The 72089-nt window shown below is 43.9% G+C and overlaps 2 protein-coding genes and 1 pseudogene across 3 annotated transcripts in view; all 3 read right to left on the reverse strand.

Moving 5' to 3' along the window:
• Positions 1-12383: 12383 nt before the first annotated feature.
• Positions 12384-12977, reverse strand: LOC137353214 (elongation factor 1-alpha 1 pseudogene; annotated as a pseudogene).
• Positions 12978-15511: 2534 nt separating this feature from the next.
• LOC137353075 (potassium channel subfamily K member 13-like) lies at positions 15512-27461 on the reverse strand. 2 transcript variants are annotated; one of them, XM_068019043.1, is made up of 3 exons: positions 26178-27460; positions 18123-18379; positions 15512-17855 (listed from the first exon to the last, which is right to left on the reverse strand). In XM_068019043.1, exons 1-3 carry the CDS (start codon positions 26509-26511, stop codon positions 17493-17495), a joined length of 954 nt encoding a protein of 317 aa, XP_067875144.1. In that variant the 5' UTR covers positions 26512-27460; the 3' UTR covers positions 15512-17492. The 2 variants fall into 2 exon arrangements, with proteins under 2 accessions (XP_067875144.1, XP_067875143.1); XM_068019042.1 differs by having other exon boundaries at positions 15513-18379; positions 26178-26783; positions 27168-27461.
• Positions 27462-40784: 13323 nt separating this feature from the next.
• The window catches only part of clptm1 (CLPTM1 regulator of GABA type A receptor forward trafficking), a 41544-nt gene continuing 10239 nt past the window's right edge, over positions 40785-72089 (reverse strand). Inside the window, exons 2-14 of the mRNA XM_068019044.1 lie at positions 65467-65597; positions 64521-64644; positions 63917-64075; positions 61837-61954; positions 60983-61068; positions 60759-60879; positions 54469-54713; positions 51617-51710; positions 50468-50658; positions 49413-49508; positions 46914-47049; positions 43936-44103; positions 40785-41644 (exon numbers count right to left, since the gene is read on the reverse strand). Coding sequence (XP_067875145.1) covers positions 41478-41644; positions 43936-44103; positions 46914-47049; positions 49413-49508; positions 50468-50658; positions 51617-51710; positions 54469-54713; positions 60759-60879; positions 60983-61068; positions 61837-61954; positions 63917-64075; positions 64521-64644; positions 65467-65597 — 1836 coding nt within the window. The 3' untranslated portion in view covers positions 40785-41477. The remainder of the gene's footprint in view (positions 41645-43935; positions 44104-46913; positions 47050-49412; positions 49509-50467; positions 50659-51616; positions 51711-54468; positions 54714-60758; positions 60880-60982; positions 61069-61836; positions 61955-63916; positions 64076-64520; positions 64645-65466; positions 65598-72089) is intronic.

The following is a 72089-nucleotide window of genomic DNA, read 5'->3' on the forward strand; positions in this document are numbered from 1 at the left end:
AGACTCTTCCACAGGTGTTGCAGATAAAATTGGTTGTCGGGGCTGTTACACAGTTGGCTCTCCCCTTGCGCTTCTGTCTTTTTTCCTGCCAACTGCTAAGTCTCTTCGACTCGCCACACTTTAGCCCCGCCTTTATGGTTGCCCGCCAGCTCTGGCGATCACTGGCAACTGACTCCCACGACTTGTGATCAATGTTACAGGACTGGGTTCCGAAGAAGGGTCACTGACCCGAAACGTTAACTCTGCTTCTCTTTCCACAGATGCTGCCAGACCTGCTGAGTGGTTCCAGCATTTCTTGTTTTTATTACAGTACTTCATGTCGCGTTTGCAGACGTCTTTAAAGCGGAGACATGGACGGCCGGTGGGTCTGATACCAGTGATGAGCTCGCTGTACAATGTGTCTTTGGGGATCCTGCCATCTTCCATGCGGCTCACATGGCCAAGCCATCTCAAGCGCCGCTGACTCAGTAGTGTGTATAAGCTGGGGATGTTGGCCGCCTCGAGGACTACTGTGTTGGAGATGCGGTCCTGCCACCTGATGCCAGGGATTCTCCGGAGGCAGCGAAGATGGAATGAATTGAGACGTCGCTCTTGGCTGACATACGTTGTCCAGGCCTCGCTGCCGTAGAGCAAGGTACTGAGGACACAGGCTTGATACACTCGGACTTTTGTGTTCCGTGTTAGTGCGCCATTTTCCCACACTCTCTTGGCCAATCTGGACATAGCAGTGGAAGCCTTTCCCATGCGCTTGTTGATTTCTGCATCGAGAGACAGGTTACTGGTGATAGTTGAGCCTAGGTAGGTGAACTCTTGAACCACTTCCAGAGCGTGGTCGCCGATATTGATGGATGGAGCATTTCTGACGTCCTGTCCCATGATGTTCATTTTCTTGAGGCTGATGATTAGGCCAAATTCGTTGCAGGCAGCCGCAAACCTGTTGATGAGACTCTGCAGACACTCTTCAGTGTGAGATGTTAATGCAGCATCGTCAGCAAAGAGGAGTTCCATGATGATGAACGATGCGGGCAAGGTTGAACAACCTGCCACCTGATCTTGTGTGGAGGAAAATTCCTTCTTCTGAAGACTTGAACGCGTGTGAGAGCAGCAGGGAGAGGAAAATCCCAAACAGTGTAGGTGCGAGAACACAGCCCTGTTTCACGCCACTCAGGATAGGAAAGGGGTCTGATGAGGCACCGCTATGCTGAATTGTGCCTTTCATATTGTCATGGAATGAGGTGATGATACTTAGTAGCTTTGGTGGACATCCGATCTTTTCTAGTAGTCTGAAGAGACCACGTCTGTTGACGAGGTCAAAGGCTTTGGTGAGATCAATGAAAGCAACGTAGAGGGGCATCTGTTGTTCGCGACATTTCTCCTGTAGCTGACAAAGGGAGAACAGCATGTCAATGGTCAATCTCTCTGCTCGAAAGCCACACTGTGCCTCAGGGTAGACACGCTCGGCCAGCTTCTGGAGCCTGTTTAAAGCGACTCAAGCGAAGACTTTCCCCACTATGCTGAGCAGGGAGATTCCACGGTAGTTGTTGCAGTCACCGCGGTCACCTTTGTTTTTATAGAGGGTGATGATATTGGCATCGCGCATGTCCTGTGGTACTGCATCCTCATCCCAGCACAGGCAAAGCAGTTCGTAGAGTGCTGAGAGTATGGCAGGCTTAGCACTCTTGATTATTTCAGGGGTAATGCCGTCCTTCCCAGGGGCTTTTCCGCTGGCTAGAGAATCAATGGCATCACTGAGTTCCGATTTTGTTGGCTGTACGTCCAGCTCATCCATGACTGGCAGAGACTGGGCTGCATTGAGGGCAGTCTCAGTGACAACATTCTCCCTGGAGTACAGTTCTAGGTAGTGCTCAACCCAGCGGTCCATTTGCTTGCGTTGGTCAGTGATTGTGTCCCCTGATTTAGATTTGAGGGGGGCGATCTTCTTGATAGTTGGCCCAAAAGCTCTCTTAATGCCATCATACATTCCTCTGATGTTTCCGGTGTCTGAGGCCAGCTGAATATGACTGCATAGGTGTTTGCCAGTAGTCATTTGCTGTTCTTTGTGCAGCGCTTCTGGCTGTTTTAAGTGCTACGGATGTTAACTCGCTGGGGGCTTTTTTGTAGTTCAGCAGTGCAATGGCTTAGCGGCTATGACAGGTTCCAGCTCTTCAAAATGAGATTGAAACCAGTCTGCATTCCGCTTCGCACGTTTGCCATAGGTGGTCATGGCTGACTCATCGATGGCGTCTCTGATGTAGGCCCACTTGGTCTCTGCATCCCCTGTGGGAGTGTTTTGAAGGGCTTTTTCTAGTAAATTTAGAAATTTTTGCAACAGCTGTGGATAAGAAATTCTGTTCGTGTTGATGTGCGGGCGGCCCTTCTGCTTGGAGTGATGCAGCTCCTTTGGTTTGAGTCTAACCGTGCTGCACACCAGGGAGTGGTCAGTGTCGCAGTCCGCACTGTGGAAGCTGCGTGTGATTTGAACACAGTTTAAGGAGGCTCACCTTGTGACGATGAGGTCCAGCTGGTGCCAACGACGTGATCTTGGGTGCCTCCAAGAAACCTGGTGACAGGGTTTAGTGTGAAAGAACGAGTTGGTAATGCAGACGTTATGATAGGTACACAACTCAAGCAGTCTCTGTCCATTCTCATTCATCCTTCCAATGCCATAGCGTCCAAGGCAGGAGGGCCATGAGTCATGGTCGGCCCCAACCCTAGCATTAAAGTCCCCCAGCAGGAACAGATGTTCGGTGTTGGGGATGCTACTAATGATATTATGGAGTTCCTCGCAGAACTGGTCTTTATCTTCAGGTGGGGAGCAGAGTGTTGGAGCATAGATGCTGAGTAGGTGTACTAGACCAGAGGCGGTGAGCAGTCGGATGGACAGTATGCATTCTGAGCCATTTGAAGGTGCCTCTATCATGCTGAGCAAAGAGTTTCTGATGGCGAAGCCCACTCCATGCTGTCTTGGTTCTTCAGGATCCCTACCCTGCCAGAAGAAGGTGTAGTCTTGCTCTGTTAGAGATCCGCTCGCAGGGAGGCATGTCTCCTGAAGTGCTGCAATGTCCACATTGAGTCTACTGAGCTCGCTGTTAATGATGGCGATCTTCCGAGAATCGTTGATTTGTGTAAGGTCTTCCGACAGGCCAGGACACATAGTTCTGACATTCCAGCTTGCAAAACAAAGGGTTGGTACCTTCTTTCCTTTTTTCGTGCTGTTTGGTGCGGTGTTGCAGTCCGCTTTTCGGGCAATGACCCTGAGCTCCAAGCACCCAATGAAGCAGGTGGACTGTGGTGGGACAGCCTTGAGTATAGGCTAATAACATGTAAAAAGAAGTAATTACACAGAAAGCACAATGGGACAGAGCTTAGAAACCTACAATCTTCTGACCTTGGGATGAGCGCACTGCCAACTGAACCAAGGTGGTAGAATTGGCACTTGTTTGACTTGGTTTGGATTAAGCAGTCTTCCTTTTGACATTATAAAAATTTGAAAATATCCAGTTTCAAAACAGAAGCCTATTTTTTCAACTCTTACCTAATTCTACCGCTTCCTAAAGAATTATGCTGCTGCTGAACTTGTTCAAACTTCTGCTTAGTGGCATGGACAGTGATTGGCCCACATGAAATTTGTAGGCTTTGTCCCATTTTATGTCACAAGGGTTGCCTTTTATTTTATCCTTCCAGTTTTTGGGCAGCCTCTCTGGAAGTTTCCAGAAAGCAAATCATGTGCTCAGAGTTTGATTTCTAAAATATTCTATTGTCACTTCCTTCTGTGTCCCATGAGCTGTGAGGCAAACTTTATTGAGGTAAAGAAAGACTTGAATTCATATAGCACTTTTCATGACCTCAGGACATCCAAAAGCACTTGGAGGGAATGGAGAGAGAAGCAGAGTTAACATTTCAGGTCAGTGACCTTTCATCAGAACTGGCAAAGGTTAGAAATTTTGGCTTGGGCTGTTCATTATTCTGTCACTAACACTCTCTCTGCACTAATGCTTTGTCTTTCACCACACCATTAGTACACTCTCTTTGCCTTTGCCCCATGATCTCCTTGTCTCCGGCCCTCTGTCCTATCGCACACCTTCCCTATTGTTCTCTTTTCCCCTCACCCCCACTTTACTTGCTTCAAACCTATCACATTTCTAACCTTTGCCAGTTCTGATGAAAGATCACAGACCTGCTCAGTATTTCCAGCACTTTCTGTTTTTATTCCAAAAGCACTTTACAGCCAATGAGGTACTTTTTGAATGTAGGAAACATAGTAGTGAATGTTCACGCAGCAAGCTCTCAGTGAGGTTGGTTGGCGGATAAATATTAGCCAGGACACCTGGGATAACTCTCTGGCTCTTCTTCAAAAACCATCTTGGAAGGCAGATGGGGCCTCAGTTTAACATCTCACCCAAAAAAAACTGCACTGGAGCGTCGTCCTAGATTTTTGTGCTAAGATTTTAAGTCGGACTATGACCCCACAGCTATCATGACTCAGTGGCAAGAGTACTACCAACTGAGCCACAACTGACGTCAAGGAACATTTGTCAGCAGCAAAACAAAGATAACAGTGAAAGTCCATCTTGTCCCTATTTGATTTTGAATTTTATGAAAGATGTCAACCCTACATATGAGTCACTGGCCTCCCTACTTACTGTAGATCACAGTGACAAAAAAACAAAGCATTCTTGTCCATGCTAGACTGTGTTATTGGATCTTGCTTATTGGTCATTGTACACACAGGGTAAATACTATGCAGAAAATAACTGAGTCTTTTCTATTATTAGGGTTGCCAACTATGTCATAGAGAGATACAGCACTGAAACAGGCTCTTTGGCCCACCGGGTCTGTGCCAACCAACAACCACCCATTTATACTAATCCTACATTAATCCCATATTCCCTACCACATCCCCACCATTCTCCTACCACCTACCTACACTAGGGGCAATTTACAATGGCCAATTTACCTATCAACCTGCAAGTCTTGGTTGTGGGAGGAAACTGGAGCACCCGGTGGAAACCCACACGGTCACAGGGAGAACTTGCTAACTCCGCAGAGGCAGTACCCAGAACCAAACCCAGGTCACTGGAGCTGTGAGGCTGCAGTGCTAACCACTGTGCCACCCCTATGGTTGAATGTATTCCTGAAGGTTTCACAACTTGACCTCCTGCCACCAACTCTCTGGCCAGACTCCTGCCATTGGTCGTCCAACACCTTAATCCTCATTTCGCCCCCTTCCCACAGCCAATTGGAAAGTGAAAAGACTTTTCATTATCCAATTGGATGATTCTTGACCATCAGTCAGCCTTTTTTTTCCTTGTCCAATATTTTTATAAATAAAGAGTCATTTTCCAAGAAAATGTTTTTAATTTTTGTATTTGTTTAACTAAGCTATGGTTTTTCTCCACAGTTTGCTTGCAACAGTGTCCTGGTGATCAATCTTAAATTTCTTGAGACTCCAAGCCAATCCTGGAGGGTTGGCAACCCTACTTGTCATATCAATGTTTGGGGCTGCCACTGTTTTTGAATGAGGAAGATAGATCAGAGAAAGTGAACCAAGCCATTCAGTACAAAGACAAGTTGCCCAAGGATCCTCTGAAGGTATATGTTTGATTGCAGCTCTAAGGGAGTGTTGCGAGATGCATTTTTAAAAATAAAGTTCCTTTGCTCTGATTTAGCTTCAAAGGGTTTTGAGTATCTCTCTCAGACTGATTTGCTCTAACAGCAGATATTCTGAAGCTGATAGCAAATGGGAAGGCCAGAAATCTTTCCCTTATTATTTGCTCATAGGGCATGGGCAACACTGACAGTGCTGCATTTATTACCCATCCCCGTAAGGAGGTGGTGACAGATCTTATCCTTGAGCTCTATCAAACCCTGAGATAGCAAACCGCCATATAGAACTAATCAAGGCACCATATTACAAGGTCCAGTTTGATACGGGTGCAGGAAAGGCAACTTTATTGCTTTCCACATCCTGAGGAGGAATGGTTAAGAATATGAATACAATAAATCATGTGTTTAATCTCGCTACTGCTCATTTTATCTGTTTACTGCTCAGTAAAACCTGTTAGTAGTTTGCTGTCTGTGCCACAATCTAACAGAGTCTTTATCTTTCTGTCTTCTCAGGTCAAAGAAATCTGTTGAAGCCGTGTGATATACCCAGGTTTCTCTTATCATAGAATCTCAGCTAGCTGGTTAAGTATGGAGTAAAATCAGCCCTCGCTCTCATAGGAGTCATACAATGTTTTATTTTAAATTCATCCCGGGGATGGTGGCAAGACCAACATTTATTGCCCATCCCTAGTTGCCCTGAGAAGGTGCTGGTGGATTTCTTCTTGAAGATTTGATACAACTGAGAAACTTGCTAGGCTGCGTCATAGGGCAGTTAAGAGTCAGCCACTTTGCTGTGGGACTGGAGTCACATATAGGCCCACAAGGATGGCAGGTTTCATTCCCTAAAGATGTTGGTAAACCGTGTGGGTTTCCACCGGGTGCTCCAGTTTCCTCCCACAACCAAGACTTACAACAATCCAACGGCTTCATGGACACTTTTACTGAACATACGAATTAGAGGCAGGAGTAGGCTATTCAGTCCCTTGAGCCTGCTCCGCCATTCAATAAGATCATGGCTGATCTGTTTGTGTCTTGAATTCCACACTCCCATCTACCCCCGATAACCTTTGATTCCCTTGCCTAACAAGAATCTATCTACCTCCACCTTAAAAATATTCAATGACCCCGCCTCCACCACCTTCTGAGGCAGAGAGTTCCACTCGCACAAGCCTCAGAGAAAAGATTTCTCATCTCTGTCCTAAAAGGGCGACCCCTAATTTTAAAACAATGCCCCCCTAGTTCTGAAACAAAAACAAGAAATGCTGGAACCACTCAGCAGGTCTGGCAGCATCTGTGGAAAGAGAAGCAGAGTTAACGTTTCGGGTCAGTGACCCTTCTTCGGAACTCCCCTAGTTCTGGACTCCCCCACAAACTGCTGACAGCTTTTCCATTTCCTGTTCATTTTATTTGCACCACCAAACTTTCACTAATCGAGCAGACTATTGCCCACAGACTGCTCCATCCTGAACCTACCTTGTTGTGCTCCCATTTGGTCAGGTGCTTTGCATATACACCTTCCTGGGGTTACCTTGTAAATACAAATCTGATAACTATGTGCACTGTGCACGTGCACAGGAGCCAGACAGGAGTGGATCGTTCCCTGCCACAAGCTCCAGTCCCTCACCACCGACTCCATCCATCTCCCTGGCAACTGTATGAGGCTGAATCAGACTGTTGACAACCTTGTGTCATATTTAACTCTGAAATGAGCTACCAACCACATATCCATGCCATCACTAGGGCTGCCGATTTCCATCTACATATCATCGCCCGTCTCCAACCCTGTCTCAGCTCATCTGCTGCTGAAATGCTCATCCATACCTCTGTTACCTCTAGCCTTGACTAATCCAACACACTCCTGGCCAGCCTCCCACATTCTGCCCTCCGTAAATTTCAGGTCATCCAAAACTCTGCTGCCCGTGTCTTAACTCGCACCAAAATCCTGTTCACCCATTACCCCTGGGCTCGCTGATCTACAATGACCTCTAATTCTGGCCTTTTGAGCATCCTCGATTTTAATCACTCCACCACTGGCGGCCATGCCTTCAGCTGCCTGTGCTGATAAGCTCTGGAACTCCTTCCCTCCATCTCTCTGCCTCTCACCTTGTCTCCCTTCTTTGACACACTCCTTAAAACATACCTCTTTGACCAAGCTTTTATTCATCTGCCCGAATATCTCCTTGTGTGGCTCAGTGTCATATGTGAAGTGACATGGGACAATTTTATTATGTTAAAAGTGCTATATAAATACAAGTTGTTGTTGTATTTCCCACTATGTACTGTGCATGTACAGGAATTGACACTTCAAACTAAATTTTCTAATGAATCTGCCAGGGAAGGAATGAGCAGGGTTATGTGGCCATAACAAGGGAAGGGTGGAAGGGACAGAGCATTTTTCCTGGCATTGGTTGAGGGAGAAAAGAGGCAGACGGGTCAACAGACTAAGAGTGGCTAGGCCTGATGTGACCACCAGGTGGCAGGTGACAGCCAGAAATCATCAACTGTCGCAAACCTCGAAAGTGGGTTGCCTGTGATGCCCCATGCAGTCGAATAACCAGTTGACCCGGACAATTTTAACAGCCGGACCTCGTCAGAATAATTCTCACTGGACTCTCACCCAAATCCAGCCAGATCCACGACCTAGTCAGCCGGAGTGGGAACTCGGGTGTGAACAGGATGTGGTCAGGAACTCATTGCAATAGTCCCTGACAGTCAGGTTGGTGGGGGTGTGGGGTGTGATTTCTATAGTGATCTTACCAACCCAGGCCTCTCCCACCACCCCTCCCCCGCCCCAATAACAATTAAATTAATGATTTGCCCTTCCCCCCATCCACAATACTTACCTTTACCATGTGACCTTCCCCCCTCAAACTGCACAAACTTCCAGCTACAACCCTTCGCACCATCTCCTACACCATGATGCTCATTTGATTCCATTCCACCCACCCCTGCAATGATAAACTTACCTCCTCACCAGTGTTGTGCCTCGTTTCCCCAGACTGGAATCCGAAGGAGCGGCGGTGCCGGCCGCCGGGGTGAAGATCACGGCAGGACATCAGGAGGCGACGTGAAATTAATTAATTCAGGTATTTTAATTTATTTAAATATTGAAATTGCGGTCCCATCACCGAGCGGCGGTGGGGGGCGGTGGGTGATGCTGCCACGCGGCCTGACCACCGCCGGATCGGGCCAGGCTCTGCCGGCGTCAAGGTCCTTGGTGGGCCTCATCTGGGGCCATCTTCAGGCAAGATTCAGAAAAGAGAGCGATTTAAACAAAAACTAAAACACCTATCCCAGATTGTTTTGAAAAGATGGCAGCAACTGCACTTCTGCCACTGAGCTGGAACCCAAGCAGTTGCAAGGAAGATCTAATAACCAAATTCATCACATTTGAGTAGCAGTCAGTACAAGAGACTCCTGATTGTAATAACGGCAAAAAACATCAGATTTAATACAAGCACCTGATGCTGAAAGAAGGCAATTATCAAACCTAAGCCACTGGCACTTAGCAGTCCCTTTTCGAAGTATAATGCGGCCGGCATTAATTCAGTCTAAGAGGAGTCAGCTTTGATTTCTCAAAACTTGGATGAGATGCGAAGGATCTAATTTCCGTAATCGTGCCTGAATAAATCAATATTGATTCACAATGATAAAGCTTTCCAATCATCTCCTTGCCTAGCTTTGATTAAAGCCCATACTTTGTGCAATCTTTCAGTGGTTGCCAGTTCCCGGCCTATAGATTTCTGGTCTTGCCCTAGTCTGTTCCGGGGGGTGCGGGGTGGGGAGGGGGCTAGGTTTTGCCTGGAGACCAATATGGAGCCAATGCAATGTAAAATCTTTTGTCAAACCCTGATCTCTTCAATAACAATAGAGGGAGTTTTAATACTGCCCCACTATCGACAGGCCGGAGAGGGTCAAGTTAGATGGGGGGTTAAATTAATAAATATGTGAAATCCAGAGTGGGTTTGTGGTGTCGGAGTAATCCACTCTGGAGGAGTGGGCCCATAATTATATGACGCAAAATTTGGAACTGGTGCGCCTGTTCGTGCGCCCTTAGAGGTCCAAATTGGTATCCCTGGCGTCTATACACACTTCTGGTGCAAGTCGTATGGGATGCCATATTGGTGAGGGTGTGAGCGCACATGGTGAGCATCCGCTGGAAGTATACAGAGTATGCAGATCATAAAGTTAATCGGCATGTGACACCGACGTGACGCAAGTGCTGCTATTTTGGAGCTCAGCGCCCTCTCTTAACCATGCACGGCTGAGCATGTGTTCACTCGCAGGAAGGATTCCCCCACCTACGTTATTTAAAGGGATCATCAACTACTTATAGATTTGTTGCTGATTGATTTCTGCAGGCTGTTGCTACACTTGTACAAGTGTTTGGTGCTTTCTGAAGTTCTTTAAAGTTGCTAAAGCCTACACAGAGTGGCGTGGCAGGTGCTGAACGACTTTGTCCTGACTTTAAGGCTTCTGAGCATACTTGTTGCTCTCAGAAATGGATACAGTAATCGACATTCTCCTTGGAATACAGCATGACATGGAGAATGAGCAGAGGTCACACAGAGCAGGGCAAGCCGCTAGAAGAGGGAGATGGAGGAGCAGGAGAAAGGCTTTCAGCAGGAAGCCATATCCGCCCAGGATGTTCAGGGAGCAACTCTCCTGCCTGAGCCTCACTGAGGAACAGTGTGTCAGATGTCCTCACTGAAATCTGCCACCTGCTGCAGACACAACTGCAACCTCAGAGCAGGGCGAGGACCGCATTGCCGGTGCATAACCACAGACAGCAACACTGAATTGGCAATGTCAAGGAGCATGGAGGAGTCAGGCACCAACTTTGCACAGAGCTTAACACAGAGCATAGAGCTCTGACTCCTTCCAGGCTGGAGCTAGAGATATTTCTAACCTTTTGCAGTTTTCTGTCCACTGTTTAATAAAGGAGGTTAACTGATGCTCTCTATTCAAGGACAGCTGACTACATTTCATTGTCTTTTGCCGCTCAGTAGCAGGCAGAGTGAGCAAGTGGCTTTGCGAGGATTGCAGGAGGAAGAGCAAGAGGGAAAGGAAGAGGAAAGGAGGAGGCAACCTAGACAGTGCCTTTTCTGGTCAAGGTGTCTGTGAACAACTGCAATAGCAGTAAACTCCCCATTCACTAACAGACCCACACTTTATCTTCCCTCTGTCACTGACCATCACAGCGTCTGTTTGGCACAATGCAAAAGTAAAAGCCAACACAAAATAAACATTCAAAATATTTATAAATGTAAGCATATCATTTTGCATACAAGCATAAACTAATCACCCTTACGCATTCCCTTAGTGCTTATCTTACATATGCCTTTGCCTGTCCTAGTGCTCCTACACAGAGCTAGCCCAGTGGCTGCAGCATGGCTGGTGGAAGACTGCTGACTTTCAGTGAAGGAAACTGCAGCTGGCCTTGGAGGATGACCTTGAACAGCTCTAGGTTTGGAAGGCCCAGCTGCGGACTGCACCATCTTGGCAGGGGCTATCTGGCTGTCCAAGCGCAGTGGCAGCGGTGGGAGGACAAATGCTGTCTTCCTAAAAGAGGACAGCAGGTTTCATGCTCCCACAGGGCAGAGCCTCAGCAATCCTCTTAATCAGTTGGAGGACAGATTGTCGGATTACTGTGAAACCCTGTTAGTCCCTGCAGCACCCAGACATTGGGTGGCTTCTGCTTGTGCTACAGAGGAAGTTGAGACATCAGATAGCAAATGCTGCACCATGGTTGGGTCCACAAGTCTACTAATGGTGTTGGCCACCACTTGCAAAGGTTGGGCTCTATGCTCTGTGTTAAGCTCTGTGCAAAGTTGGTGCCTGACTCCTCCATGCTCCTTGACATTGCCAGCTCGGTGTTGCTGTCTGTGGTTATTCTCAACCTTGTCCTGCAAGAGAGAGGGAAGTGAGTCAGCGAGTGTGGTTGCAATCTGTTTTTAGGTGATGTAGTAGTCATGTAAACATAGAAAATAGGAGTGGGTGGCACAGTGGTGCAGTGGTTAGCACTGCAGCCTCGCAGTTCCAGCGACCCGGGTTTGGTTCTGGGTACTGCCTGTGCGGAGTTTGCCAGTTCTCCCTGTGACTGTGTGGATTTCCACTAGGTGCTCTGGTTTCCTCCCACAGCCAAAGACTTGCAGGTTGACAGGTAAATTGGCCATTGTAAATTGCCGCTAGTGTAGGTAGGAGAATGGTGGGGATGTGGTAGGGAATATGGGATTAATGTAGGATTAGTATAAATGGGTGGTTGTTGGTTGGCACAGACTCGGTGGGCCGAAGGGCCTGTTTCAGTGCTGTATGACTCTATGAGTAGGCCCTTCAAGCCTGCTCGCCATTCATTATGATCATGGCTGATCATCCAACTCAGTAACCTGTTCCCGCTTTTGCCCCATACCCTTTGATCCCTTTAGACCCAAGAGCTATATCTAACTCCTTCTTGACAACATACAATGTTTTGGCCTCAACTGCTTTCTGTGGTAGGCTCACCACTCTCTGGGTGAAGAAATTTCTCCTCATCTCAGTCCTGAAAGGTTTACCCCGTATCCTTAGACTATGACCCCTGGTTCTGGACTCCCCCACCATCGGGAACATCCTTCCTGGTCATTGTTGAACTGCTGATAGTGTGTGCAAACTGTGAGATGCGGGTGTGAGGTTTGTAACAGTGCTAAAGATGAGCTGCAGTTATGAATGTTAGGTATGAGTCATGATTGATGGAAATGTTTTCGTGATGTCAGTCTCAACAGGGTTTGCTGAATGCTAGGGCTCAGCAGTGATATTCACTTCTTTAATATTTTACTTGCAGCCTTGGTAGTTTTCACAGCAGATTCCTTCTTAGTAACTGACTTGATCACACCTACAGCCACAGTTTGTCTCATGTCACGGACAGCAAAATGTCCAAGAGGTGGGTATTCTGAAAAGCTCTCCACACACATGGGCTTGGTTGGAACCATCTCTACAATGGCTGCATCTCCAGACTTCACAGCTTTGGGGCAATCTTCCAACTTCTTGCCAGAACGGCGATCAATCTTCTCTTTCAACTCCCTAAACTTGCAGGCAATGTGAGCAGTATGACAATCCAGTACAGGGGCAGAGCCAGCACATATTTGTCCAGGGTGGTACAGGATAATAACCTGTGCAATAAAGGAAGCAGCTTCCATTGGAGGATCAGCTTTGTTGTCAGCAGCAACATTTCCACGACGGATATCTTTAACAGAAACGTTCTTCACGTTGAAACCAACATTATCACCAGGAAGGGCTTCCGAAAGGGCTTCGTGATGCATTTCCACAGATTTCACTTCAGTGACAATATTAGAGGGAGCAAACGTCACTACTGATGGGAGTCTGGTTCATTGGGCAATATGTGAGGCTAGTGGTGCAGTTGGTGGGATATGACATTTGAAGATGAAGTCACTGACCTTGGCCATTCGTTTGAGTTTATGGAAAGGGAGGCAGGAGCTGCCAGATCTAGAGGTAAATACTTTTCCAGCACTGCTGGGGGTCTGAAAGAGCAGGAGTACTATCTCCGCCTCTCAAGCAGATTTCTGCTGCTATCAGTCAACTCCACCTGCGATCTCTCCCTCCCCGGATCTCTCCCCCACCCTCCCACAATCACTCTCCTCTAATCTCTCCCTGCTGCAACCTCCCCCTCCCCATGATTTCTGCATCCCACAATACCTCCCCCATGATTTCTCCCCATCACGATCTCAGCCCACCGGCGGTTTTGTCTCCTCTCTGCGATCTTTCCCCACAATCTCTTCCCCCCACCCCCTGCCCCCCCCCCCCCGAGACCTCTCTTCCCCCTTCCTGTGCTCTCTCCCTTCCTTCTCCCTCCTCGCTACCACTCCAAGCCTCCACCAACCTCCATTCTTTCCCGATGGTTCCCAGTGGTTGATAGCTGCAGTCTCCTACCACACACTTCCCTGCCAAGTGGACAATCAGACTTCAGTGTTTGTGGGAGCTTGCTTTGCACAGATTGGCTGCCACTTTTGCTACATTAAAACAGTGACTGCACTCCAAAAAAAAGTGCTTCCTCGGTTGTAAGACGCTTTGGGACATCCTGAGATCGAGAAGCATGCTTTATAAATGTAAGTCTATCTTTCTTTTAGCGGCTATTAAATGATGTTTATTCCACTGGGCTTCCATACAATAGAGTTAATGGGAAGGTGATTTAATCAAGTAGTATGTTAAATAATGGTAATGTAAAGATGACAGTCTAGTCATTGGAAGCTGTAGAGAATGGGAGAGAATAAAAAGCATTCGAAAGGCTTGCTTGGCATATTCCTTTAAAATAGCCTGCATTTTAAGATTGCTTTGTGATTCTCCCATATAAATATTTAATAGTATTGTCAGGTGAATTTTTTTTGCAATGTTTTTACATTTGCCCTATAATTTCAAAGTTTGATTGAGAATTCTGGTAATGATATTAAAGGGGGGGAAAATGTGCTTTTGGCTCCAGCTAGCAAGGCTTAAATTTCAAATTTGAGAATGAGAGCGTTGAGAGGCACTTACAACTGATGGCAAGGTGACTACAAGTGTTCTCGACAAATCAGCGCTCACTTCTGACGCCAATCTATAATCACAGTGACCAGCCTTCCACTCACGGCACCTTCATCCAGAGTGACTCCAGCCCAATCAGTAAATTGGTTTCCTGATGAAATATAGATTTAAATAACCTCCAGATAAATCACTGCATGGTAGAAATGAACCTTGGGTGGGCGGAGAGGTGAAAATTTAACTCTGTGAGGAACCTCTGTACTTTTCTTAGAAACATACGACACAGAAGGAGGCCATTTGGTCCATCAAGCCTTTGCTGGCTCTTTAAAAGTGCTAACCAGATATTCGCACTCCTTCCCCTGAGCCCTGCAAAATTTTCCCATTGCAGTAAATATCCAATTCCCTTTTGAAAATTACTGTTGAATGCTCTCATCCATGCCTTTTTTCATCTCTAGACTTGACTATTTCAATGTTCTCCTGGCCAGTCACCCATCTTGCCCCCGTTCACCCATCACTCCCTGTGCTCTCTGACCTACATTTGCTCCTGGTCCACCCACAACCCAAATTTAAAATTCTCATCCTTGTTTTCAAATCCTTTAATGGTCTTAAACCATTAAACCACAGCCACCCCACTCCACCCCCTTCCTATCTTTATGATGACCTCCAGCCCTACAACCCTCTGAGAATTCTGCCCTCCTTCAATTCTGATCTCTTGAGCATCCTCAATTTTCATCGCTCCACCACTGGCGGTCATACTTTCAGCTGCCTAGCCCCTAAGCTCTGGAAATCCCTTCCTAAACTCCGTCTCTCTCTCTCTCCTCCTTTAAGACTCTCCTTAAAAACCTACCGCTTTGACCAAGCTTGTGGTCAGCTGCCGTAATATCTCCTTGTTGTGCTTCCACCACCCTTCCAGGCAGTGCATTCCATTTGGTTGGGTTACAGACTGCAAATTAACATTCAAAGTGCCCGTTGCTGCATTTTCTGTACACAAGTGCATCTTTGTTTAATATTGTGCAACATGTTGTCTGCTGCAATCTTGGGTCAGTGTTTAGATTTGCAATTTCAGTTGCAATTGCAGCATGAGAAGGCAATAGAGTATTAGGGACAGGAGTTGGCCTTTCAACCTCTTGAATCTATTCTGCAATTCAGTTAGATCACAGCTGATCTGCACCTCAACTCCATTCTTGTTGTAATTAAAAACCCAATCGATTCACTAATTTCCTTTAGGGAAGGAAACTCGCCGACCACATACATGACTCCAGTCCCACACCACAGAATTGACTCTTAACTGCCCTTTGAAGTTGTGTCAAAGCACTTGTGATTCAAGAAGGCAGCCCATCACTACCTTATCAAGGGCAACAAATGCCAGCCTTGCCAGTGACTCCCAAATCCAGAGAATAAATAGAAATATCACGCCAAGAGCATCATGTATTATTTGTATTGTACAAGTTTTCATGTACCTCAGGTTTTGCAAGAATGTAAGAAATAGGAGCAGGAGTAGGCCATACAGTGCCTCCAGCCTGCTCACCATTCAGTAAGATCATGGCTGCTCTTCAACCTCAACTCCACCTTCCCACCCTATCCCATGTCCCTTGATTGTCTTAGATTGCAAGAATCTTTTGCTCTCAGCCTTGAATACACACAATGACTAAGCATCCACAGCCCTCTGGGGTTAGAGAGTGTCACAACTCTCCAAGTGCAGAAATTTCTCCTCATCTCAGACCTAAGTGGCTGACCCCTTATCCTGAGACAATGACCCCTAGTTCTAGACTCTACAGCCAGGGGAAACACCTCTCCGCATCAAGCCCTGTAAGAATGTTATAAGTTTCAATGAGATTACCTCTCATTCTTCTAACCTCCAGAGAATATGGGCCCATTCTGCTCAATATTCATTCAATTCATTGTATGGCATGTGCAAGATCCCCCAACTGCAGTCTATTCTGGTCAGTCTGGTCATTTCAATGAAGTAACTTTGAACCGAGTAGCAGGTAAAGTCCACTCACTTCCATTTACTCTCAAGGAAAGCTCTCCTCCATCATGGGTGCTCCATCACTACTAGAACTGCAGCGGTTCAAGAAGAGGGTCCACAACTCCTTGGTGCCCTGGTCAATACTTATCCCTCAACCAACACCTAAAACAGATTATCTGGACATTGGCTTCCTTGCTGTTTGTGAGAACATGCTGTGGCTTCCGAATTTCCCTAAATTACAACTGATTGCATTTCAAAATTACTTCATTGGCTGTAAAGCGCTTTGGGACAATTTGAGGTTGTGAAAGGTGCTATAGAAATGAAAGTTCTTTCTTTCTGTTATCCAGCAGTTATACTTTGATTGATATTTGCAGTAGAGAGCTGAATTGTATCATCTTGTACTCTTCAAATTCTTTCACAAGAAAATATTGCTCTGGATAATAAAAGCTGACATTTCAATTGTTAAAACTATATATTACAATATTAATGCAGTATTTTCAAATAGACTTTTTTAAATTTACAGTAGCAGAAATGTTCACAGATACGTTCTACAGTCTTGTAATAGATTTTACATGACTTTTCAGGTTGAGCATGACCTAGATGCGCCATCACCCTGTGTAATTCAAGTGGTTCCCAGAATGTATAGCAAGCTCCACATAATTCGGTGTTACTGTCCATATCAAGTAAGTGATCTCTGCATTCCTCCAATTCTGGCCTCTTGCACATCCACAATTTTCATCCCTCTGCCTCTGGTGATCGTGCCTAAGCTTTGGAATTCCCTCCCCAAACCTCTACACCTCTCTCTCTTCCTTTAAGGCGCTCCTTAAAATCTACCTCTTTGACCTAGCTTTGGGTTGCCTGTTCTAATAATTCCTTATTTAGCTCAGTGTCAGGTTTTGTTTGATAATGTTCCTGAGACGCACCTTGGGATCTTTTACTATATTAAAGGTGCCATATAAATGCAAGTTGTTGTTGTTGTTGTTAGGAGAAAGCCCAGTTATCTCCCGTCCTTTCCTGAAGGTGCCAGCGTCCTCAGTCATTTTGACGAACCTGTTGTGTGCGAAACTTGGCTGCGAGTGCTTGCTGTGGGAGACCATGGCAGGAGAGACTGAAGATGAGGTCTACAGCTGTACCTGCCAGCTGGGTTTCACTTAGCAGCGTGGACCCTGGCTCATTTGTCCAGCCCTTCAACCAATTTGTTGAAGCAAGTCAAAGTGCCCCCATCACCTTTGCCCCGGTTTGAGATCAACTACCTCAGCGCGAAGCAAGTGATCAGATCTTGGACCATACTGGCTGCAAACTTTACTATTCACCAAAGGTGACGGGCAAAGACTGAGGATCAGTCAGTTGTACCACCAAGTTAACTTCCATTCACTTTGATAACTGATAAGGCCTCCGATCCATGAGGCTACCTATCCACACTTGTCTCTGCCAACCTATTGTTCATGATCGCCAAGGCGCCGACACCGCCACAGAAGCCATTGTACCGGGAGTGGCTTTGCCTGGGACCTCCATTGGCGGTCTCAGAGAGTTGCTTCTGCATTATAGCTAAGGAGACCTTGTTGGAAGCCAAAAAGTCTTTTACGGATATCATCTCTCCCGACATCCGGCGCCCATCTGTCTCGCTGTCACACACCGTCTCCACGGAGACTTCATGCCGTCTGGTCTTGACAGTTGCCGGATGTACAGCATTCCAGTGAGTTCTCACCTTCTTGCTCTGGCACCGTCGGCAACACTGGCACTCCATCTTCTTCAGGATCCAGTTGAGGAACTGTTTGATGACAATGGAGGAGACATTAAATAAGGAATAGATGCAGCACACGCCCAGCAGTATGAGCAGGAAGTTCCCCGCGCGGTACAGGCTTTGGTTGGCGTAGGTCGCTCTTTGGCTGCTCACCAAATCGCCAAACCCAATGGTGCTGAACGCCACAAAGCAAAAGTACAGGGACTCGGCGTAAGTCCAGCCCTCAACAGGTGAGTACATCGCCGACGCACAGCAGGAGATTACAATCGACGCGATCCCCAGTATGAGCATTACGTAGTAGACGGAAGGTTTCCAGCCGTCCAGGCTGTCCAACTCCCCCGAGTGGCTGGAGCCTCGGCAGTCCGGCGGCCCCATCAGCCCACTCCGCTGTAACTTCTGCTCGTGGAACCACCGCAAGATGTAGGCCAGCAGCGTGATGATCCGCTCCAGGAACAGGTTGAAGAACAAGATGGTGGCGGCACAGCCAACCAGGCCGTAGAAGATCAGGAAGATTCTGCCGCCAACAGTCACTGGTGTGGCCATCCCAAACCCTGCAAGGAGATCAAATGAGAACTGTAAGTGTCAAAATACCCCATAACTCTGCTGTAACTGGGGTCTTTTTAGTTTCAGTCTGCTCCGCTTTGGAACCAGTTCAGGCCTCGACAACAAATTCACTCTCCGTAGTTTGACATTAGTGAAACAAAGGCTGTAAAGTGATTATCAAAGTATTGATCAGAGGGTGTAAAGTGCAGACAAACCTTTTTATACAGCCAAGGATTCGGCTCCTCTGCTGATCACAGCGGAGCTTCCTCTGGCGGCAAGATTTCTGAAATGAGAGACTTGTTGTAAGAGTTTACAATATAAGAAGTTTGTAATGTCATGCACGGAAGGAGCCGTGATTAAACAAACAATGAAATGGAAGAATTACGAATTTAAAAGTCAACTGTTAAACCAAACCACAAGAACATGGACACTTGTACCATAGTTAAAATGGAGTAGCAGTCACTTGACCCCCTCCTGTACTGGAAATCAACAAACCTGTCTGCAAAGATGGAACTCGTTAACCTCATTTGAAATAGCTCTGGGGAGAACCCCTTTGAAATTGAAAGGAGCACTATTAATAACTCTGATCAACATGAATGAACTAACAAAGGATTCTGGAGACAGACTGACTCACAGCCCAAATCAAAATGAATCGGTGTGAAGCAGCACCATGTTACCAGAATGGTCCCCATTCAGACATCAATTGATAGCCATGGTTATCATATCCTGGCCCATTGTGTGGTCACACCAGGGGAGAGGGCCATGTATCTCCTAACATAAACTCGAAACTGATGGATTTTTACTGAAAAAGGTAGCCCTCTGGAGAGAGAAAGAGAGAGAGAGACAGAGATCAAAACAACACCTTCAGAAAGCTGTCCAGCCAGAGGTTGTGCAAGAAATCCCACCAAAGAAGAAGAACCCTACTGAACAATAACTGAACGACCACGACAGCAGAGACATTACAAAGTGACTTTAAGTCTTTCCATCTGTGAAGGAAACAAAATTTACACCACCAGCTTTGTGCTGAGTTGTAACCACTAGAACTCACCTCAACAAGTTCAAGACTACCCAGGCCTGCAGCTTTAAAAGAGACTGTCCACCTGAGAAAATTCAACAGGTTTACTGTAAACCATGAACATTTACCTCAGTTTGGATTTGAAAGTATCTACCCTTTTCTCTCTATCTATCTATTCTTGAGTATGTGTGTGTGAGTGAATGTGTGTGTGGGTGAAGTTGCATTTAATTCAGAAATTGTGTAAAGATAACTCGTTTCTTTTACCTACAAGAAAACCTGTCATTTGTTTGTTTATTTTGTTTAATTGACATAAAAATACACTCAGGGATTAACTCACCATTTTTAACAAAACACGATTACAGTCAGTTGGGAGGTGAACAGTGGGAACCACCCCCACCACTTTCCACCTGTCCGTAACAGTAAGAAAGGTGAATCAATACAGTGGGAAGTTTCTAATGGAAGAGTTTATTACAAGATGTCTAGGACAGGAGTTTACTTTGGCAGACCTTAATTCCTAAATGCACTTCCCAATGCTGTTCGGAGATTGAGACAATAAGATTACAAATTCCATCCCTAGAACAATCTGACGTCAGCTGGGACTACAGTTGAGTGCCACAATTGGCTTCAGCACATCCTGAGCTACAAGGGGAGACAATGAGACCTATTTCTGATCACTGTCCTGCGGCCCCTCGCTGGGGAGAAACTGTGTGTGTGTGTGTGTCGGGGCAAGGGCCAGGATTAAGCTGACATGTGATGCACACTGCAGTAGAAAAGCTGTCAAATGACACCCAAAGGATGGCCTTTCGAGGGGGGTGGGAGAAGATACCAAAGGGTGGTTGCTGCATGTTGAACCATCTCCAGTGAGAGGCAGTTTTTTAGAAGAGAACTGGACGAACACCAGAATGAGAAAACCCAGAGAACATTTGCTGTAGGTTGCAACAACAACAATTTATTGCATTTGTATAGTGCCTTTAACATAGTGAAACATCTAGAGGTGCTTCACAAGAGCATGAAATTTGATACTGAGCCACATTAGGAGAGAAAAGGACAGGGTGACCAAAAGCTTGGTCAAAGAGGTAGGTTTTAAGGAGAATTTTAAAAGAGAAGAGAGGAGTGGCAGAGAGGTTTAGGGAGGGAATTCCAGAGTTTAGGGCCGAGACAACTGAAAGCACCGCCACCAATAGTGGAGTGATGAAAATTGAGGAAATGCAAGAGACTAAAAATTGGAGGATTGCAGAGATCTCAGAGGTTTTGAGGACTGGAGGAGATTACAGAGGTGAGCGAGGCCAGGAAGGAAATTGTAAACAAGCATGAGAATTCTGATATTAAGGCGTTGCAGGACTGGGATCCAACGTAGGTCGATGAGCAAAGGGGTGATGGGTGAACAGGATTTTGTGCGAGTTAGGATACAGGCAACAGAGGACTGGATGAGATGAAATTTATAGAGGATGCAAGGTGGGAGAGCATTGGAATGGTCGAGTCTGTAGGTAACAAAGGTTTGGATGAGAGTTTGAGCAGCAGATGAGCTGAGGCAGGGGTGAAGAGGTTTGTAGTCACAGATTGAATATGTGTATTTTTTGAAGTCCCTGAGAGTTGAGTATGTGTCGTCACCTCATACTAATCAACACTAACAGCTGGATCTCCATTTGCAGAAACTTTTATGTGGAAATATTAATTATTGACATTTGATATAACCTTTTGCTTTATGGCCCCAGCTGTCGATTTGTTTGAATTCCTTGCACTGTGGTGCTTGCACATTGCTAATGGACCGAATTTTAATCCCTTTCTGCTATTAAAGCATCATTTGATGATAGTGTGCAATTAAATGAGTGGCTGAAGAAAAGGCAGATCAACAGCACTGGAGTTAATTATTCAGTTTCGTTACAAGTAACGGAAAAAATATCAAACTGTATGTTTCCTGTCCATATCTCCTTGATCTATTGCAGTTTAAATAAACACTTATTCCTGTCCAGCAGAAAGAGGCCACACGGTTGGGATCACCCCCTCATCGCTGCGTGGATAACTGCACTGCCTGGTGGGGTACTGAGGCACACAGTAACAGCAAGGCACCAGGTTCAATCCCTAATTCGAGTTAATTACCTGAGCCCCATGCAAATTGGCATAGGGCAAATAAGATTAGAGAAATTAATGCATGGCTCAAAGACTGGTGTGGTAGAAATGGGTGTATTAACACCTAATCTGTACTAATGCTTTGTCTTTCAACACACCATTAACATATTGTTTGCCTTTGCTCCGTGACCTTTTGGTCAGCTATGTGGCCTGGTCCAATCTGCACCTTCTCCTTTGTTATCTCTTTCCCCACCCCCACCTCACTTGCTTATAACCTGCGACTTTTCTAATATTTGTCAGTTCCGATGAAGGGTCACTGACCCGAAACGTTAACTCTGCTTCTCTTTTCACAGATGCTGCCAGACCTGCTGAGTGGTTCCAGCATTTCTTGTTTTTATTTCAGATTTCCAGCATCCGCAGTATTTTGCTTTTATGGTAGAAATGGGTTCCGGTTTGTGGGGCACTGGTACCAGTATTGAGGAAAGTGGTGGCTGTACCGTTGGGACGCTCTACACCTGAACCGTGCTGGGGCCGGTTTTCTAGCGAGCTGCATAGCTAGGGAAGTGGAGAGGGTTTTAAACTGAATAGTGGGGGCAAGGGATCAAATTTGGGAAGATATGGTAAATCAAGAAGTAGAGACAAGGCAAGAGAGGAAGGTATTAATATGGGAAATGATAAACAGACTATGACAGGAAGGGACAGAGCGTACAAATCTAAGAGTAAATCAACAGATAAGGTTAGAGGTTACAAAAATAATAAAAGGACAAAACTAAAGGCTCTGTATCTGAATGCACATAGCATTCGAAACAAAACAGATGAACTGCGAGCGCAAATAGAAATAAGTAAGTACAATCTGATAGTCATTACAGAGACATGGCTGCAGGATGACATAGATTGGGACCTGAATATTGAAGGGTACATGGCATTTAGGAAAGACAGGAAGCTAGGAAACGGTGGAGGGGTGGCTCTGTTAATTAATGATGGCATTAGCACAATAGGGAGGGATGACCTAAGTTCAGGAGACCAGGATGTAAAAGCTGTTTAGGTACAGATGAGAAATCATAAAGACAAGGAGTTACTTGTGGGAGTGGTGTAGAGGCCACCTAACGTTAACCACACAGTAGGACAGGGTATAAAGGAAGAAATAATGGCAGCCTGTCAGAGAGGTACGGCGATAATCATGGGGGATGTTAACCTACATATAGACTGGAAAAATCAGATGGGCAGAGGTAGCCTAGATGAGGAGTACATAGAATGTTTTCGGGATAATTTCTTGGAACAATACATTCTGGAGCCAACCGGAGAGCAGGCTACACTAGACCTGGTATTGTGCAACGAGATATTATTAACTAATGACCTCATAGTTAAGGCACCCCTAGGTAGGAGCGATCATAATATGATTGAATTTTACATTCAGTTTGAGGGAGAGAAGAGTGGGTCCAAGAGGAGTATTTTAAACTTAAATAAGGGCAATTATGAGGGCATGAAAGCAGAGCTAGCTAAAGTAAACTGGCAAATTACGTTAAGGGATAGGTCAGTAGGGATACAGTAGCAGACATTTAAGGCGATATTTCAGAATACACAGAATAGATGCATTCCAATGCGAAAGAAAAATTGCAAGGGGGGACCCGCCATCCGTGATTAACTACAACAGTTAAAGATAGTATCAAACTTTTTAAAAAAGCATATTATTGTGCAAAGATGGGTGGCAGGTCAAAAGATTGGACAGAATATAAAAAACAACAAAGACTGACTAAAAGATTGATAAGGAAGGTAAAATTAGAGTACGAAACAAAGCTAGCTAGAAATATAAAGACAGATAGTAAGAGTTTCTATAGATATTTTAAAAAGAAAAGAGTTAAAGTGAACTTTGGTCCTATAGAAAGTGAGTCTGGGGAATTAATAATGGATAATATAGTATAATATAATATCGTCGTTGAAAGTAAGCATGCAGGTGCAGCAGGCAGTTAAGAAGAGGTATACAAAATTATGAGGGGCATTGATAGATTAGATAGGAAGAAATGTTTTCCCTTAGCGGAGGGGTCAATAACCAGAGGGCATAGATTTAAGGTAAGGGGCAGGAGGTTTAGAGGGTATTTTAGGAAAAAGGATGGTTGGAATCTGGAACGCACTGCCTGAAGAGGTGGGTAGAGGCAGGAACCGTCACAACATTTAAGAAGTATTTAGATGAGCACTTGACACGCCATAGCATACAAGGCTACGGGCCAAGTGCTGGAAAATGGGATTAGATTAGGTAGGTGCTTGATGGCTGGCACAGACAAGATGGGCCGAGGGGCCTGTTTCTGTGCTGTATGACTCTATGACTCTAAGGCAAATGGTATGTTGGCCTTCATAGCGAGAGGATTCGAGTACAGGAGCAAGGATGTCTTGCTGCAATTATACAAGACCTTGGTGAGACCATATCTGGAGTAGTGTGTGCAGTTTTGGTCTCCTTATCTGAGGAAGGATGTTCTTGCCATGGAGGGAGTGCAGTGAAGGTTCACCAGACTGATTCCTGGGATGGCATGACTGACATATGAAGAGAGATTGGGTCGATTAGGTTTGTATTTGCTAGAGTTTAGAAGAATGAGAGGGGATCTCATAGAAACCTACAAAATTCTAAGAGGACTGGACAGACTAGATGCAGGAAGGATGTTCCCGATGGTGGGGGAGTCCAGGACCAGGGGTCAAAGTCTAAGGACAAGGGGTAAGCCATTTAGGATTGAGATGAGGAGGGATTTCTTCACCCAGAGAGTGTTGAATCTATGGAATTCTCTACCACAGAAAGCAGTTGAGGCCAAATCGTTAAATATATTCAAGAAAGAGTTAGACATAGTTCTTAGGGCTAAAGGGATCAAGGGATACGGGGAGAAAGCGGGAACAGGGTACGGAGTTTGGATGATCAGCCATGATCGTATTGAATGGCGGTGCAGGCTCGAAGGACCGAATGGCCTACTCCTGCTCCTTTATAATAAGGAGATGGCAGATGAATTGAACAGATATTTTGCAGGGGTCTTCACTATAGAGGATACAAGTAACATCCCAGTATTAGCTATAAGTCAGGAAATGGAAGGGAGGGAGGAATTCAAGAAAATTACAATCACCAGGGAAGTGGTACTGAACAAATTGTTGGAGCTGCGGGCTGACCAGTCCCCGGGTCCTGATGGACTTCATCCTAGGCTCTTAAAAGAAGTGGCTAGTGAGATAGTTGATGGGTTAGTTTTAATTTTCCAAAATTCCCTACATTCATGGAAGGTTGTGCTAGACTGGAAAATAGCGAATGTAACTCCTTTATTCAAAAAGGGAGGGAGTCAGAAAGCAGGAAACTACAGGCCAGTTAGCTTAACATCTGTCATAGGGAAAATGTTAGAAGCTATTATTAAAGACGTTATAGCAGGGCATTTAGAAAAATTGAAGGAAATCAGGATGAAGGGTCATTGACCTGAAGCATTTCTCCCTGAACAGTTGCTGTCTGGCCTGCTGAGTGATTTCCAGCTTCTTCTGTTTTAGTTTCAGATTTCCAGCATTTGCAGTATTTTGCTTTCGTTTTAGTCAGTTTATCATTGGCTGGAGAAGGATCTTACTGCTGGTAACCCAGAGACTGTCATCAGAGCCTTAGAGCTATAGCTTTTAGATTGTCTCTATTCCCCCTCTGTTCCCCTTATCTCAAGCCTGGCAATCAGGTCATTCCCGAATTGTCTTGGCTTCGTCCTGACATTCTCTCTATTTGGGCAGAAGGTGAAGAGTCAAGTCAAGGAGGGGGAAGAGGGAGCAGGTTAAGAATGGACACATCAGAGTCTGGGGGCAGAGTAACAAGTATGTGTGTGTGTGAGGGAATAGGCAAGGACTAAATGCTAAATAAGTGGTGCAAAGCATTTTAGCCAGGGTTACACTCGGTCAGTCATTTAGCTGATGGTCTCTGGCAGAAAGAATTACGTAGGTTTGGAAAGCTGCAGAGTTTGCCCTCTCTCAGTGGCTCAGTTTGTAAATGCACCGCCCAGCCTGGTGCAGACCAGACTCCAGCTATGCTATTTTAGCTCATCCACCTGGGGAGGCGGCACAGGTGATCCAACTGGCTTCAGCATCCCTGAGCGAGGGGTCTGGGGATTCTTGCTCAATATCCAGTGACGCCAGGATTTTTTATTTTGCAGGGCTATGGGGAAAGGACAGGGGTGTGGTGTGGACAGCTCTTTTAAAAAGAGCTGGCACAGCATGATGGGCCAAAAGGCCTCATTCTGTGCTGAACCATTCAGTGGTTCAGACCCCTACTGGAAAATGCACACATGTATCTGTCGGGTGGTGATGATATGGTGGGGGAGGGAGTGGGGAAGCTGGTCAGACTTTGGTGCGATGCCTCTCGTTGTTGAGCAGCCAGCCCCACACTTCAAGGGTCGAAAACCCGGAGGGGAGAAAGAAAACAGAGAGGAAGAGGTTAAAAAAATTAGGGAAGTGGGGGGAATCAGAACTGGGAGGGTTAATCTTCATTGTGTTTGTTAAAACAGTTCCGGAAATAAAACAGCAATAAAAGTTTGGAAAATTCAACTCAGGAGCTGTCTCGGTATCACATCAATTACAAAAGGCTTTTAGAGTTCATATCAACTAAAAATCAGCATGTAAGGAATATTTCTTCATGGAAATGACCTGAGAACACAGTTGTGTGCCCTGAAGTCTGGGGTCTAAACTATCCACTTGTTTAGGAATCAGTAAAGAGACACACTGACCTATGGTGGACACCACCGTCCCGACAAAGTAGAAAGCTCCAGTGAAATCCCATCTGGGTCTCAGTCGGTCCACCCTGATTCCAGCCACACTGGCTTCCTCGTACTCCTTCAGGAAGGCACCCAGCTCCAGGCGGCTGATGTTGTGGCACCGGGTGAAGTTGGCCAGCCTCCGGCTCCACGCCCGCTGCGCCCGCAGCTCCATCGGCCGCTCGATGGCCGAGAAGACGGCCGCCCCGCACAGCAGGTACAGCAAGATGAAAAGGGCCAGCAGGGCGAAGCGGGCATTGTCCTCATTGAGCCTGAGCCAGGAGCAGCAGCCTCCCCTCCCGGCCATAGCCCAGCAATGCTCAAGGGGACAGCTGCATGTTGACTGCTGGCTGTCGAAGGCATAAGGTCCTCTCGCCTTCTTTTCCTGTTAGAGATCTCACAGGCACTTTCCAATAAGCACCAGCTCTTGATAACCACCGGCTCTTGTACTTCCATATATGGAACAAGGGAGCTCCCCAACTCCATCTGCCTTAAAGCCGGAGTCCAACCGAGTAGACAGCACAAAGTGTAACCACACCACAGTACTGGAAGCTCAGTCAGAAAGGACAAATGCACCTGCTTTAAAACAAAAAAAAAACTTTATTAAAACATTCCCCAGATTGTTTCGTGGGCGTGCTCCAGGGTTCTCAATTAAGGAAAGAACTCGCATTTATCTAGCACCTGTCAGGACTTCCCAAAGCGTTTTTAAGTGTAGTTACTGTTGTCATGTAGGAAACGCAACAGCCAGTTTGTACACAGCAAGCTCTCACAAACAGCCATATAACGACCAGATAATCTGTTTTAAAGCCTGGCTTGGGTACAAAATTAATTTTTTTTAAATGCCCGCCCGGACCCGGGCACATGTAGTCGGGTTTGGTCGGGTAGCCAGGCTTTACTGCAGAGTGCGGAGTCCGGACTGCACGTTTCCCGCCTTGGCGTCCTGAATGTTCGTTGGAAGATTACCTCCCGGAGCAGGGCAGCACTGTCCACATCCAGCCCGACCCGAGCCCGAATGGTGGACCCGGAAGAGAGACCCGACCCGACCCGAACCCGACACACGTCGTCGGGTCTGGTCGGGTAGCCGCGCTTTAATCTGTTTTTGTTGGTATTGATTGAGAGGTAAGTATCGACCAGGACACCCGGGAGAACTGCACTGCCTTTCTTCAAATAGTGCCATGGAATCTTTTACATCCACCTGAGAGAGCAGACAGCACCTTGGTTTAACATCTCATTCTTAATACCACACCCCCGCCAGCGCAGCACTCCCTCAGTACTGCACTGGGAGCATCAGCCTGGATTTTTTTGTGTGCAAGTGAGTGTGAAACTCATGAAACTGAAGTGAAACTACAAACCCACAACCTACTGACGCAGAGACAAAAGCGTTATCCACTAGGGAGGGGGGATAAATCAGATTCAGATTCCCAATCCTCATCACTGTGCAGTGGCTTGTGCTGCGAAGTGCAAAGTATGATGCCTTGCATGGCCAAATAGTCCCCAGGCAACGCTCCCCATGTACGTTTACACATGAAAAATGATCACTTGGTCGGAGTCCAGGGCTTCCAGCATCCCAGCAAGAAAGGGAGGATATTGTCAAATAAAACAATCATTCCTAATAACATCTTCCCAACCCATCTACTATACAAGTAAGCCAGGAATATAACTGCCTCACGGCTGTCACTCGTACTATTTATAACATAAAATACATCAATTGTGGAATGTTCTGTACTGTATTGCTGAACAAGTGTTCCTGTGAAAAGAAATAGGGAGACTGATAGAGAACTGGACAGTATGTAATCATTACTGTCAACCTTGGAGAGCAGAATAGAAAGCAATGAAAATTGGTGGAAGGTCAGTGAAGAAGATTTCACGAGCTCACAATTCATAATCACTGATATGAAAGTCATTGCTCATGGCTTGGTCGCAAACAGAGACTCTACATGAACTGCTGGCTGCATAGCAAGCTGCTCTCATCTCATACATCGGATGGAGGTGAATCTTAATGTTGGGTTTTAGCACTTAGATCAGCATAAACATTAATCTGCATTCATACAGCTCCTTTAACATAAAAGTGTGGCGAGAAATAGACACCAAACAGATAAATATTAGGAGGAGCATTCAAAGACTTTGGCAAAGAGGCGGTTTTAAGGAGGGCCTTAAAGGAGGAAAGGGAGGCGGAGGGGTCTTGGGAGGCTGTTCCAGAAGCTATGGTCTAGGTAGCTGAAAGCATGGCCACCAAAGGTGGATGAAGAAAGGTGAGTGGGGTGGGGTGGGGGGGGGGGGGGGGGCGCGGTTGGAGGGTGGGGTTGCAGTCGGAACCCACAAGAGGACGTTTCAGAGGATTGTAAAGCTTGGAAGGGGTATTCGGGCATGAAAGGGTCACAAAAAACTGGGATGGCCATGGAGAAACTTAAAGACAATGTCAAGAATGGTAAATTTGAGATGTTGGTGAACTGGGAGCCAGTGCAATGAATTAATTGCCTGGAGTGAAATTAAGGCATATCAGGGAGGCAAAAGTAGATGATTCATGCAAGTGTGATCTGGAATTTGTTTGATTGCCTTAGGGAGTCAGGGGGAAAGGCTGCTGCGTCAGCTATGGGCCACGTGTTACTATTCGAAAGAAAGAACACTTTTGAATTTACATAGTGCTGTTCATGACCTCAGGACATACCAAGCATATTACAGCCAATGAAGTATTTTTGAAGTGTAGTCACTGTTGTAACATAGAGAAACATGCTAGCCAACTTGCACACAGCAAGCTCCCACAAACAGCAATGAGATAAATGATTGGATAATCTGTTTTAATGATATTGATTGGGGGATTAATGTTGGCCTGGGCACTGGGGAGAACCCTCTGTGTGAGGGGTTATTGGTTTTATTACCCTTGAAAACCTGTGCCATCTTTCTGAAGGCGTTTGCTTTCTTATTCTGGCCCAGAGTCATCGAACGGTTTGAACAACAAAAGTAGTTAAAATTTCCATGGAGAGAAGGGTTTGAGGGTGGGATGGGATGCGGGCTCATTACAGTCCATAACTGCAATGATCACATTAGGAACAAGTAGTTTTAAAATTCCACAAGTGTCTTGTCTTCAAGTTGGCATAGCAACACTCACACAGTCGAAAGGTTGGAAGCAGCTGCCGACAACTTTTATAGGAGTTCATAATCTCCACAAGAAGCAAAGTGTTCCCTCAAGAAAAGAGCAGTTGATGTTGGACAGGTTTCAGATGGTAACCCGTGTTTTCAACTTGGGGTAAAAGGAGGAGCTTGAGAATTACTGAGTAGAAAGGCTGACACTCCTAGTGCCTCACAGAAGTAGTGCTACACTGTGAGAGGTGCAGTCTTTCAGGTGAGATGTTAAACTGAGACCCTCTCAGGTGCAGCAAGTAATTAGGAAGGCTAATGGTATGTTGGCCTTTATCGCAAGAGGATTTGAGCGCAGGAGTAGTGAAGTCTTGCTTCAATTGTATAGAACCTTGGTTAGACCGCACCTGGAGTACTGTGTGCAGTTTTGGTCCCCTTACCTTAGGAAGGATATTATTGCCATAGAGGGAGTGCAACGAATGTTCACCAGACTTGTTCCCGGGATGGTGGGACTGTCCTATGAAGAGAGATTGGGGAAACTGGGCCTGTATTCTCTAGAGTTTCGAAGAATGAGAGCTGATCTCATTGAAACCTACAAAATACTTAAAGGGAGAGACAGGGTAGTTACAGGTAAGATGTTTCCCCTGGTTGGGGAGCCTAGAACCAGGGGACACAATTTCAAAATAAGAGGGAAGCCACTTAGGGCAGAGATGTGGAGAAATTTCTTTACTCAGACCGTTGAGAATCTTTGGAATTCTGCCCCCAGAGGGCTGTGGAAGCTCATTCATTGAGTATGTTTAAAGTTGAAACTTCTAAATACCAATGACATAAAGGGATATGGGAATAGTGTGGGGAAAAGGCATTGAAATGGATGATCAGCCATGATTGTATTGAATGGCGGAGCAGGCTCGATGGGTTGAATGGCCTACTCCTGCTCCTATGTTCCTATGCTCCTAAAGGGTGTTTGAAAAAGTGCGGCATAATATGACCATGGGGAATGCTCTAGGCTCAACTCATTTTATCTACAGCATAAATTCTCTACCTTTTTATGCTCTAACCAAAACCAGCATCAATTTCAGGTATGGTCATGTAGTGATGATGTTACTGGACTAACAATCCAGAGAACCTGAGTTCAAATTCCACCAAGACAGTTTGAGAATTTGAATTCAATTTTTAAAATTCTGGAAATAAAAAGCTGGTCTCAGTAAAAGTGACCATCAATCTGTCAGGTTGCTATTAAAAATTCAACTGGTTCACTAAAGTCATAGTGAAGGAATCCGACTGTCCTTCCCCAGTGTTGTCCTAAATGTGACTCCAGTGGTTGCCTCTTAACTGCTCTCTGAAGTAGCCTAGCAAGTCACTCAGTCACAACCTTTACCTCCTCAGGGATGTGCAATAATTGGGCAGCCTTGCCAGCGATGCGCACAACCCCCAAGAATGAATAAAATAAAATTTTGGAGAGACGTATGGCCTTGTTTTTGTTGCCTCTGCTGCAAAGTCAAAAATGCTGGACAAAGCCTGAGTGTTAGGTTGCCAGTGGTGAGCTGTAAAGATCATACTCATGGTGAAAAGTCGCAAGTCATCGTGTGATGACCAAGTGTTATTATGAAATCTTCTCTTCTTTATGTTTATCTCTCTCAGTGTGAGCCCACAAAAGGAAGGGTGAGGCATTACCAGAGAGCTCACTCTACCCATCAGTTGACGCAATCCAGTGCATCTCCCACCCAATCACTGAGAACGCTAATACATGGGCAGTGCGAGAATAAGCGGAGGAAGAGATCCTGTGGCCAATCACAGGAGAAACTCTGATGACCTGAAACTTCAAAACTGAGGGGTGACCAGATCGAGGTCTTCAAAATTATAGAGGGGTTCAATAGGGTAGATGTGGGGATGATGTTTCCACTTGTAGGGCAGATCCAAAACTAGGGGCCGTTGGTGCAAGTTAGTCACTAATAAATCCAATAGAGAATTCAGGAGAAACTTCTTTACCCAGAGAGTGGCGAGAATGTGGAACTTGCTACCACAGGGGGTGGTTGAGGCGAATGGCACAGATGCATTTAAGGGAAAGCTAGATGAGGGAAAAAGGAATAGCAGGATCTGGCAATCAGATGAGTTGAAGCAAATAGAGTGGGAGGAAGCTTGTGTGCAGCATAGAGACCAGCATAGACTAGTTGGGCTAAATGGCAGTGTTGTGAATTCTGTGCAATTTTATGTAAATTGGACTTTAAAGCCACCAAGCAAAGATTCAGGGGGTCATGGTGTCCCATTGCATAGAGACTCGGAAGACAGGAGAGAAAGCAAGAGAAAGCAAGGCATGACCTGTTCAAGACTCCCACCCACTGTGGGACTATTTGTTGGTGGTTTCCTTTTGTTATACCCCTTAATATTTGAGTACTGTCCAGGCCTAATGGGCAGTGGTTCTGGGTTTACGAGCAACTGTTGCTCAGGCACTCGACTGAAGAAGGACTCAAGTGGTAAAGAAATCTTGCAACGAATCCACTTCAGTCACCTTCGCTGTAAATAGACGGCTGATCAAAGTTTTTTCTGTGACACAGATGTACTCTCACCTGTGCCCATGTGGCTCAGACAAACATATTAAAGAGCCCCCTCACCGCAACAGTTTCTTTGAAGTCTGCAAGAGTACAGGCACCAGACCAATTTCCTTTCTCTACGCCAAGACTTCAAGGCTCTGATCTAAAATTCAAGGCACCTTTGAGTGGTGCTGCAGGCTTTCAAATCCATCATTTCCACATCACACAGTTGATGGCTTAGAGCACCTCTTCACAATCAGCCTTTACCCACGCAAGATGAGCTGGGAGAGGAGATGGAGGGGTGGGGGTGGGGGAGTGGTGTTGGGAGGAGATACAGAGGCAGTGAGAATCTGCTGACGTAAAAAAAGAAGCAATCACAGCAGCTCTCAAGCACGATAAATTGTCCATACATGTTATACTCGTCAAGGTAATGCATGTTATTGGAGCATTTTTCTATGTCAGATGTCTCAGACCCTAATTGAAACCACCCACCCATCCAACTGACCTGGTGGAAACTGGGCAGGGTTGGGGGGTTGGGGGGGGGTGGGGGTAGCTTGGGGCATGTGGGTGGGGGCAGTTTAAACAAGGGCAGTGGCTGACCCCGTCTGATCCAATTTCTTCCCACTGTGTTCCAATGTTAACCTGCACCTTTGAGCAAGCAAAGGAAGATAATGGGTTGCCAACTCAGGTTGGGCACATTCCTGGAGGGGTCATCACATGATCGCCTGCCTCCAAGCATCCTGCCATTGGTCAGCCGACATGTCAATCATCACGGAGCCCGCCTCACCACAGCCAATCAAAAATGTGAACAGACTCCATTAACCAATTGGATCATTCCTGACTATCAGTCAAACAGCCTTGTTAGCTCACATCCAATATTTATATAATTAATGAACATGTATTTTAAGAAAATTAAAGAAAGATTCAATTTTTCAATGCCCCTATGATTTTTCTCCCAGGTGTTTGCTCGTAGCAATGGCCTGGAGATTAATCCTTAATTCCTGGAGACTCCAGGATAACCCTATGCCAGGCGCTTCTTTAAATATGCAGATTGAGTACCAGTGATGTCATTGGAACTCAATCCGCTATTTTAACTGGAGGTCTGAGCGGGGGAACAGTGATGGTTCTTCTGTCAGGACAAACTTGTCGGGAGGAAGCCAGAATAGCACCAGGTAGTGGTTCAGGTGGGGTTTGGATGCGTCACAGAGAATCTTTTGGGAAGTAAGACCAGTTATGTCATTGAGACCATCTGGGTCTCCACGTCCCCAGACTTCCTGGGTGAGGTACCCCACTTTAGGGCTGGCACATACCAACACCCGCCCTCCCCCTTTTTAAAATTTGGGCCCCAGTGTTAGCACTCCCAAGTTCGGTACACTGTTAGTGCGATTTTCTTCCTCACATGGACTGCAGCAGTTCAAGAAGGCAGCCCACCACCTTCTCAAGAGCAACAGGGATGGGCAATAAGTACCAGGCTTTCCGGTGATGCCCACATCCCACTAATTAATTAATTAATTTTTAAATTTAGAGATACAGCACTGAAACAGGCCCTTCGGCCCACCGAGTCTGTGCCAACCATCAACCACCCATTTATACTAATCCTACACTAATCCCATATTCCTACCACATCCCCACCTGTCCCTATATTTCCCTACCACCTACCTATACTAGGGGCAATTTATAATGGCCAATTTACCTATCAACCTGCAAGTCTTTGGTGGTGGGAGGAAACCAGAGTACGCGGCGAAAACCCATGCAGACACAGGGAGAACTTGCAAACTCCACACAGGTAGTACCCAGAATTGAACCCGGGTCACTGGAGCTGTGAGGCTGTGGTGCTAACCACTGCGCCACTGTGCCGCCCAGTGAATGAAGATATACAATAAAGCTCCTTCAGAACCGTCCCATCAAATGCTCCTAGAGCAAGTACAGCACAAGCTAGATACAGAACAAAACTCCCTCTACACTGTCCCATTAAACACTTCCAGGGTGGGTACAACATGGGTTAAGCTCCCTCTGCACTGCCCCATCAAATACTCCCAGGACAGGTACAGCACATGACTGTCCATGTGTGTGCATCTAATATCTCCATTTGCTCAGTGTCCATTTTTGTCTAATTCTGCCTCGGGATATTTTGCTAGGTCTTAGGCGCTGTACAAATGTTCCAAAATGTGGGGGTGAGAGGACTGAGGACACTGCAATTGTTGATGGAGTTGGGGTGGGGGATTGGGAATGTGCAGTCGACCAGCGTCGGGGGAGCAGAGTGGGGGCACAGGGCAGGAGTTGGAGTGGGGCTACAACTGTTTTAGGACAAGGAGTCTCAAATCGATATGTTTTTGGAATGGAGGAGGTGATCCAGGTTGTCAAAGGTTGGGGTGATACGTGAGTGGGATTTTACAGAAGACAGGATGTGGGGAGAGGGTTTCTGTCCAAGCTGCAGTTTATATGGGAAGGAACTTGGGAGGTTGGTGTTGGTGAGAAAGACAAGAATAATGGATAGGTAGGGGCAGAGAGGAGCAGTAGATGGAAATAGGCAGCTTCGGTGATGGACTACAGGGGGCTTGAAGCTGAGCTGAGGGCCCAGATGTCCTATGAAAATAGATTGAGTAGAACAGACCTGTATTCTCTGGAGTTTAGAAGACTAAGAGGGGACCGCGTTGAAATATATAAAATTCTTGGTGAGATTGACAGGGGGGCTTTGGAGATGCTGTTTCCCTTGGTTGAAGTGCCTTGAACTAGGGGGTCATAGTCTCAGGATAAGGGGTCAGATAATTTAGGAATGAGATGACGAGAAATTTCTGCCCTGAGATTTATGAATCTTTGGAATTCACCACCTCAAAGGGCTATAGATGCTCAATCAATGAGTATATGAAAGATGTTTGGATATTGAGGGAATCAAGGAATTATGGGGATAGGGCAGAAAAGTGGAGTTTAAGTAGATCAACCATGATCTTACTGAATGGCTGAGAAAATCGAGAGGCCAAATGGTTTACTCCTGCTCCTGTTTGTAGTGCAGAACGGTGAGATAAAATTGGGTTGAGCTTGAGTGCGTACACAGGGAGGGCGGTGGGAATAAGGCCTAGGGTACAGAGTTTCTGAAGATATCAACCTTGCAGAACTCAACACTGGTGGTCAGTCCTTGGCCATTTTTATTCCTTTCAGTGCATCTTTACTCCTGTATCTGACAGGCTCCAGTAACTCTAGCCACATAACCAGAGAGGAAATCTGGAGGCTTGGTTGTCCTGAATAAATATTGGTGCAATGCCCCATCTAATGTTCGCAATGGGTACTGCAGGCATTGGCAGAAATTCAAATAAAACAATTGAAGCCCAGACCGGGCGTGCAAGGCTGAATGGATAGCCCAAGCTGCAGAATTGTGTGGATTATTGTGTAGAAGGAATGAGGGAAATATATAAGAGTTGGCAATTTGTAAAAGTATCTGGATTCATAAAAGTCTGAGATGTTGCCAAGGCTAAGTTGCCAGCAGACACAATGGGCTAAATGGCCTCCTCTGTACTGTATAAGTGTGTTTGGAGCTCAGAAGTGTAACACATTTGAATCCCCAATCAGGTTCATAGAATTGCACAAAATTTACAACACAGAAACAATATTCAGCCTCACTGGTCTATGCTGATATTTATACTGGTTCTCTTGGCATTTCTTCACGGATGAAGATTTTGGGAAGGTTGTAGTCATCGGTTGCAGGCCCGCTGGTGGCTAGTTAGGCCTATCCGTGACCGGCAGATTCTCCCACAACGGGTACAAGTGAAGGTGTAGTCGCTGCTGAGGGCAATTTTCTCTTTCATGCTGGTTCTTCGCTTAGTCTCAAAGGTGTCTGTAGCCCTCCTGATGTAGCATCTCCAGGCATCACGATCTATGGCCTGAGCTTCCCACTGGTGATGGTCAATGTGGCACACAGAGAGGGACTTCTTCAGGGAGTCCTTGAAATGTTTGCATGGAGCCCCTCTGTTCCTTTTACCAGTGGTCAGTTCTCCATACAACACGATCTTGGGCAGGCGACTGTCGTCCATCCAGGAACGTGACCCACCCAACGCAGTTGGCTTTGCAGGAGGATGGCCTCGATGCTGGTGATGTTGGCTGTTTCCAGGACTTCAATGTCTGTGATGGGGTCCTGCCAGCGGATCTTGAGGATGCTGTGGAGGCAGCACTGATGGAAGCGCTTTAGAAGGCGTACATGATGGCGGTATAGGACCCATGGCTCAGCGCCATACAGAAGGGTGGTGAGGACTACGACTTTGTACACTTTGAGTTTGGTCTGTGCTCTGAGGCTGTGGTTGCTCCACACTCATTTGTACAGTCTGCCGAATGTACTGTTTGCTTTTGAGAGCCTGTTGTCTACTTCCTTATCTGGTGGCATCAAACGAGATGACACTCCCCAAATAAGTAAGTTGCTTGATGGCATTCAGCTCAGTTCCCTCGATGACAATGCTTGGTGGTCTATATTATTCTTGGGGTACAGGCTGATGCAGGACTTCAGTTTTCTTTAAAATGATTTTTAATCCAAAGAGTTATGTTGCCTCGGAAAAATATGTTGTTATACGTTGCAGGTCTGACTGACTGTGGGCCAGGAGAACACAGTCATCGGCAAAAAGAATTTCACGGATAAGTTTTTCTTTTGTCTTTGTGTGATCCTGAAGACGCCTGAGGTTGAAAAGGCCTCTATCAGTTCGGAAGCGTACATAACTCCCTCCTTAAGGTCATCCGTTGCCTACTGCAGTATCATGCTGAAAAAGATGGTGACTAGGGTCGGGGACAGCACACATCCCTGCTTCACGCCATTGGAGATACGGAAGGGACTCGAGAGGTTGCAGTTTTGCTTGACTTGTCCGTACTGATTTTCATGAAACTTCTTCACCATGGCCAGGAACCTGGGTGGGCATCCAGGTTTTTCAAGGATTTTACAAAGTCCGTCTCTGCTCACAGTGTTGAATGCCTTGGTGAGGTCTACGAAAGTGACCTACAGGTCTTTGTTTTGCTGTCGACATTTTTCTTGTAATTGTCTAAGTGCACCATGTCTGTGGTGCCTCTGTTTGCTCTGAAACTAAACTGGCTCTCTGGGGAGGTTTTCTTCTGCAATGGTAGGCACAAGCCTGTTCAGAAGTATTCTAGCCAGGATCTTCCCAGCAATAGAAAGGAGGGTGATCCCATGGTAGTTGGAGCAGTCTGATTTTTCCCCTTTGTTTTTGTACAAGATAATGATAACGGGATTACAAAGATCCTGTGGAATCCTGCCCTGTTCTCATGGAGCTTGGTGTATAGGGCAGGGCCACCATGCTTCAAGGCTTCTGGTGGAATTCCATCGGCTCTGGGGGCTTTGTTGCTCTTCATCTGATTGATGGTGATTACAGTTTCCTCCAGAGTTGGTCTTTCATCCAGTTCTTCTTTGACGGGCTGTTGTTGGATGCGATTGATGGCAGTATCACGCACTGTGCACTTGGCGCTGAAGACAGTTTCAAAGTGCTCCGAGCAGCGATCCAGGACTGACTCCTTGTTGGTGTGTAGGGGCTTGCCGTCGGCACTCCTCAAGGGGTTTTGGGTTTGATGTGCTAGTCCATAGACAGATTTTAGTGCTTCATAGAAACTTCTTATGTTGCCAGTATCAGCGTACAATTGAGTTTTTTCCGCAAGTGTGATCCACCAGTCATTTTGGATGTTCCTCAGTTTACATTGAAGGGTGCTGCATGCTTGACGGTAGGCTGTCTTTTTCTCTTGGCTGGCCAGGTGAGCCCGATGAGCTGACCTTTTTATTTTTAGCAGATCTTGGAATTTCCTTGTCATTTTCATTAAACCCTATTCTTCTTGGTGCTGGGTCTGATGACCTCATTGGAAGTATCCAGTACTGCAGCTTTGATGTGTTCCCAGAGTTCTTCTGACATGGAATCAGCAGTGAGTTCAGGATATTCCAGTCTAGTCTGTAAGGTTGCTGGATATCTATCTCTGCAAGATGAGGTTTTCAAGTTGCTGACTCGAAATTTCTTTGATGGGTTGTCTCTAGGCCTGTTCTTGGGCTATGGCTTGAAGTGGAAGTCCAACTTTGAATGAACAAGAGGGTGGACTGTATGACAGTCAGCACTGGGCATGATTCTAGTATGCAGGACGTCCTTTAGATCACACTGGAGCACCAAGATGTAATCTATCAGGTACCAATGTTTAGAGCAGGGATATATCCATGTGGTCTTGAAGCAATCTTTTTGTTAAAAGGTGTCGGTTATGGAAAGCTGCTTTTCTCCACTGAGTTCCAAGAGTAAACGTCTGTTTTCATTACAACTTCCAACTCCATGGTTTCCGAGCGCTCCCTTCCAAGCCAGGTTGTCACGACCCACTCTGGCGTTGAAATCGCCAAGGATGACAATTTTGTCCTTGGGAGGGGCATTCAGGATGAGTTCACGGAGATCTGTGTAGAACTGATCTCTGGCAGCTGGGTTAGCCTTCAGGGTTGGAGTGTAAATGCTGATGAGAGTTGCATGCTGCTGGTCTTGGAGGACTGGTCTATGCTGACATTTATACTGGTTAGACTACACCTTAACCATTGTGAGCAGTTCTGGGCATCACACCGTAGGAAGGATATATTGGCCTTGGAGGGAGTGCAGCATAGAGTTAGCAGAATGATACCTGGACTTCAAGGGTTAAATTACGAGTGATTACACAAACTAGGATCGTAATTCCTGGAATTTAGAAGGTTAGTGGGTGATTTGCTTGAAGTTTTCAAGATATTAAGGGGAACGAATAGGATCGATAGAGAGAAACTATTTTCACTGGTTGGGGAATCTAGAACTTGGTGGCACAGTCTAAAAATTAAAGCCAGGCCTTTCAGGAGTGAAGTTAGGAAACTTTTCTACACTCGAAGTTTGGAACGCTTTTCTGCAATTGATGTAAATCAATTGTTAATTTTAAATCTGAGATTAATATTTTTGTTCCCAAAGTTAGATCAAAGATCAGCCATTTTCTCATTGAATGGTAGAACAGGTTCGAGGGGCTAAATGACCTACTACTGTTCCGATAATCGCTGTTATGCTCAATATGAGCCTCCCATTCCTATTATATAATGGTCACAGTGCAGAAGGAGGCCATTCAGTCTGTCGTGTCTGTGCTGACTCTCTGCAAGAACTCAGCTAGTCCCACTCCCCATAGCCCTGTAAATTATTTTGCTTCAGATGATTATCCAATTCTCTTCTGAAAGCCACAATTGAATCTGCCTCCACCACATTCTCAGGCAGCGTATTCCAGATACTAACCGCACGCTGTTGCTTCTTTTGCTAATCAACCTTAAATCAGCATTCTCGACCCTTCCACCAACGGGACCAGTTTCTCCCTATCTACTATATCCAGACCCCTCATGATTTCTATTAATTCTTGATTGGATTTATTGTTTATTGTTGACTTATATTTGAGCCCCAGGTTCTGGTGTCTGCCACAAGTGGGAGCATCTCTACATCAACCCTATCGAACTCCCCCCATAATTTTAAAGCCCTCTATCAAGTCATTCCTCAGCCTTCTCTTTTCTACAGATACAGCCCCACCCCAGCCTTTCCTGATAAGTTGTAAATACTGCCTATTAAGTATATGGTCAAATCTGTTGCATGTACTAAAAGCTTAACAAACCTATGGCATCTGACTACAATGTTTATGAATCTTATATGAAGAATGAATTGTAAATAAGAACCTCTTCTAGTTTACTGATCTTTACATCCATCATCTGTTCCATACAAACTGCCGCAGTGCTCTCTGCCTCTACTCTACAGGTACCTTTATCTGCCTTCAGTCTTGTTCCACCACTCTTGCCTTTCCTTTAAAATCCTTGTTCGCTAATGCCCACTCAAGGCCCACCGAAGTGTCCACGCACTTCCTTCTCTCGATCATAGCACTGAGCAACACCACGTCCTCAATAATTCCAAACTCCATCTCAACTCACCTTGCCTCTCTCCTTCATTCACTACCCTCCTATCCTCACAACTGCTCCTACATAAACTCTCCTAGCCATATTGTCAGTGATCCCTGATGCTGGCAGCTCAGTGGCACCGATCAGGCTGTTCCCACCTGCAGTTGAATGCAGAGGCTGTGGACCACTCCTGGGAACAGGTAACAGAACCTTGTCCTACCCCTGGAGCAGAACATTGAAACTTGCCTCACCCAGGGTAGGACAGCACGAGACTGAACCTTGCCCCAAGGGCAGAATGCAACTGACATGCAAGGATCAGCAAACTAGTTAAAAGCCATGTAGGCATTTAGATAGGCACTGACTGTGGCAAGGGTTAAAAGATGATTAAATCGCACACTGGACGCAGAGATACAGGACCAAGTAGTTAGCAGGATGGCTTGAGAATGGAAAGTTAACTGCTGGAGTGTCTGGTGAACTGGAGTGCAAGACTGAAAAATAGGCTGCTCTGTAATAAACATTGAAGGATAGAAGAGTGAAGATTCTGCAGGAAAAGCATGCACATGGAATATCTGGAGAACAAACAAATAATGAACACGTGAAGGGGGCAGTGATCTGCATGATCACTAACATGCTTAAGTTTTAACCTGGAGTATTTGCACATTAACTACAGATGCCAGGAATGTGCTTACATTGTATGCACCTTTTGTCATTAACTATATAAAAAGGTACTACACTTTAGGAACTCGAGATTACTGACAGGATGGGAGTATGCTTGTGAGTAGATTTGGGGTCGATCGCAAGCATTGCACGTAGCAGGTTGCATTAGTGTGCTTAGAAAAAGATCAGATGTCTCTATCTCAAGTCCACAAGCCTGTATTAAAACGAGAAGATAAGGGTTATCCAGAATCCAGCACATCCAAAGGGTGGAATGTGTGTTCATACATTGCCCCACCCTAGGGGCAGAATGGGGGTGGTTCCACACTCAGGTTGGGGGCAATTGGTCCCGTGCAGCTCCAATGCAATAGTCTCAAGAAAAACTCTATAGCGATGGAAAAAAGCACCAGAGGCAGGAAGTGTTTTTCAATCAACTAATTGCTACTTTTATTTTGGTGCTGCAATTTGGACACAAGTAAATACTGAAGAGTGAGCACCACCCGAGTATTTTGCACAAACATTTTTTTTAATGGATTCTATTATTAGAAATAAACACCATATTCACAATGGGGTATTCTGCACAGAAATGTCCTCTGACGTCAGTATCACCAGCTGCTATACGGCCTTAGAATAAATACTTTCTTTGAAAACTTTTTTAAAATGCAATTCGATTAAACCATTAACAAATAATCAGCGGTGAGTCTAACAAGTTCACATGGATCCCAAAATTAGTTCATAAATTAACATACGCGTGTCTATTGAAACAGGAATCAATTTCAGATGAATGAATAGAATCTTTATTTCTAAAATCTGTTAACTTTTCCCCCTAAATGAACAGAGGCTGCCTTTTGACAAATGGCTGCAATTTAAACGTTATTAGCAATTTAATGTACCAAATATTCCACAATGGAATACAGTGATTACAAAGTTATCTTACTTAAATACAGATATGTTTCAGAACAAATACAGTACAGCACATTAACCTGGACTCCAAATTCACTTATCTTCAACAGGATTATATTAATACAAAATCAGGAAGTTGATTATTACAGTCCATGGTCTCACTTCTGCCTTTTGTGAAACATTAAAATATGACAATACAAATATTTTTATTTAATCATTTTTCTTCTCTTCCTCAGATTTCTCCATTAGAGCTTTTGGGGAACTATTTCCTTTTGACACCTTTAGAGGCTCTTCCCCACTTGTCCCAAATTCATTCATTCGAGTAGGATCTACTCGATAGATCCAGCGTTGGTACAAGTAGATAAAAAACACCACATCTAATTTGAAGGAGAAAAAACACAAACATTATTTCAGACACTGACAAACTCAAAAAGCCATAATGGTATGTGAACCATCTTTCGGATGAGATGTTAAACCGAAGCCCTGCCTGCCCTCTCAGGTGGACATACAAAATCCCACACCACCATTAGACGAGTTCTCCTCAGAATCCCTCAAACAACATTCCCAACACAGATTATCTGGCCATTATCACATTGCTATTCTTGGAAACCTGCTGCGCACAAAATGCCTGTTGTGTTTCCTACATTGCAACAGTGACTCCACATCAAAAGTGATTCATTTGGCTGTAAAGCACTTTGGGGTATCCTGAGGTTGTGAAAAGCACGATATAAATGCAAGTTGTTCTTTCGCAGAGAGGATTATACTGATGCAATGCTCTGCAGTCTGCATTATGACAAGCTTGCATTTGAGGTCCAAAACGCCCCATGGCATTTTTCAGAATACTTGCAAGAAGCACAGGAACAGAGTTTAGGAGGGGTGACTTAGGGTTTGGGGGAAAATTTGGAACCTGAAAAGTTGAGTGCAAGAGGAATCTCCGGTGTGGGTTCTGAAGAGCAGGGCCTAGGCACATGAAAGCTCTACCAACAATGGTAGGATACAAAGATTTGATAGACTGAAAGATGCAGAAAGAAGTGTATGTCTACAGCAGGTTGCAATGATAGGGAGGACAAGTTTCTTACATCGGTATTGGAGGCAAGTTGGGGGGAGGGTGGTCTGAATGGTGTTAGAGGTGGTGATTTGTCAAAAACAGAAACCTAGTGCTGTCCTTCCACTCCAGAATGATTTTGGAATAGTAGGTAGTTTTAGAAGAAAGTAAAGCTTGATATAGTCGATCCAGATCCAGTGATTAATAAGGTGAGTTATGCATGGGCTGTTTCAGTTTGCACCCTTCAGATCGAATGGAGTCAATACAGAATTTTTTTTTAATCCACTCATGGGATATGGACGCTGCTGGCAAGGCCACCATTTATTACCTATCCCTAATTTCCCTTGAAAAGGAGGGTGGTGAGCCACCTTCTTGAAACACGGCAGTCCATTTGGTGAAGGTACTCCCACCGTACTGAATGCTGCCTCAGCGACAAAGGAACAGGGTTCATTTGTATATTCCGAAGTCAAGATGGTGACTTAGAGGGGAATTTGCAGGTACTTTAAAAAAAACATTCATGGGCTGTGGGCATCGTTGGCCCTCAAGAATGAGGGTGAGAAGGTACACACTGCAACCATGGTGCGCAGGTGGCTCAGGGAGTAACGAGGTACCAACCAACCAAGCTTTGTCCTGGATGGTGTTGAGCTTCTCTTTATGATTGTACCCTTGAGTGTTGTTGGTGTCAGACTCATCCAGACAAGTGGAGACTATTTCATCATGCTCTCAATTTGTGTCCTGTATGTAGAAGATAGGTTTTGGGGAGTCAGGAGGTGAGTTATTCGTGTGGAATACCCAGCCTCTGACCTGCTCTTTGTAGTCACATTATTTATGTGGCTTATCCAGTTAAGTTTCTGGTCAATAACGGTGGGGGATACAGTGCTAGCAATGCCGTTGAATGTGAAGGGAGGTACCAAGGTAAGCAACAGGAATGGAAGACGGTGATTGTTCTGCAGATAGGATGGGCAAAGGTGGAGGGAAATGAATGGTTAAAACAGGTCAATAGCAGCAGAGGCATCATAGCAGATGGAGGATCAAATGGAGAGTTGGAAGTTACACAGAAGTCTAAAAGATTATCCTGGAAATAGGGTCGCAAAGAATTATTTGCAGAATGGATGGCAAAGGTCAATTTTGCTGTTATGTGATCTGTCCCTATCTCCTCCGAAAAGGTTTTAAAATGGTTTCAAAATTTATATAGTGCAGCATTCAGAACCAAGTTTTCAATTCCTTCACTGCAAAATTACTGTGTTTAAACACTTGGTACCCAGACCTATAATACTAGTACAGAAAGATTCTAAAGTCCAAACACCCCAAAGTAGAAAGACACTTGTTCTTTCTCTACAAACCAGCAGACGCCCAAGTCAACAACACGATCAAATTCATTTTGAAAGGACACAGTATGACAGATGTACCCTCTCTCCAATACCAAAAGGTACCTCATCAGCAGTCTCTAATCAACTATTCTTGCCGTAGAAGCAGGAATTCCTTCTGAGAAATCATGAGGAACTTTACATGTAACATTGAAAATGTCGCCTCACAAGTGAAGTTTGCACGAATGCCCACTACCAGAGACAGTACAAGATTTTCTCACTTTGTCGAATGGTGTGATTTTATTCAACTACTTACCATCTCTCAAACATCCTATTCTGTACATCATTGGCATTTTGATAACAAATGCAAAGAGATCATCAATAAAGGTATTTAGTGCTTTGTAGGTCAGCATCCTCCACGGGAGATGGGCTACTGACTTCAGCTTATAATTAATGAAAAGCTGTGGTGTCATCGTTATAAACCCTGAAGGGAGGAAACACAAAATAGACGTTTATAACCTTGACAATCATAGAATCATACACCACAGAAAGAAGCTATTCAGACCATTGTGCCTGTGCTGTCTGTCTCTTTGAATGAGCTATCTGATTAGGAACACAAGAACAGGGGAGGGCCATCCAGTTCCTCAAGCCTGCTCTGGCTGATCTGCGACCTAACTCCATATTCCACCTTAGCCCCATATCTCTTCATACAAAAAAAATCAGATTTAAAGTTAACAACTGAAGTAGCATCAATTGCTATTTGCGGAAGAGAGTTCTAAACTTCGAAGAGGTGTCTCCTAATTTTACCCCTGAAAGGTCAGTCATTTACAACACAGATGGTGGCCATTTGGCCCATTTAGTCCATGCCAGCTCTCCGCAGAGCAATCCAGTGATTCCCATTCGCCTGCTCTATCCCGCAGCCCTGCAAGTTTATTTCCCTCAAGTGCCCAATTTCTTTTTGAAATCATTTATTATAGAGATTCTGAAAGGGAACATTCCCACCCCCCCCACCCATGTATGTTTTCACTCTTAATTTTTTTATATAGTATTTTAACATGAAGCTACACCAGGTCTGGCTCTAATTTTTAGATTATGCCCGTTTTCAATTGCAGAGATTGAATAGATTGAAAATAAATCTTCAAGGATGGCTGCAGGATCATAATTATAATTTTTATAGCATATTAGTTCCAACTAACATACAACCATTTTTTAGTGCATTCGCCACACTGTGAAATAACTGGAGGATTCTGCAATACATGGATCTGCATTGTGTGCTAATCTCGCGCCTGTTATACTTAAATCCAGTGTTGCAATCTGGGTTTAGTACATGGAAGGTGGATTATTGAAGCTGCAGGTCATATTGTGCAGATTCAGCAAGTGATTAAGTCTGTATCAGTACCTACAGCTTTAGCGCACTGTACTCAACACAGGAGGTACAGCAACAGGTAATAAATATAATCAGGACTTCAGTGGCATCAGGATTCCACAATTATCCATACCACACTTGCTATGAAGCAACTAATCACCTTGCATCGAACAGGCATTTTAATTTTTAACTGACGAATGGCAGTCACACTCCCTCGTCTCCTTACCAATAGCCGTGCAAAATTTTCTCCTTCAAATATTTATCCAATTGCCTTTTGAAAGTTATTAAACCTATTGCCACCACCTTTTCAGGCTGTGCAAGCCAGTGCATAACTCACTGCACACAGAACATTCTCATCTTGCCTCGGTTTCTTTTGCCAATTACCTTAAATCTGTGTCCTCGAGTTACTGACCCACCTGCCACAGGAAAACAGTTTCTCCTTAGTCTATCAAAACCATCCATGAACATCTCTATTAAATCTCCCCTTAACCTTCTCTGCTTCAAAGAGAACGATCTTTAAATACAACTGGAAACAATCACTATGAATTTTTGTTTTAAATAGTAGAGATGGATAAAAGTTCAATGTCAGAGACAGCAGCAAATCATTCTAAACTTCTCATTTCAGAACTCTGCAAGCGCTTCATTATCATAGCAGTATTTTAATGTCATATGAAATGGCTCGTGCTTCTATGTAAGCACACGAGTATCTGCTTATCTTCCTTGTTTAGTCTATAATTCAGTAGGGTGTTGCATCATATTGTCCAGGTATGGAACGACTCTAACCCTATCTCGCCTTAAGATACTGACTCAAACCAGTTTCACAGTTCTGTTCTGATGAAAGGTCATCAACCTGAAACTTTAACCAATCTGAAACGTTAACTAACTGGATTCATTTACAGAAATTAAACAAACTCCGCGCCGCCTTTGGGAGCAGTGAATGTAGAGCACCTCTTTTCCGACAGTCTGTAAAATGCTCCAGCACAAGCTTTAAGCTCTGTTTCATCCAGGCCCACCCTGACTTCCATACTTTCATGATCTCTCAAGGGTTTAAATGACAATTTTTGACTTTCAAATAGCTGGAATGCACATTAATGGCAGAAAGGTTTTGGAATCTCACGTGTAGGTTCTACCACCACCAGATGGGTCTTGCTGACATCATCGTAATGTTTCCCCAACATAAATTAACATTAGTGTTGTATCAAAGGTGAAAACAAAAGCCAGACACTGCTACCTTCGACCTTATCCAGCTCAGCTTTGCATTTACAGAGTGTAATCAACATGTATTTTTACACAAAGCTATTAGCTGCCACTATCCATTATATACAGTGCTGGCACCATGGATTGTGTCTCATGTACTTCCCAGCATCGGTCACTAGGTATCAGCACAAAACCTCCGGTCAATTCTCTCCTCCTTATCTAAGTACCTGTGAGGCCAATTACAGCATCCTATCAAGATGGGGTAACTCAGACGGAGAACTGAATATGGAATCTTATGCCTCACTTCCACGCTAGACTGTACTTTACTAACTTGAGTCATTCGGGGAGCTACAGGAATATTCTCTATAAAACCCCATTTATTTTGTGAAGTTTAAGTCTTGTATTCAAACTCTACAATATTCCCAAACCTGGGCAACACAAGACTCTACTGGAACTAACTGGAATTAGCTGCTTCGTTCCATATACTTATGAATTCTTTCCCCCTCCCACTGCCCAAGACTCAACATTAAATGCTATAAAGTGATTAATAAATCATAATCATGGGATTCAGCACCTGATTTCAGTCACAGAATTAGCTCACTATTCGATCATCTGATCATAACTGGAGTTGAAATCAGTAACTCAGGTGAATGTGCTAGAAATGGTGAATCAGAGAAATTTCTGTTAAGAGTACAAGCGAGAGAAAGTTTTCGCAGGTCATTTATACTCACCAAACGTCAATAAGAAACCGTACAGCATACTCAATACCCAGGAATACCAGCTTTTGTGCTCCATATACAACAGGCTATAGACAGCATAGCAGCCCAACAGTGGGAACAGAATCCAGGACAAATATTTAAAAGCCATCTGAAAAGAACATTAAAGTGTTAACCATTAACCATCTAATAGTCTCTTCAAAACAGCCAACTGCCTTTGGATAAAGCAGGCCATCAGTGACACAATTTTAAATGGTGGCAATAACTGGTGTATCTTAAGGATTATATATCTAATCCCAAATGACAGAGTTTTACAAACAGACACCAAAAAAAATCCTTTTTTTTTTAAATTATGGAAATCTCACCGTATCTCACCATCCAGATCTCTGGATTTTTTTTTTTAAATGAAAGACATAGGAATGGGAAATTTGCCGAACTCCATCTTGGCATGGAATGTCACTAAAAAATCTCTGGTGCTAATAACAGAAAATTTATGCTGCTTGTTAACAATGAATTTCTATTCACCTTATCTAGTCATCTCTTGGAAATGAGAGATCTACAGTTGCCCAAGTTACATTTACAATATTAAATGGTGGCGGGGAGGGCATGGTTGAGCTACATGGAACTTAAAGGCACACACACAGATCATGTTTATACTCCACATGCAACTTCTCCCACGTCATATCACCCTATCAACATATCCTTCTATCCCTTTCTCCCTCATGTACTCAAATAACATCCTCTTAAATGCATCTATTCTATTCACTTCAACCACTTCACATTGTAGTAAGTTGCACATTCTAACTGAGTAAGGACTTACACCTGAATTCCCTATTGAATTTATTTGTGAAGTAGAGAAGGAGAATTGAACAGCAAACCCTGGAAACTGTCACAAAGTTTGCTGGATTTCCTTTGACATGAATTGGTGTAGACCAAGGTCAATTTCTGCACTTCTGAAGAAGAAATAGAGACAGAAATGTCCACAATTGTTGGAGGTTCAAATTGGTTCTTTGAGGTATCAAGACAATCCCACTACAGGATTACAACTGACCCCTCTTGCAATCAAAGAACATGAAGGAGCCATAAAGGGAGAAACTGGGTCTGCCCCGGGATGTTGTAGAGCACCTGTGTCTTTCTTTCATTCGAAGGCCACTCCTGGTCCAAAAGGTGCACTAGTTTTAACTTGCCTGGATGAAGTGCTAGCTTTATTTTGATACTGACATTCCTGATTACTGTGACTTCCACTTCCCACTCCACATAGCAGCAAGGTTACACCACTGCTAGTTGGCACTGAAGACTTTCAGAAGAAAGTTGTTTGAGCCCGAGGATCTCACGCCTCTCCCCCAATTTCATCAGCTTAGCAACTTGTTCAACCACTTCAACAAGTAGTCGTCTTCAGATCAAACCAACGCTCCCCCCTTAATTCTCTGACACTGAGTTCTTCTGCGTTTCTGCTAATCAGACTTGCCAATGGCATACCAAGGCGGCCTACTGTCTTCCAGGATGACACGAGCAGAATATAGATATATTAGAGAGTTGGGCAGAGAAATGGCAGATGGAGTTCAATCAGGGCAAATGCGAGGTGATGCATTTTGGAAGATCCAATTCAAGAGTGAACTATACAGTAAATGGAAAAGTCCTGGGGAAAATTGATGTCCAGAGAGATTTGGGTGTTCAGGTCCACTGTTCCCTGAAGGTGGCAACGCAGGTAAATAGAGTGGTCAAGAAGGCATACGGCATGCTTTCCTTCATCGGACGGGGCATTGAGTACAAGAGTTGGCAGGTCATGTTACAGTTGTATAGGACTTTGGTTCGGCCACATTTGGAATACTGCGTACAGTTCTGGTCGCCACATTATCAAAAGGATGTGGATGCTTTGGAGAGGGTGCAGAGGAGGTTCACCAGGATGTTGCCTGGTATGGAGGGCGCTAGCTATGAAGAGAGGTTGAGTAGATTAGGATTATTTTCATTAGAAAGACTGAGGTTGAGGGGGGACCTGATTGAGGTGTACAAAATCATGAGAGGTATAGACAGGGTGGACAGCAAGAGGCTTTTTCCCAGAGTGGGGGTTTCAATTACGAGAGGACACGAGTTCAAAGTGAAAGGGGAAATGTTTAGGGGGGATATGCGTGGAAAGTTCTTTACGCAGAGGGTGGTGGGCACCTGGAACGCGTTGCCAGCGGAGGTGGTAGACGCGGGCACGATGGAGTCTTTTAAGATGTATCTAGACAGATACATGAATGGGCAGGAAGAAAAGAGATACAGAACCTTAGAAAACAGGCGACATGTTTAGAGAGAGGATCTGGATCGGCGCAGGCTTGGAGGGCCGAAGGGCCTGTTCCTGTGCTGTAATTATCTTTGTTCTTTGAGCATTTAAGACAAGCTATTGAGGATACAGTTGGGAACAACTGGCAACGAAATAATATAAATAGCCTTATTTCACACTCTATTTTTGTATATCCTTAAATCACATTCAACAGCTTCAAGCAAATAAAAACACAGCTTTATACTCACATCGTCATAGTTCTTAGTTGAAGACTGTACATATGTTGATTTGTCTTTTAACGTTAAGCGTGGGAAGATGCCTGCCACTTTATTAACTCGGTCAATCTATAATAAAACGTTGATCAGATTACCTACAATAACTTCAAAAGCATACAAGGGTCTTAGAGAGAAAAGCTAGGTGCTCTCTGAGCACTTTGTCCAGACATGGTTAAACTATCACCATTCTTTATGTTCAGACATATAGGACTGTGAAGAAATACAAACAATTTCTGCATGTCGGAAACAAACAACAATCATTTGACCCATTGCACTAAATAGGATTACAACCTGACCTCTCTTGCAATCAGGAAATAAGAGGGAGCCCTTACACTGGGCCTGCTCACTCACTTGCTGGTTCTTTTGCCATCTTCCTTGTTTCAGTTTAGAGAGTTAATAAGATTGGGCGATGTATTGTCAGGGTGCATTGCATTTTACAAATGGGCTGATATCAGCTCAATTTCTTACTGTTGAATAAGTTCACTATAGTTTGTGGTTTATTTTAAAATACAAAATATAATTCATTAAAAACCCCACATTGGATCAAATATGCTGCAATATAATTCAAAACTTCCATCAATTTTCAAAAATAATAATTGCTAGACAAAAAAAATCAAGTTCCATCTAGCTCGCCTTCTACCATCCTGGTAATTGTATGATACACCGATAGCAGAGTTTTGACTAATCACAGCAAACAATCTCTCTCAATTAGTCTACAACAGACCCAGGCATGAGATGAAGAGAACTTCAGTGGTGCAGAGCTTTGGGAAGCATAGGTTCAAAGTCACCTGTTCTACCCAAGCATGCTCCACTCAACATGGCTTCAAAAGGTTCATATACTGGATTCGAAAATGGTACTTTCTGAAAGAAATCAGATTATTTAATTTGCATTTGTACAAATCAACACTATCTGCTTCTACAGTCTCCCCCAGGAGCCTGTTCCACAGATTGACCACTCACTCACTGAAATATTATGTCCACAAAACACTGTAAAAACTCTTGCCCGGAGCAGAAGAGAATATTCTTACCCTCACATCCATGACTTTTGTGATCTTCCAAAGATCGATCAAGAGGCCGATAAATACGCTGACCTGAACCACAAAGTTGGTTTCGTTGTCCAGGATGTAGAGCAACACAACGCCAGACTGGAAGACACCAAAAATCACCGAACGCACAGAAAGACCCTCCAGGGACTGACGACTATTCCAGAACTGAATGTCTGGAAAAAAAAGGTCACATTGGTCAATTTACATTGAATTTTTAAGAACAGAAAGTCATTTGGACCAACTGGTCTATGTCAGTGTTTCTACTCCACACGAGCCACCACCCACCCTCCTGCATCTCACCCCATCAGCATATCTTTCCATTCCTGTCTCCCTCCTGTGTTTATCTAGCTTCTCGTTAAATGCATCTATGCTATTCACCTCAACTGCTCCGTATCGTAGCAAGCTCCACATTCTCTGGGTAACTGAGTTTTCTTCTGATTTCCCCATTGGATTTTTTAGTGACTGTCTTATATTTATGGCCCCTAGCTTTGGTCTCCTCAAAACTGGAAACATTTTCTCAACATCTACCCTCTCAAACCCCTTCATAATTTTAAAGCCCTCATCAGTTCACCCCTCAGTCTTCTCTTTACTAAAGAGCCCCAGCTTGTTCAGTCTTTCCTAATAGTTGCACTCACATTTCTGATATCTGGGTAATTTTAAGAGTTTGCAGAACATGGGCTTCTAAAATAATGATGCATCACAGCTGAAAGCAGAAAAGGACAGAAAGCTTTATCAGGAGTTTCCAACCTTTATGGTTTCTTAGCTACTCCAATGGTTAAGCAATTCTATCCAATGATTAGCTGAACCCTACTTTCTAGGAAGGTGCCATCTCTGATGTGAATTAACTGGTTTCTGATGGGATGAAGGTAGGAGGTGCATGATGATTCACCCCAAATCTATCATAATCAGAATGCAAAGATGTTGCCCAAACCCTGCAAAGGCAAGCCAAGAAGGTCTGCTAAACAGAGGTAATGGAGTGCTGCAAAGCCCAACACAAAACGTAGCAAAAAGTCTAGCACTTCAGGCCATAGTTATGTCGGGTGAACTGGGATGGACATATTTGCCTATCACATAATGGACAAGCAGGTTATACTATAATTATGAAACAAAAAAATTGCAATTATGTCTCACCATTTTTGAAGGCCAGGAATTCAAACACACTGTGCACAATTGACACAATAATAGTTACTGCCAGAAGATACGGATTGGTTTCCAATAAGGCAACCTGTCAGAGATTAGAGGGGTAGAAATAAATTAAATAGGAAACTGTCCTAACAATACAAACAGATGTCATTTTGTAGCTTGTGTATTATTCAAAATCACAAATTAAAAAGAATTTAAACCCAAATTATCCATGTACTTACCTGACTTTCTGTTATATGCGCCTGTTATTCAACTCAACTACTTCTTGTTAGCAAATTCCACATTCTAACCACTCTTTGGGTAACCAAGTTTTCCCGAATTCTCTATTGAATTTATTAGTGCCTAGCTTATATTTATTGCCCCCTAGTTTTGATCTGCCCTACAAGTGGAAGCATCTTAACGTTCACCATATCAAAATTCTTCAGAATTTTAAAGACTTCCATTCGGTTACTCCTCAGCTTTCCCTTCTTCTGCAGAGAGGAGTCACAGCCTGATTAAGGAAGCAGAACGAAGAAACATTTGTACCCACTACCCGAAACATTAAAAGGTTTAAAAAAATATTAAAAACGGAAATGCAACTGTGACAAAAAGTCACTGACTAAATCCTCATCTTAGCTTCACATCATGAAACAAACTGACGAGATGGGAGAATGCATTAAATCCTGACAGTTCTTTGATCAATTCCGCAGAGATGCAAACAGCAAAGATTCAAAATCAGACAGCACAGAAACAGGCCATTCAGCCCATTGCATCTGTCAGTTATCCAATTAGTCCCACTCCTCTACTTTTCCCTGTAACTCTATAAATGTCTCCTCTTTTACAGTTTTATTAAAAAATGTGTAATGTTGCTGCAGTTTAAACTGGTCACATGGAAATATGACATTTAAGCATATGGCAATTTGTTGGTATGCTGTGAGTTTACAGTAGCTCGCAAGATTTCTATCTTGCTAATCTTTGCAATGGAGTCAACATCCAAGGAAAGAAAGCTACTTAGAGGAATAGTTAAGATTGGAGGATTTAACCAAAGGCAGTAATTCAATGCTAAAGGAAAATGTTTGTCATTTTTCCAAGTTATCTAAATGTAAATATAACAAAGATACCAAACACAGTCCAGGGAAGTCCCTCATCAATTCCTAATATTTACATTGCTGAGGCAACACCTTGTCCAATCAATTAATGGTTTATATTGGAAAGGAACTGAAAGGCAATTAAAGGAAATCATTTAATGATAATCCCTCCAGCCCCTACTCCATCTAAAAGGAGATAAGTGAAAACTGAGGAAACTATCTGGCAAGGTACTTCTGCACGGAGCCCACAGTCCCATGTATGCAACAGCAGAGCTGCTCTGCTATAGGCAGAGCTCCAAAATGAGCTCTCCACAGATACGGAAAGTGATAAAATTACAAATATCTCAGGAGGTAAATAATTTTTACAGCCACGTTTTGGAATTAGCTAGATTTTAGTGGTGTGGTAAATGGGGCAGAAAAGAGTTTCTTTGCTCCTTTCTTTCACTCCCCTCCTGAATGCACCAACTCATGCTGCAGTACATAGAGGTAATGCAACACTTCGAAGTATCCTGAAAGTCTGATTTATACTGTATTACAGGTCCAGAGTGGGTATTCATCGAGACTACACAGTGAGGCTAATAAGGTACTTCATTAGGAGTTAGAAGGGAGGGGAGCTAATCCTGACTCAGTCTTCACTCAATAACCACGTGCATTTTTTTTTTAAAGTGTGCTCATTGGATAGTGATTGCAAGTGAGAACCCTGGGTGACTTTTTGCTGCTCCTCAGCAGCTCAAGAATGCTCATCAAGTGATCCGTACAGAGATCCGTCTGCACTTGGGATCAAATCTCCAAACAGTGCATTTCCCTACAAAGTCATGAATAATTGCTATGCCTAGTTTCAAAATAATATAGCAACTGTAACAACCAAAACTGGGTAACTGGTTGCGAGAAGGAGGGAAGAAGGATAAGGGAAACATTCTCCGATTTGTGGAATGTGACAAGTGAAGTTCCTCAGGGATTCTCTACTGGGGCCTCAACTTTACACCATATTAATAACTTGGCTAAAGGAACAGAGAGCTGTATATCCAAGCCTGATCAACACCAAATAAGGAGGCACAGAAAGGAGCAGGAAATTACAAAGGGATCCAGACAGACTAAGTGAGTAGTTGTACTATGGCAGATGGTGGTCAATGTGGGGAAATGTGAGGTCCAAGACAGACAAATCAGATTTTGTTTCCTCGATGATGAAAGGCTATGAACTGAGAATCAATAAAGGGATAAGGGTGCCCACATAAGACAAATCAGTAAAAGCTAGTAGCCTTGGAGGGGGTGCAGCAGAGATTCACCAGTGATACTGGGACTTAAAGGTTAGATTATGAGAACTGGCTGCATAAGCTTTGAATTTAAGTTTAGAAGATTGAGGGACAATCTAATTGAGGCGTTTAAAATTATGGGATTTGATAGGGTAGATAAACTATTTCCTCTAGGTTAGGAGTGGGGGGGATCAAACACAAGAGGGCATAACCTTAAATTAGAGCTTGTCCAGGTAGAAGTGAAATCAGGAAGCACTTTTTCCACACAAAAGGCAGTGAAAGTCTGGAACACGCCTCTTCAAAAAGCTGTGGATGTTGAGGGCCAACTGAAATTGATAGATTTTTGGTAGGCAGAGTATCAAGGGATAATGAGAAAAGGCAGGTAAATGGTACAAATCAGCCACAATCTAACAGAATGGTGTAACAGGGTCAAGGGGCTGAATGGCCTATTCCTGTTCCGGCATTCCTATGAGAATTGAGTACATTGCTTATATTGAATATTAAAGGGGAAAAAAAAAACCTTCACTGAATCCTGCTCCTCATCTGGTTGGTCATACAAATCCTCTCCCCAGAAATTCCATGGAGATTTGGTACTCTGTGCAGCATACAGCTGCCATTTCCACAGCGACAAAGGACAGTAAGTCATACGCAAAGGGAGTTTCTCCAGCGTGTCATTGATGGGAAAGTAGTCTTTTTGCAGGTTCCAGTAATCATTGAAATAAACAATCGGGTAATAGTCACCACTGACTGGGTCAAACTTCACATCTGTGGGAAAATCAAAACAGAACACAAATGAAATGTCGTTCCATAGGGCACAGACTCCAGGTATTCCAAGATTCACTTCCCTAATGTACATATATATATGATATGAAAAGGGTTCACTTTTAACTTTGATACAACTTGGGAATCTCGGCATAGCATTTTAAAATACGGCAATCTAAGCTACAAATTCCGGCCATCAAGCACCTATCTATTCTAATCCCATTTTCCAGCACTTGGCCCGTAGCCTTATATGCTAGGACGTTTCAATTGCTCATCTAAATACTTCCTAAATGTTTGAGGGTTCCTGCCTCTACCACCTCTTCAGGCAGATTCAAACCACCCTCAAATTTTTTTTCCTCAAATCCCCTCTCAACCTCCTGCCCCTTACCTTAAATCTATGCCGCCTGGATATTGACACCTCTGCTAAGGGAAAAAGTTTCTTCCTATCTCTATAAACATGTGAGGTAGCTGTTTCCCAATCAAATCAGTGTTTACCTCTGCACAGTACCTTTAAATCACACACTGAGCGATATCCAGAACTTTGGAACTTGTCACAGGAACAGGTAATAAGCTCCCATTCAAGTGTCCCTTTTTCTCAGTTACTAAGTCCGAAGTTTGTGGGTTCACAGCAAATTCCAGGACTCAAATGCACAATTTAGGCTGGCACTGAGGGAGCGCTAAATTGTCAAGATGGCATCTTTCGGATGAGATTAAAACCAAGGCCCCACCTGACTGCTTGGCGGGTATAAAAGATCCTATGGCATTATGCAAAGAGTAGCAGGTCTCCTTGTATCCTACTCAACATTTCTTCCTCAACCATCACACTAAGTCGGTCATCCATTTTGTTTACAATTCTTGGGACTTAGCTATGTGCATAACAATAGCGCTCACACTTTAAAAATAATTCACTGGCTGTGAATCACTTTGGGACGCGCTAAGGATATGATAAGACACTATATAAATGCAAGTTTGTTGGCACTTATCCCACAATATTTTAACCTGAGCAGAAGAGAAACTGTTTCATTGAAACTGCAGCACTAGCATTCTGTATATATTTCGGCTCAGAAAAAGCAAAGGGCCAACTGTGACATTACAATGGGAAACGACCTATTCAGTAGTACAAGCCCCATCATTCTCAAGTGACTTACCAAACCGGTCACTAGCATGTACTCAACTTCATACAGAATCATAGAATGATACAGTGCAGGAGGTCATTCAGCCCATCGCGCCTGTGCTGGCTCTTTGAAAGAACTATCCAATTAATCCCATCTCCCCTGCCCTTTTCCCCCCACAGTCCTGCAAATTTTTCCCCTTCAAGTATTCATCCAATTTCCTTTTGAAAGTTATTAAATTTGCTTCTATTTTCCATTCAGGCAGTGGGTTCCAGATCATAACCTGCTGTTTAAAAGAAAAAGTCTCTCATCTTACCCCTTGCTATTTCGCCAACACCCTTAAATGAATGTCCTCTAATTACCTCCGCCAGTGGAAACAGTGTCTCCTTACTCACTCTATCACAACCCTTCACAATGTTGAATAGCTATTAAATATCCCCTTAACCGTCTCTGCTTAAAGGAGAACATATAGTTAATATACATGTGTATATTATATAAACACACATTATGAGGAAACCTCCCTCAATTTAAGGTATGCCTTTTATGGCCACTCCCTCAGGAGTCGGAGAGCTTGCTACTTGACGGTTTACATGCTGTGGGCTAATAGGTTTTTCATCTATGCAGGGTCGGCCTCATTGTCTGAATGCTATTCTCCACTCAGAGTCCATAGGACAGTTTAGTCATGCAGGGACAATCAATGTTTCTTTAAAAGAGCAGTACTATAGTTAATTTGTTACTACTGATCATATTTAGTACAACCACATGACAGTCATTCTTAGAAGTGGCACTATAGCACAAGAAGGAGTGAATAATTTTTACTTAACATTGCTTTCATGTGCTAATCTGTGCAGGCTGTGTTAACACCAATAAAAAAACACATGACTGACTTAAATGTATGCTAACTACTCAAAACAAACATGCCATAAATCTAGCCTCTCGGGTACCATCCTCCAGAGTTCCTACAACCCAATAAGACTTCCTCCCCTGAAGGCATTGACTTATTAAGTGGATGTTTATGCGAGCCTTGATAGCAAGTGTTGGCAGAATTTTCAACTGGAATTCTTTGGCCATTTTTCCCCCCCACAGAGACGGACTTCAACATGTGTGGTTAAGTTTTCTTAAACAAAAGCTAAAGCTTGCTTAAAGGAGGTTCGCTTCTTGAGCCGGGTTGTGTCTCTGTAGGTAAATAAATGGGAATTAGCAATGCAAGATGGAAAATAATTCCTCTCAGAGGCCCAAATCATTGACCATGTGTGGTTATTCAGAGAAACACCACCTTGGTGTTGGATCAGAAGACAGACACCAAGGCTCAGATATTAGCAGGTAGGCAGGAAGGATGTGGGGGAGACGAGTATGGGGTGATGAACTCAGGAAGGACAGGGCCATGGAGCACTGCCAATGTTAACAGAATAATTCTGTGCAGACACCCACCCAACAAACTGACTACCTGACCAGTGGGCAGGAGTTGAACTTCAGCGGCAGGAGACCCCAACTAGGGATAATGGGAACAGCCACAGCAGTCAGTGCTGGGAAGAAAGAGAGGCCTTAGACTGTAATTGGGAAGAGGGGGGGGGGGGGGGGGGTTTGAATGTGGGGGCGGGGGCTGTGGTGGGGGAGGGCGGGGTTCCAGACCGCGATTGGGAGTCAGTTGAACAGCACAAGCGAGCGAACAACTGTTGTGTGGCAGTTGGACAGCGTAGAGAGAGATTAAGCTTTTAAATTTAAGTTAGATGACCCACCAGAGTGGGCTAGCACGCTCACGTTCCTGATTTTGCAACTGTAAGCAAACAGAAATTACACGAATTATATCCAAGCCCCTCTCATCAATCTCATTGTTTTGTATGTTTTACCTACTGCGAAATAAAGTAGTTCACGGTTCAAACCAAACTTAGCCTCATTCAGCGTTAACTCAGCCCTTTCCGGAGAGATTGAAAGGTATTTAAGGTACAAAAATACAGCCCAAGTAATTGGCATAAGAAACAAAAGCGATAGGAGGAAAAACATTTCCACACAGCGAGTGGTTAAGTTCTGGAATGCACTGCCTGAGTGTGGGGTGCAGGTGGGTTCAATCGAGGCATTAAAAAGAGAATTAGACTATTATCTGAAAAGGAAGAATGTGCAGGGTTAGAGGGAGAAGTCAGGGGAGTAGCACTAAGTGACTTCTTCGGACAGTCAGTGCAGACACGATGGGCTGGATGCCTCCTTCCGCGCTGTAACAAATTCTGTGAAATCAGGAAGTTTCATTCTTGCGCTCCTGAGTCCTGATTCTGCACAAGTAGATATCAGGAGTCAACATCCATAAACAGGTCTTTAAGGCAGTGACTGATGCCTCTACACCAGAGAAGCTATGGATGATAGTCACAAGCTTTTCAGCAGGGAACATGGGACACTGATCTGAAACAGAAACCCTTGATTGCCCTTTCCCAGGAACAGAGTGAATGGAAACTTGGGGGAACAGATACACAAGTTTTTAAAAAGTGGGAATACATGTTGATAAATGTAATAAAACAGAGGATCCTAGATTTCAAAAATAGGGGCAGCAAGTAAGGGAGGAAAACTGATACTAAACCTATGCTATTAAATAGACCAGTTAGAATACCCTGCCTGGTTTTGAATGCCTTAATTTTAGGAAGGGTGTCATGAAGATGATGCCAAAAAGACACGCTGAGATGATTTCAGGCAGAAAAGGCTTTAGTTATAAAGGAGAGATTAGAAAAACTGTGGCACTTTCCATCAGAGCAGAGAAGGTTAGGACATCTGATTGGGGTGATCAATATTATAAAGGGTTTCGATGTGATAAATAGGGAAAAACCATTTCCAGCAGTCAGCGAGTTGGGAGCTAGAGGGCACAAATCTAAGATCAGCAAAAACAGACAAGGGAGAGGTTAGGAGGACTTTATTTTTGAAATGCAATTCCTTAGAATGCCCCAATAGTAATGGAAGCAGAATCCATAATAGTTTTTAAATAGAATTAGATACATAAATAAAAAAAGTTCAAGAAATAAGGTGAGAGCTCAGAGGCAACACAGTGTCCCTCTAAGCTGTTAATTCTATGTTTCTACTAAACATGCATTTGTATAAACACTTTTCATTACCTCAGGATGGCCTAAAGCGCTTTGCAACCAATTAAGTATTTTACTGAAGTGCAGTCAATGTTGTAATGCAGTAGCCAATTTGTACAAAACAAGATCCCACAAATAGCAATGTGATAATGACAAGATTGGATTATCTGAAACATGGGACCTTCCTGATCTATATGGCTCAGTTGCTCAATGGAAAGTGCACTTATCCACTGAGCTAGGAAATCATAACCCTACAATTCCTTTTAATATGATCAAAATGCACAGTGCCTCTAAATTTTTATTTTTCCAGATCAATTCCATGACTTCCTGTTTGAATCTCTCCAAACAGGATTCCGCCCCTTGTACAACACTGCAAACGCCTCAACTAAAGTCACACACTACTTTCTCTGCAACTCTAATCAATGTGTATTATCCTTGCTTGTTTGTTCTGTAGCCTTTGACACAAACATATCATCTTCCTCTACAGTCCAGCTGAGTGGAACTGCCCTTGCTTGATTTGCTTCTTACTTACCCAATCATAGCCAGAATATTTCCACCAATGGCTTTTCTTCCTCCACCACCACATTGGGAGACTCCCTTAGGAATTCTCCTCTTCCTCATCTACATGTTTCCCTTTGGCAGACATTGTGCCAGCTCCCCCGCACTCAAACCGATGACACCCAGTTCTACCTCTATTAGTGCCGTGTTGTCAGACTGATCGTCAAACATTCAATTTTGAATAATCAACGATTTTCTCCAGCTGAAGATTGGAAAGACTGAAGCCATTCTGTTTGCCCCACATCAATCTCCCCAACTCCATCAGCCGAACTCTGTAGCCTCACCACCCAGCTCCCCAGCCATTATCTCAGGTTGAACCGAACTGTGCACACTTTTTACCTCCTATCCAACCCCAAATGAAATCACAGATTCCACATCCACCACCCCACCCCCCAGCAATCACAAAGACCATATCTGTAATATCACTGCCACTGAAACCCTCATCCCATGCCTCAGTCACCTTCAGAATTGACTTCTAAAACTTAACCACCGACTCCTGGTCCACCAATGCATCAAATTTAAAATTCTTGCCCTCCTGTACAAATCCCTCCAAAGCCTTGCCCCTTTTCATCTCTGTCACTTCCATTATCCCAACCCCAAACTCTCCATTCCTGATTCTGGCCTCTTGTGTATTCCACCCCTTCCTTCATCCCACCATTGGTGGCCATACCTTCAGCAACCTAGGTCCTATGCTCTGAAATTCTCTCCCTAAACTACTCCTCCGCCTCACTGTCTTCTACTGTAAACCCCCCACACCCCTAAAGCCCTCCTCTCTGTCCAAGCTTTCACTCACCACCCTTAACCTCTGCTTCTTTGGCTCAGCATCCATTTTTTTCCCCACCTGTAGCTCCAAGAAGCACCGTGGGACTATTTACTATGTTAAAAAGGTGCTATATAAATGCAAGTTGCTTCTGTTGTTTAGTGTAATTTGTGCTGCTGACCAGTGAAAAAATAGAATTTTTCCAAGCAGCAGTGAAGTATCTTATTCCACACTGGTAGTCAAAACCTCATTTTTCTGTATCTTGAACTTAACAATAAGGAAGGAAACACCATTAAAACCAGACACAGAAGTTGTTTCACTAACTGAACATGCTGTTTCCATATTACTATTCAACCCTGGTTAATTTTATCTTAAGAGGGGAGTCTCTAGAAACAGAGGGTGGTGCAGAAATTCAGGTATTCCTGAACTCCAGGGTACAGTGGCAAAAACTAGCTTTACGCCAACACACACCTACTATAACCATAATGACAGAAAATTTTTAAAAGGGCATAGTACAACCCATGAGAAAGCAGAGAGGCAATGATAATCTACTTACACTGGTCAAGAGGTGGTGGCACTGCTCCCATTGCCCATGATGTGTGGTCATCTACTACATGAACTGTGAGGTTGGGATGCCAGTGGGAAATGATCTCAACAGGCCCATAGTCTTCGGCTCGCTGCAAAAAAAGATGAGCATGTGCACATATCATTAAACAACATCGAATATTTGTTGTGTTCAAGCAAGAGCATTAAATATACTAAAAGACCTTGCAAAAGTACCTTAATTATTTCAGGATCAGCCTCTGTCTCCCCAGTCAGAAGATTTTTTGTCTTTTGAAACTTCCTTCTCTTGTATTTGTTCAACACTATTATGAAACATACATTTAACGCAAGAATAATTGTTACTAGTATGAGGCGCAACATTAGTGTTTTACAAAATTTCCTATTCCAGTAAGGATATCAAACCTGGAATCAGTCTGCATTCATCAACCATAAGTTAGTATCAAGGCAACAGCATAGAATCATGGACATTTATGGCACAGGAGGCAGTCATTTGGCCCAACGTGTCCGTGCCGGCTGAAAAAAAGTGTTCTGGCTTAATCCCACTTTCCAGCTCTTAGCCTGTAGCCCTGTAGGTTATGGCACTTGAAGTGCACATCCAAGTTCCTTTTAAATGCAATGAGGGCTTCTGCTTCTACCACCCTTTCAGGAAGTGAGTTCCATATTCCCACCACCCTCTGGGTGAATAAAATTCTTAACTCCCCTTTATTCCTTCCACCAATTACTTTAAATCTATACCCCCTGGTTACAAACCCCTCTAAGGGAACCGAGTCCTTCCTATCCATCCTATCTAAGCCCCTCATGATTTTATACACCTCAATTAAATCTCCCCACGGCCTCTCCTGTTCAGCAGAAAACCACCCCAGCCGATCCAATTTTTTCTCTTAGCTATAATTCTTCAGTGCTGGCAACATACTCATAAATCTTCTCTGTACCCTCTCCAGTGCAATCACACCCTTTCTGTGATGCAGTGACCAGAACAATATGCAGTAATGTAGTTAGTGTTTTATACACAGTTCTAGCATAACCTTCCCAGCACAAGAAAAAAAAAGTGAAGCTATACTTGAGCTTACTTCTTGTTGTTGACACTGTGGCCAGGCGCCTGTACTGGGCTTTCCTCATTGGATCTGGATGAAACCCACTCTTGGTGAAAAATATGTGAATGTACATGGAACCATTGGATTTTATATTCTGTAATCAAATCAGCAAACGTTACTTTAAAAATAACCCTGCACATTTATCAGCGCTAACTGTATTGGAGAATAGATTAGAAATCCTGCTGGTTGGTGACACTGCTGGCTAATTAACACCAGCATGGGATGCAATTAATATCGCAACCCACTCAATCTATTGTTTATTCTTTTTATAAGCAACAAGATAATGTTGTATATGGGGATGGATTTAATGATGCACTACATCCCCCTATCATTTGAAAATATATTTGGAGATTATATTAAAAGTACCAACATTTTAAACCCATCTTAACTATAGCAATCAACCCTCAAACTGCAGGCACAATCTGTAAAGGATTGCTGCTTCCTGACGGAATACTTTTAGCAAGGATTCGCAATAACCTGCATTGCCATAATACAATGAGGAATAAGTACATCTTCAAAGCCCTTGGAGGGTTTGAGAACAGGTTTTAAAACGTAGCTTATATTCATGAGTATAGAGAAAGAGGGGTAACCCAATCGAGGTGTATAAAATGTAAAAACATTAGATATAGTAGAAATGAAGAAAGTTTTCTCTGATGGTGGGGAAATCAAGAAAAAGGGGACATAATGTTAAAATTAGAGCCAGCCATTTAGGAGTGAAATCAGGACTTTTTTTTTAAACCACAAAGGGTAGTAGAAACATAGAACTCTCATCCCTTAAACACCTGAGGATGTCAGGACATTTTGAACTTTCAAGACTAAGATTAATGGATTTTTTATTAGGTAGAGGTATCAAGGGATATCGCACAATGGTGGAAAAATGAAGATTTGGTGATCAGCCCTGATCTAAAGTGAATGGCGGAGCAGGTATGAGGAGCTGAATGGCCTATTCCTGCTCCTCGGTTACAAGGCCCTCAGCAGCAGTTGCTGTCAACCCCAGATTCAAGCTTGTATCTCTCTTGCTTGCTGTACACACCTCTCCCAACTCGGTTCAACCTCATGCTGAGAAACTGATGCACCTTAGTAACAGGAAGCAGCAAAAGCTAAACACAGGCAAGAGACAAAATTTAATATAGAGACACAGGAAGTAAAGCTCTTTACACTATTTTAGCTGAGTTAAAATCTTGTTTAAGGCAATAGGAATGTCACATGAATGCATTAACCATTTATCAGACACTGCCAATATTAATTTCTACGCTTCAGTTTTACTAATTGCTATAATTAAATTTTACTAGACATAATTCAGGTCTGGCTGATACACAGCAGTACAGGAACAAAGATGGCATGCCTGCAAAGGAAATAAAGGGTGGTCTTAAATATGTTAATGCCCATTGAGCACAAAATCTTTTGTGTTGCTCTATCCAAAAACATCTCTAATTGTAAAGGTGGAAATTCCATGCAGGAATATTTATGTTCAGTATAGTACAGTAAATCTACCGTTTTGTCTTTGAAACTATTTCATAATGGTTAGCTTGTTGATAAATCTGTTGGGTAGTTTGTAGACTAACAGAACACTATTTTCAGAGTCAACCACATTGCTGTGGGTCTGGAGTCACATACATGTAGGCCAGATTAGGCAAGGGTGGCAGATTTACTTCCCTAAAGGACTTTAGTGAAACAGATGAGTTTTTTTGACAATCCGGTCATCATTACTGATACTAGCTTTTTATTCCAGCTTTATTTCATTAATTTAATTTAAATTACTCAGCTGCATGTTGGGGTTTTACCTCATGTCTCCGGATCATTAGTCAGGCCTCAGGTTTACTGGCTATTAACATAACCACTATCGAGTGAAAGCTTGCTGCCTCACTGGAGTGATCTTGGATGCTGAACATGAGAAAACTGTCAGGTAGAAGTCCAAAAATCCTTAAAAGACATCCATTCATCGATATCACCGACAGTAATTTCTAGGCTGAAGTATTACTAGCACAATTCCTAGGGCTTTCAATTTTTAACCACGAAATAGATTGAAAAATATTCAAAAGCGGAGTTGTCGTACCTCAGTTGTTTCTATTTCTCCATAGTTCTCATAACATCCAGTCCCAGACTCTCCACTTGTCCAGTCTCCATACACCAGATCGAGGTGCTCCCAGAAAAGTGGAACAGTGTCATTAAATTCTGTGAAGTGATCATTCTCTGAGATGTAAACACGCAAGTCCTGCAAGGATCAAAAAGGGAGATATTTTGGGTTAATGTAAAGAACAAAGTGAAAAATCAGTTAATTCAGGAGGTGTTAGCAAAATCTGTACATTTGTGCAATAGATCCAAACTGCGGGTTACCACTGAACCGGTGAGCTCTCGAACCAACGTTAAAAATTAAATGAAGTGGGATAAAGACCAATCCATTCACCTAGAAAGGCACCAAGAATGGCTAAGAAGCTGCTGCATGGGAGTTGTTGAAACATCATTGACAAATTAATGGAGATACAGGCTTTGTAACTTTACCAAGTATTACAAAGCATTTACAGCACAAAAACAAGCCATTCAGCCCAATAGGTTCATGCCCATATTTATGTTCCACACGAGCCTCTTCCCGCCATGTCTTCATCAAACCCCATCAACAAATCCTTCTATTCTTTTCTCAGAAGGTAACTGTAGTTTACCATAAGTGTGTCTTTGGGGAAAAGATTGCGGCTGGGATGTCGCGCCGTTCCGATTGGATCGCTCTGCTCTGGAGGTGCACTTCCACGACGAAACCAACTGCTGATCAGCCAGATGATAAAAATTCTGAAATACAATTAAAAAGAAAAAAAAAATCACTGGTCAGTATAATATGAGATTAAAATAAAATTCTAACACACCACACCTGCAACGGCTTGCATTTCTGCAGTAAAATTCCTTCGGATTGAGGTCAAGCAAGTTACTGGGGAGAATATTATGGATCGCTAAATACTGGAAAGGAAATTGGGAACTCAATTTGTGGAAAAGAATGCATCAAAAAGTGAGATTGAAACCAGTCTGCATGCTGCTTCTCACGTTTGCCTTAGGTGGTCATTGCTGAGTCATAGATGGCGTCTCTGATGTGGGCCCACTTGGTCTCTGCATCCCCTGTAAGAGTGTTTTGAAGGGCTTTTTCAAGTGAATTTAGAAACTTATGTAACAGCTGTGGATAAGAAATTCTGTTAGTGTTGACGCACGGGTGGCCCTTCTGCTTGGAGTGATGCAGCTTCTTTGGTTTGAGTGTAACCTTGCTGCACACCAGGGAGTGGTCGGTGTCACAGTCCACACTGTGGAAGCTTCGTGTGATTTGAACGCTGTTTAAAGAGGCTCGCCTTGTGACGATGAGGTCCAGCTGGTGCCAACATGATCTTGGGTGCCTCCATGAAACCTGGTGACAAGGTTTAGTATGAAAGGCTTAGCTTTAATTTCAAGGTTATGCCCCCTTGTACTGGATTCCCCAACTGAAGGAAATAGTTTCTCTATCAACCCTGTCAACTTTTAGCTTTACAAACCTATCTTTATAACCCCTCGCCTCTGCTGGTCTTTGAGTGAATCTACATTATATCCTTTCAATAGTGCTAATATTTCTGAACATGATGCTGCCCTCACCTGAATAAAACACCTTTTATCACTTGCCAGGCATTGGGGGGTTGCTGCTGCTGCTGCTGTGGTGGCTGCGTCTCAACCCGATTACCTTCCGATACTTGGACTTGCCCATCAGTAACCACCTCACTGTTGACCTGCAGAATAGAAATATAAACCAGTTATAGAAATAAGCTAACCTTCAACCAAGGAAAGGAGGACAGAATCACAGAACACAGTAGAAACAGTTCACATAGATAGGAGGAGATATTTTCAGCTATGGCTCTTGCCCGAGTCAGAAGGAGGAGAGTTCATGTCTCACTCTGGAGACTTGAGCACAAAAACTGGGCTGACACTCCAGTGGGAGGGAACGCTGCACTGCGGAGGTTCCGTCTTTCGGATGAGACATTAATTAAAGCCCACAGCACTAACTAAAGATGAGGAGGGAAGTTCTCCTTGACATTCTTTAACTAACACCTAGAACAGTTGCTTTGGGCATCTCATTGCTGCTCGTGGGAGCTTGCTGTGCACAAATTGGCTACCTCATTTCCTACATTACAAGTGATTACACTTCAAATGTAAATCCTAAGGATGTGAAAACCCTTATATAAATACAGTCTTTATAAAAGCAGTTTCTTTAATTTGTGGCTGGTTTCAACAATTAAGTTCATAAGGCGGGATAGAGAGGGAGGTAAAAGGAGTTGCAGTACTGGTCAAAGAGGATATCACAGCTGTGCTGAAGGAGGGCACTATGGAGGACTTGAGCAGTGAGGCAATATGGGCAGAACTCAGAAATAGGAAAGGTGCGGTAACAATGTTGGGGCTGTACTACAGGCCTCCCAACAGCGAGCGTGAGATAGAGGTACAAATATGTAAACAGATTATGGAAAGATGTAGGAGCAACAGGGTGGTGGTGATAGGAGATTTTAATTTTCCCAACATTGACTGGGATTCACTTAGTGTTAGAGGTCCAGATGGAGCAGAATTTGTAAGCAGCATCCAGGAGGGTTTTCTAGAGCAGTATGTAAATAGTCCAACTCGGGAAGGGGCCATACTGGACCTGGTGTTGGGGAATGAGCCCGGCCAGGTGGTTGAAGTTTCAGTAGGGGACTACTTTGGGAATAGTGATCACAATTCCGTAAGTTTTAGAATACTCATGGACAAAGACAAGAGTGGTCCCAAAGGAAGAGTGCTAAATTGGGGGAAGGCCAACTATACCAAAATTCGGCAGGAGCTGGGGAATGTAGATTGGGAGCAGCTGTTTGAAGGTAAATCCACATTTGATATGTGGGAGGCTTTTAAAGAGAGGTTGATTAGCGTGCAGGAGAGACATGTTCCTGTGAAAATGAGGGATAGAAATGGCAAGATTAGGGAACCATGGATGACAGGTGAAATTGTGACACTAGCTAAGAGGAAAAAGGAAGCATACATAAGGTCTAGGAGGCTGAAGAAAGACGAAGCTTTGAAAGAATATCGGGAATGTAGGACCAATCTGAAACGAGGAATTAAGAGGGCTAAAAGGGGTCATGAAATATCTTTAGCAAACAGGGTTAAGGAAAATCCCAAAGCCTTTTATTCATATACAAGGAGCAAGAGGGTAACTAGAGAAAGGATTGGCCCACTCAAGGACAAAGGAGGAAAGTTATGCGTGGAGTCAGAGAAAATGGGTGAGATTCTAAACGAGTACTTTGCATCGGTATTCACCGAGCAGAGGGACATGACGGATGTTGAGGTCAGGGACAGATGTTTGATTACTCTAGATCAAGTCGGCATAAGGAGGGAGGAAGTGTTGGGTATTCTAAAAGGCATTAAGGTGGACAAGTCCCCAGGTCCGGATGGGATCTATCCCAGGTTACTGTGGGAAGCGAGAGAAGAAATAGCTGGGGTTAACAGATATCTTTGCAGCATCCTTAAACACGGGTGAGGTCCCGGAGGACTGGAGAATTGCTAATGTTGTCCCCTTGTTTAAGAAGGATAGCAGGGAAAATCCAGGTAATTATAGACCGGTGAACCTGACGTCAGTGGTAGGGAAGCTGCTGGAGAAGATACTGAGGGATAGGATCTATTCCCATTTGGAAGAAAATGGGCTTATCAGTGATAGGCAACATGGTTTTGTGCAGGGAAGGTCATGTCTTACCAACTTAATAGAATTCTTTGAGGAAGTGACAAAGTTGATTGATGAGGGAAGGGCTGTAGATGTCATATACATGGACTTCAGTAAGGCGTTTGATGAGGTTCCCCATGGTAGGCTGATGGAGAAAGTGAAGTCGCATGGGGTCCAGGGTGTACTAGCTAGATGGATAAAGAACTGGCTGGGCAACAGGAGACAGAGAGTGGCAGTGGAAGGGAGTTTCTCAAAATGGAGACGTGAGACCAGTGGTGTTCCACAGGGATCCATGCTGGGACCACTGTTGTTTGTGATATACATAAATGATTTGGAGGAAAGTATAGGTGGTCTGATTAGCAAGTTTGCAGACGACACTAAGATTGGTGGAGTAGCAGATAGTGAAGGGGACTGTCAGAGAATGCAGCAGAATATAAATAGATTGGAGAGTTGGGCAGAGAAATGGCAGATGGAGTTCAATCAGGGCAAATGCGAGGTGATGCATTTTGGAAGATCCAATTCAAGAGCGAACTATACAGTAAATGGAAAAGTCCTGGGGAAAATTGATGTACAGAGAGATTTGGGTGTTCAGGTCCATTGTTCCCTGAAGGTGGCAACGCAGGTCAATAGAGTGGTCAAGAAGGTATACGGCATGCTTTCCTTCATCGGACGGGGTATTGAGTACAAGGGTTGGCAGGTCATGTTACAGTTGTATAAGACTTTGGTTCGGCCACATTTGGAGTACTGCGTGCAGTTCTGGTCGCCACTTTACCAAAAGGATGTGGATGCTTTGGAGAGGGTGCAGAGGAGGTTCACCAGGAGGTTGCCTGGTATGGAGGGCGCTAGCTATGAAGAGAGGTTGAGCAGATTAGGATTATTTTCATTAGAAAGACGGAGGTTGAGGGGGGACCTGATTGAGGTGTACAAAATCATGAGGTATAGACAGGGTGGATAGCAAGAAGCTTTTTCCCCAGAGTGGGGGATTCAATTACTTGGGGTCACGAGTTCAAAGTGAGAGGGGAAAAGTTTAGGGGGGATATGCGTGGAAAGTTCTTTACGCAGAGGGTGGTGGCTACCTGGAAAGCGCTGCCAGCAGAGGTGGTAGACGCGGGCACGATAGCGTCTTTTAAGATGTATCTAGACAGATACATGAATGGGCAGGAAGCAAAGAGATACAGACCCTTAGAAAATAGGCGACATGTTTAGATAGAGGATGTGGATCGGCGCAGGCTTGGAGGGCCGAAGGGCCTGTTCCTGTGCTGTAATTTTCTTTGTTCTTTGTTCTAAGTTCATCTAATAGCCATAAATTCAACTAACCATTTCTTAATCATAAGCCAAATATTTTTGGACACAAAACTCATTCTTGCACTGAAACATTAAAATTGAAAAGGAATAAGCAGCATAAAAAGTTACTAAAAATGAAAATTCAGAAAGCTTGAGTCGCATCACTTGCTGTTTATAATTTGCAACATACATGATAATTTTGACATTAAATGTAACACGCCACTATGAAAGTCACAGAATCATAGAATGATACATCACAGGAGAGGCCAGTCAGCCCATCATGTCTGTGTTGGCTCTTTGAAAGAGCTATCCAATTAGTCCCATTCCCCTGGCCTTTCCCAACTTCAAGTATTTATCCAATTTCCTTTTTAAAGTTATTATTGAATCTGCTTCCACTACCCTTTCAGGCAGTGCTTTCTGTGCATGCAGGCTGCATTAAAAATGTCTCATCTTGCCTCTGGCTCTTTTGCCAATTACCTTAAATCGGTGTCCTCTGGTTACTGGCCCTTCTGCCAGTGGAAATAATTTCTCCTTATTTACTCTATCAAACCCCTTCATGATTTTGAATCCTTCTATTAAATCTCTTAACCTTCTCTGCTCCAGTCTCTCCATGTAAATGAAGTCCCAGATCCCTGGTACCATTCTCTCCAAACCCTTGGCATCCTTCCTAAAGTGTGGTGTCCAGAATTGAACACTATGCTCCAGCTGAGGTCAAACCGATAATTTATGAAGATTTAGCATAATTTTCTTGCTTTTACACTCTATGTTCATAAAGCCAAGGACATCGTATGATTTTTGTAACAGCCTTCTCAACTTGGCCCGCCATCTTCAAAGATTTGCGTTCATATACCCCCAGGTGTCTGTTCCAGCACCCCTTTTAAAATTTTCTATTTAGCTTATATTGTCTCTGCTCATTCTTCTTACCAAAATGCATCACTTCACACTTGCGTTGAATTGCATCTGCCACGTGTATGCCCATTTCAACAGTCAGTACAAACTAACACCACAATGCACTGGCCAGGAAACAGAGACCAAAAGAGGAATTAAAACCATCTGCAGAACTTTCTGTGCATCTCCATATAAAATGAAATATAGAACTGAGAGATTATACCCTTAAGGGACGATTGAACAGGCTGGGACTGAGAGGTGACCTGATAGAGGGGAGACAGTGGTGTGGTGGCAATATTACTGGACTAGTAATCCAGAGGCCCAGGCTAATGCTCTGCAGACATGGGTCCAAGCCCCACTACGGCAGCTAGTGGAATTTAAAATTCAATGCATTAATAGAAATCTGGAACTGAAAGCTAGTTTCAGTAACGGTGCCATGAAACTATTATCAATTGTTGTTAAAAACCCATCTGGTTCACTAATGTACTTTAGGGAAGGAAATCTGCCATCCTTACTTGGTCTGGCCTACGTATGATTCCAAACCGCAATGTGATCGACTCTTAACTTTCCTCTGAAATAACCTAGCCAGCCACTCAGTTCAAGGGCAATTAGGGATGGGCAACAAATGCTGGCCTTGTCTGGTGCCCACATCCCATGAAAGAATAAAAAAAGTAATAAAAGGGTTTGATAGAATAGACAGAGATGATGTCTCCTCTTGCAGGTGAGACCAGAATAAGGGTCATAAATATAAGACAGTCTCTAATAAATACAGCAGCGAATTCAGGCACAACACCTTTACCCAGAGAGTGCTTAGAATGTGGAACTCACTACCACAAGGAGTAGTTGAGGCAAATAGCACAGATGCATTAGATAAACAAAAGGGAGAAAGGAATGAAGAACGGCAGGAAGAACGTCTAGAAAACAAACAGCAGTATGGATCTATTGAAAAAATGGCCAAGGTCTGTATTAACACTTTGTAAATGGGAGCAATTTCAAGGCTGTAATCTTAACACAAGAAAAGTCAGGGATATGGAATGGTTTCTCCAGCCTAACAAAGCTCTTGCTCTGCTGCACTAGCTATCTCACCATCAGATCTATTTAAGTTCTGCTCAACTTCTTTGCAATAATTAACTTTACAAAATGCTGCTTCGTCAATCAGATAATCCACAGGACAAGACGACATATACATACATACAAGCATGCACACAGTAACTATGCACGACACGAGTCTGCATCACCACATTCAGAATAACTGTCGGTTACAGAAGGAAATTCTTCTTGGCCTAGCTCTAATTTTATTACGTCCCCGTATTCTTGATTTCTCCCATAAGATATAGCTTCTCCGTATCCACCCCATCAAATCCTTTTTAACATTAAACACAATGCTCACATCACCTCCCACAATCTTCTATATTTACAGGAATACAAGTTACATCGATACAACCTGTTCTTCATACTTTAACCCTCCAAGCTCCAGTATCATACTGGTCTACAAATTGAAGACATCAAACCGAGATTTCAGAATCCTGTCAGCGCATTTTTAAATAAATTAATGTGAACCCTTGCTGTAATGGCAGTGCAGTCAAGTCACAGATGGTGACAAAGTATGTTTAAAAAATAGTGCCCACAATTAAATGAATATATTTTATGTATAAAAACATAGTGGTCTCTCTTCTCTAGAAAAGAGAAGACTGAGGTGTGGCCTGATTGAGTCCTTTAAGATTATGAAAGGATTTAATAGGGTAGGTGTAGGGATAATGTTACCATTGCAGGGGAGGCCAAAACTAAGGGGTCATAAATACATGATAAAAATCCTTTTAAAAAATCCATTAAGGAATTCGGGAAAAACTTTGGGAGTGATTGGAAGTTGGAGCTTGTTGTAACAGAGTGGTTGAAGCATAGATGCATTTAAGTGGAAGCTAGATAAACACATTAGGGAGAATTGAATATAAGTTTACCTCATAAGGCTAGATGAAGAGGAGTGAGGAGGCTTGTGTGGAACATAAACACCAGCATAGACCAGTTGGGCCGAATGGCTATAAATTCTACGTAATTTTCTATAACACTCAGAATAGCTAATTGATTTAGATTTATCACCTCATCAATGCTTTTACCACCTTCAGACTCGACTATTCCAATGGCCTCCTGACTGGTCTCCCATCTTCCTTACTCCATAAGCTCAAGCGCATCCAAAATTCTGCTGCCCACTTCTTAATTTGCACCGAGTCCAATTCACCCATCAGCTTGTTGATCTCCACTGGCTCTCAGTCCAACATTTCAATTTTAAAATTCCCGTCCTCGTGTTCAAATCATGGCCTTCCTCTTGCCCATTTCTCTAACTCCGCCAGTCCTGTAACCCTCAGAACTCTGCATT

This window comes from Heterodontus francisci, chromosome 40 (assembly GCF_036365525.1).
Source record: "Heterodontus francisci isolate sHetFra1 chromosome 40, sHetFra1.hap1, whole genome shotgun sequence".
Classification (NCBI taxonomy): Eukaryota; Metazoa; Chordata; class Chondrichthyes; order Heterodontiformes; family Heterodontidae; genus Heterodontus; species Heterodontus francisci.

Excerpts from the sequence above, each read along its gene's own strand:
- LOC137353075 (XM_068019042.1), bottom strand. The coding sequence starts at position 26,511 with ATGGCCGGGAGGGGAGGCTGCTGCTCCTGGCTCAGGCTCAATGAGGAC. Across the intron at positions 18,380-26,177 it reads GACGGTGGTGTCCACCATAG|GGTTTGGGATGGCCACACCA; the intron begins GTCAGTGTGTCT and ends ATCTCCTTGCAG.